This window comes from Dasypus novemcinctus, chromosome Y (genome assembly GCF_030445035.2).
Source record: "Dasypus novemcinctus isolate mDasNov1 chromosome Y, mDasNov1.1.hap2, whole genome shotgun sequence".
Classification (NCBI taxonomy): domain Eukaryota; kingdom Metazoa; phylum Chordata; class Mammalia; order Cingulata; family Dasypodidae; genus Dasypus; species Dasypus novemcinctus.
This window is the reverse complement of record NC_092216.1, coordinates 28912828-28984916: the sequence shown is the minus strand read 5'-3', so window position 1 is coordinate 28984916 and position 72089 is coordinate 28912828.

Below are 72089 nucleotides of genomic sequence, written 5' to 3'. Positions count from 1 at the left end.
ATAGACAACAGTATAGTGTTATTGGTCCCAATTTCGCAGAAGCAACCAAATCTTCTCAATTGCATTACTGTTGTAATGAACTTTCAGCAGAACTTTCACTTTTATAAATCAATAATAAGTTAACTTGGCAGTTTTCAGTGTTTTGTCATCAATGGACAATTTCAGTTCTGAAGCTTCACAGAAAACACATGCAATCAGCTACGGGCCACAGTGCACCACATTAAACAAAAACCCATGGAAAGGAATATGCCAGGTACTCTGGGGCACACGTTTCTAAGGACATTGCTTAAATAACTTTGGAGAAAGCACCACTGGGCTGAGTCAAAATTCCAGAATTCTAGTAAAGAAGCCAACAGGTTCAAGAAATTGAGAGGAACAAGGTCTAATTTTACTTAAAAGAATGAGCCACACACCAAAGATAACAAGAGAATACTGAAATTTGGAAGAGAGAAGTACTGTGTCATGTACAAGGGAGCCCCAATAACATTAAGTGCCAGTTTCTCATCAGAAATGTTGGAGGTAAGAAGGCAGTTGGAAGAAATACTTATAGAGTACTGAAAGAAAATCATTAGAACCAAGAGTTTTTATGTCCAGAGACGCTCTCTTTCAAAACTGAGGGGGAGATTAAGGCATTCTCAGATAAACAAAAGCTGAGTGTTCCTCACCTTTTACCAGATTTTATTTCGGTACTTGGCTATGCTGCAGAAATGCATTTCAAGAGCAGGCTGGGTGAGTTAGGCCAGTAATTTATTCAGGCAGGGAGGGAAGAGAAGTGGGAGAAAATAACAGCAGGGGTCCCAGGTAGAGAGGAAGGGGCTGAAAAGTGATAAAGAGGGCTGATTTATGGGCTATAATTTCCCATTATAGGTTATAAATGCCCAGGTTTTACTTACATTATGATTCAAGTATGGGAGTAGCAGCTGCATTCCAGGTCCAGAGGCAAGAGAGCACACTAGAGCTTGCTTAGGCCCCATGCCTGCCTGCCTTTTGACCTGTTAATTATCCCACCCCTTTGTTTATGGCAAGGAAGGAGTTCCAGCTGTTGACTGTTCTGATTGCTTATTTCCTCCATCCATCTCCCAAGAGGGCCAAATTATAAAGTTCTTAGGGAATATCCGGGGCTTCTCCTGGCTTCCGGAGGAAGTCTTCTTCTCAGTGGCAGAATCTCGGGGAGAACCTTCCAGCAGCCATCTTGGGGTTGCTGATGTCCACGTGGACTTCTTGCCAGGTTCCACATCCATCTACTGATTTCCTATCTTACTAGCCTGACCCACAAGCAAAACTAAAGGGCGTTCATCAGATGGGAAAAAAAAAAAAAGATCAAAGCAGCATTAAAAATAAAGATCTCCAGTAAAGGTAATTGCCTGGGAAATTATAAATGCCAGTACTATTTTATTGTACTTTTTGGCAAGTAACTCCACATACAGAACATACCATGCAAATGCCTTAATAATGATTAATGTATGGTTTGGAACTCAAAACAAATTTGGATGTAATCTGTGACAACAACTTCATAAAGAGGGGAGGATGGAGGAGTACATGAACATAGCTGTTGGATGATATTCAAGTTAGGTAGGTATCAAATCTAAAGATAATGTTACAGATTTAGATGTTAAATTAACCCCCATGGCAATCACAAAGAAAATATTTTTAAAAAACTATGCAAAAAAGGAAATGAGAAGTGATTCAAATCAGTTTACAACCAAAGAGCAACTAAATACAAAAGGAGGCAGTAAAGAGTGAAATGACAAAATTTGAAGCAGCCTGTATCCATTATGGAAGATCATGCCATTATGGAAGATCATTCTGATGCCCTACAAATGCCCTACATTTCCAGCTATTCTATTCTTTCCTACCCCTCCCCTCAGCACCACTGAATTTCAATTTTTGAAGAATGAGATTCATAGTTCTTGCATTAATATTAAGGCTTGACATACTGTCTGTTTTTATTAGGCACTGCCTATGTTCTCAAGGAATTCTTGTCCCTCTAACTGAGAACACAGCAGGATGCCCCAGGATGGGAGTTTCCATTTTCTTAATTATTGTATGGGTCTCCACACACTGCTATTACACACTATGACAAAAATGAACACTTACATATTCCATAGAAGCCTGCCGCAGGTGTCTCCTGTCCCATGTACCCTCATACCCAACACCCTACGCCAGTAACCCTTCCCTGCCATATTTGCCAAAAGAACATTGCCAACAGTGCAGTTTTAACCACAGACCTGCAAATCCCCAGAATCCACTTGCTCCTTCCCCTGACTGTCCCGTTTCCGCAGACAGTCCAGCCCACCCTCCACTACTCCTCAGACCAGCACCACTGAACCCAATCAAATCACTGTACCACTGTCACCACCACCCACTGCGCAGCTACACCCTTCCAACTTATCACAGATTTTCCCTGTGTGGGCATCGGTTCACAACCCTCTACTCCCTTTCATCAAAACCTATAAAAGTGTACAATCCAAAATGCAAACCATAATGTAAACAATTGACCATAATTAATAGCAACGCTTCAATGTTTGTACATCAACTGTAACAATTGTACCATCTGCATATAAAAGATTAAAATAGGGGAGAGGAGAAAAGGGGAAGGGTGATGGGTATATGGGAATCACCTGTATCCTCTACATGACTTTTTTTCTGTATTGTAAAGCTTCTTTGAAGAAAAAATGAAAACAAACACTGGGGGAATTATAGAAGAAAATATCACTTTATACACAAGACAACATATTTTACACTGACGAAAGAAAAATATCTAAAAAATTTTTTATTATTTAATTTTTTGTATTTTATTGGTTATTTTTAAACTTTTATTATTTCACATTAATATAATATTAATAAGAATTAGTAATATAATATTAATATCATATTAATAAGAAACTATTATTTCTTATTAATTTTATGCGGTTGTTTTCTTGGCTTCATTTTTGGAGAGGTAGGTTTTGGTTCACAGAATGGTCACAACAGTGGTGGGGAGGATCACTGGTGTGGGGTGTCAGTGATGGGTATGCATGGGAAGGGGTTCAACTGTGGCATGCCTCTAAGGCATATATGTCCAAGTGTTCATGTGGCATTGTCTCGGTGGGTGGAGATACACACAATAACTGAGAGAATATTGAATTTCCATCCTGTAGAGTTCTGCTACATTCTCTAATATATCAGCAAGAATCCTCCAAGTAAAGGGCAGCGCCTAGTGAATGAAGACAGACCATCATGCCAGGTCCGTGATATTGATGAGTCTACTTATGCCTAATATTAGAGGTTGCCTAAGAATTACCTCCTGAAAGCCTCCTTGTTACTCACATGTGGCCTCTCTCTAACCCAAAAATGCACTACTTGCCCCCTGTGTGGGACTTGACTCCCAAGGATGGGTTCCCTCACACTGAGGGATTATTACTAAGCACCAACTAGCAACGCAGATGGAAAAAGAGCATGACCAAAAAGGGGAAACAGTACATGCAAATGAGTTTTCACAGCTAAGAGATTTCAAAGTGAGTTTGGAGGTCATTCCAGAGTCACAGCAGGATTTCACTGACTGCCACAGTAAACAAACGCTTCAAATAGTGGGACTCCTGAGGCTCTAGAGACATCCATAAACTATAAGACAGGCTCAGGAATTCAGAACCCTGTCAATGGCTATTGCTTTGGAATTTAAGCTCCCAGTGTAATGGAGTTGGACTCATTTGGGTTTCCCTACACATGGCTCTTTTGCCCCTTCCTTTAGTTGGTATTATAGTTAGTATTATACTTCATAGGTGTATGTCAGGAGACTTGAATCTTTGATTCATCCACGTGTCAGGTAAGCCCTGAATCTCAGAATTGCAGTGCCTACTCTCCAGTTCATTGGACTCACCCAGGACAAATAACAAGCAGATGATGATGGCCCATGCCCATCCCAAGGAACAGAGATTGTCTGCAGCTGCAAGCAAGGTAGTTTCATCCATCTGCCCCATAGGATCTAAGACCCCACTAAATTATAAGCAGAAAGGGCATCAGCATCTCAAAATCCTCAAGCCTGGGGAATCAACAATGGACTAAAGTAGACTATAATCATAGTATAGACTTATTCTTCTTCTAGCAATGGAAGAATGTAATGTAAAGTAATGTAAAGGCAGTGGCCACCAGAGGTTCTCAGGGATGGGAGAGGGAAGATTAGGTGTAATATGGGGACATTGTTGGGAATTTGGATTTGTCTTGCCTGACACTGCAATGATGGATATAGACCATTGTGTATTTTGTCAAAACTTACAAAATTGTGTGGAAAAAAGTGTAAACTGTAGTCCATGGTTAGTAGCAATGCTTCAATATGTGTTCATCAATTGAAACAAGTGTACCACACTAATGAAGTATGTTGTTAATGTGTGAAAGTGGGAGGGGGTGGTAGGAGGGCATATGGAAATCGCTTATATCTTTCATATAACATTTATGTATCTAAAGAATCTTTAAAAATAAAAATAAAAAAATTAAAAGAAAAATAAATTGAAGTACAGAAAAAGTATGACCGAAAAACCAAATGGCAAAATGGCAGAAATCCTGCATTACCAGCAGTTTTATTTAAAGTAAATGGTTTATTAACTCAGCACGAAAATGCATTAACTTCCCCACAGCATGGGACATGACTCCCAGGGATGAGCCTCCCTGGCACAGAGGGATTACTACCAAGCACCAGCTGACGATGTAACTAGAAAAAGACCTTGAATAAAAGGGTCAACTCAGACCAGCAGAATAGCTCAGCCTACATGTAATAGCAGGTGTTAAAATCTGCTTTTTGAACTTGAATAAAAGGGTGAAATGGAAAGGACAAATGAGTTTATTGGCTATGAGTCTCCAAAAAACAGTCAGGAGGTCATCAGAAGGGTTGCACTTAGGCATGCCTCAGCAGGGTCCCAGAGACAGCCAGAGTAGATGCAACCCCAGGTACTGGTCCTCTTGAGGGCTATGGAGACCTACAGGTTGTATGGTCATGGTAGATGGCTCTAGAGTTCAGTGTCATGTCAGTTTTGGCCCTACTTTGGAGTCTGTGTTCCTGAGTGTGATGGAGACGGACTTAGATGTGACATTTCTACACATGAGTCTTCTGTCACTGTTACTGAACCTGTGACTGGTGCTGGGGTTGGTGTATACTCAGGAGAGTTGAATCTCTGGACTGTCCATGTGACAGCCAGGCCCTGAGCTTCAGCAGACTTGGAACTCCTACCCTCTGGTTTATTGGACTTACCCAGGCCAGCTAACAGGGAGGAGAAGAAGGTCAACCACCACACCAGGGACCCAAGAGTGCCTACAACTGCAAGCAGGAGAACTGCATCCATCATCCATGTGGAATCCAAGCCCCCCTCTCGATACAGAGGTACAGAGGTGGAGTGGACATAACCATCCCAGAGTCCACAGGATGGAGGAATAAGAGTATGGATTAGAGTGGACTTACTGATATTCTACTATGGAACTATTGTGTTTAGTGATGGGAGAAATTGTAGCACTGATGTGGAGAAAGTGGCCACAGTAGCTGCTGAGGGCAGGGAGAGGGCAGAAGAGATATGATGTGGGGACATTTTCAGGTCTTGGAGTTGTTCTGGGTGATACCGTAGGGACAGATGCTGGACACGGTATGTCCTGCCATGGCCCACTGGGTGGACTGGGGGAGAGTGTAAACTACAATGTAAACCATTACCACGTGGGGCAGCAGTGCTCCAAAGTGTATTCATCAAATGCAATGAATGTCCCATGATGATGAACGAGGTTGTTGATGTGGGAGGAGTAGGGTGAGGGGGGTGGGGATATATGGGGATCTCCTATATTTCTTCAATGTAACATTTTAAAAAAGAGAGAGAAAATTTAAAAATTTAAAAAAATAAGGTAAATGGCTTAAATATCCCAGTCAAAAGGCAGAAATCAGAACAATATATAAAAAAGCATGACAACTATATTCTGCTTACAAGAGACACATCTTAAATTCAAAGACATGAGGAGGTTAAATGTGAAAAATGGAAACTATTCCATGAATATAGTAAGCAAAACAGAGTGAGAATGGTTAAATTATCATCAAACAAAACAAACAAAGTCAAATACTTTTGGAAGGAACAATGGAAGACCCTATATATTTAAAAAAGAGTCAATTTAAAAATGCATGTACATAATCTTGAGGCACAAAATATATGAAGCAAACATTCACAGATTTGATGCGAGAAATAGGTACGGCTGTATTAACAGTAGTAGATTTCAATATACCACTGTCAATATTGGCTAGCATTTTCAAACTGAAGGCCCAAAAGGAAATGGAGGACTGGAATGAATCTAAGTACCAACTAGCCCTAGCAGTCCTATATAGATATTTATAACAGAAAGAGAGAGTATGTATGTGCAAGAAATATGTAACACATCTGTTTGAAAGCAATAGAGTACAAATTCTTCTCAAGTGCACAAGGATTACATCCCAGATTAGGCTATATGTTATATCACAAAACAAGTCTCAATAAATTCTGAAAGATCAAAATCATATAAATTATCGTATCTAACCACAGTGGAATGCCATTAAACTTCAGTAACTAGAGAACTGGAAAATTCACAAGTATGGGGGAGTTAAGCAATACACTCTTCAAGACCCAATGGGTCAAAGAAGTCATGAGGAAATCTGGAAATATCTAGAGATGAATGCAAATGAAAACACAAAATGTCCAATCTTATGACAAATATTAGAAAGGCTGACAAAAAAGGAGAGGATGCAAATAATAAAAATCATTTGCATTGAAAAGGGGGAATATTACTGCTGAACTCACAGAAATAAAAAGGATTATAAGAGCATATTAAAATCACTGTAGGGGAAGTGGACTTGGCCCAATGGTTAGGGCATCCGCCTACCACATTATTCAGCTGTAAGAAATAAATTCTCGATCCATGTGACATGATGCTCATTGAGGACATTATGTTGAATGAAACAAAGACAGATGCGAATGGGCAAATATTACATAATCTCACTAATAGGAATTAAATATCATGAGCAAACTCATGAAGTTCATGGCTAGAATATAGGTCACCAGAAGATAGACTGAGGTTTAAATGTGCAGGATTTATAATATGGCTGATTGTTAATGTTTCAAAATGGAGAGGTGATGATAGCACAGTATAGTGATTATAATTCACAGTCCTAAAACGTGGGTGAGTGTGACTGTGGTTGAAAGGGAAAGTTTAGGGTCGTGTATACCACTAGAAGGAAAGCTAGAAGATGAAGCATGGGACTGTATAAGCAAAGTGAATCCTGTGTGCAGATAATGTGTGTGATCAATAGTATAAATATAAGAATATTCTTCCCTGAATCAGAACAAATGTATGTTAATATCAAAAGAGGTTAAAAAATAAGGTGGTAATTGGGTGGAAATACACCTAAAGCAAACTATGGACTGTAGAGAATAGTAATACATTAATGTTTTCCTCATTAATGGCTAAAAAATAAATTAATCAATGGCTAAAAAATAAATTAAGCTAAGTGAAAGAAATCAGACACAAAGTACTATATATCGTTAGACTCCACTTATATAAATATGAATATAGGGAAGCAGACTTGGCCCAATGCATAGGGCATCTGTCTACCACATGGAAGGTCCACGGTTCAAACCCCGGGCCTCCCTGACCCGTGTGGAGCTGGCCCATGAGCAGTGCTGGTGCGCGCAAATAGTGTCGTGCGACGCAGGGGTGTCCCCCGCATAGGGGAGCCCCATGCGCAAGAAGTGCGCCCCGTAAGGAGAACTGCCCCGTGCAAAAGAAAGTTCAGCCTGCCCAGGAATGGTGCTAGAGACACGGAGAGCTGACACAGCAAGATGATGCAACAAAAAGAGACACAGATTCTCATGCCCCTGACAACAACAGAAGCAGACAATAGAAGAACATGCAGCAAATGGACACAGAGAACACACAACTGGGGTGGGGGTGGGGGAAGGGGAAAGATAAATAAAAAATAAATCTTAAAAAAAAGTGAATATAAATAAGTTTATAGAGATGGAATTAGATTAATAGTTACATATGGTGGGGAAGGCAGAGGAATCGAGTGGTGACTGCTAAGGGGTAGGGTTTGTTTTTTGTTTTTTGTTTTTGAATAACAAAAATGCTCTAAAATTGACTACAGAGATAAATAAATGCACAATGCTGGGATTATACAAAAAGCCATTTATGTACACTTTAGTTGGACTGGATAGTATGTGAATTTATCTTAACAAACTTGCTTAGAGAAAAAAAACAAAACACTTCCCAATGCAGTAAAGTCTAAGACAGTAAGGCTTCACTAATGATTTAAGTCGAATTTCTCAAGAAGATATACACATAGCCAACAGCACATGAAAAGATACACAACATGACTGGTTATCAGAGAAATGCACTTCAAAACCACAATGAGATACCAATTAACATCCGCTGATTTTGTTGGCTAAAAAAAAAAAAGTAAATGTTGATGAAGATACACAGAAATAGGAATTCTAATATTACTAGAGACATTCAAAAATGGTGCAGACACTGTGGAAACCAGCTTGGCAGTTCCACAAAAAGTTGAAAACAGAACTACAGATGACCCAGCAATCCCACTTCTTGGTGTATACTCAAAAGAACTGAATGCAGACTCAGATAGTTATTGGTATACCAATATTTACAGCAGCATTGTTCAAAGTAGACAAACGGTAGAAGCTACACAAGTGTCCATTAGCAGGTGAATCAATAAACAAAAAGTGGTATGCACACATTTAAATAATATTCAGTCATAAAAGTGGAGGATGTCATGATACATACTACAACATGCATGAACCTTGAAGACATAATGTCTTGGAAAATAACCCAGGCACAAAATGACAAATATTGTCTAATCTTTGTTCATATGAAATAATGAGAAGGACATTTCATAGAGGCAGGTAGATTTTATGTTATCAAAGGCTGGAGGGGAGGAGAGAGAGGTGGTACTGTTTAATGGGGACAGAGTTTCTCTTTGAGGTAATGAACAATTGGGGTACTGGATACTGGTGGTTAGCACCACATCATGAACATAATTCAGCTCACTGAATTGTCCCCTTGAAAGTGCTTAAATGGGAAATTATGAATAGTATATATGGAATCACAAGTACAAGTCAAAAAAAAAAAAAGAGAGAGAGAAATATTAGTAGCTTACACTCATGGGAATGGATATTAAAAATAAATATCGGCAAAGATGGAGAAAATCAGAGAGACCTGTACATTGCTGATGGGAATAAAAAATGATGCAACACACACTGTGGAAAACAGTTTGGAGGAAACAGAATTGTCACATGACCTGGCATACACCCGAAAGAATAGAAGAGCAGGAACCCGAACAGATAGTTTTACACCACTGCTCACAGCAGCATTTTCATAATAGCTAAAAGATGGACGGAACCCAAGTATCCATTCACAGGTAAGTGGATTAAAAATGTGATATATACATACAATGGAATATTATTCAGTTGTAAAAAGAATGTAGTCCTGATACATGCTACAACATGAATGAACTAGAAGACATCACACTGAGTGAAATGTCAGACACAGAGACATATTGCATAAGCTCACTCATTTGAAACAAATGGAATAGGCAAGTTCAGAGACAGAAAGTAGATTACAGCTTACCTGGTGCAGTGCAGAGGGGCAAGAAGAGTTAACAGAGAATGGATACAGGGTTTCTGTTTACGGTGATAGGAAAGTTCTGGTAATGGGTGGTGGTGACCTTAGCACAGGGTCAGTGTAATTAATCCCACTGAATGGTATGTGTGGGATTGGTTGAGATAGTGAAGTATACATTGTATATGTTTCCACAATTTAAGAAAAGAGCAACTAAATTATGGACAATTCAGTGCAATATATGATCCTAGACGGGATCTAATAATGGAGGAAAAAAGACTCAGAGACATTATTGGAAATATTAAAAAATTGGAATACTGTGCCTTACACCAATATTAAATGTTTTTAATTTAACAGTACATTAGGCAGTTACATTAATGAAGATTCTAGTTCTTAGGAATGTACATGGAATATTGTGTTCAAGGAGCAAGGTGTATCTACCTACCCTTAAACGCCTAGGAGGGAGGGAGGGAGAAGGAAGGAAGAAGAAAGGAACTGCAAATGTGGCAAAATATTAAAAATGATGGATCTGGGTATGAGAAGCAGGAATGTATGTAGGTATTCTTTATTTCTGCAATCATCCTACAAGTTAGAAATTATTTTGATAATGTTTAAAATAGAGAAAAACAGAAATGAGAAGGGAATTAGAATGGTCCACTACAAAGTTTCAATGAAAATCATTAACCAAAAATACATGTAAAATACAAGTCGCAATTTTAATTCTTTTCTTGTAAGTAATTTGATATATTATGGCAGTCTCTGATCTATTTAGTTAATAATTTTTCAGGAATTACTTCAAGGAAGCAGAGTTTGGCATATATAAACAATGATACAACCATTTATTGCCTGTAAGAGACCCACTTGATTTTTTTTAGGAGGTACTGGGAATTGAACCTGGGACCTCGTACATGGGAAGCAGGTGCTCAAACACTAAGCTACGCCCACTCCCCAAGACCCATTTTATTTTTTAATATACTTTTATTTTTAAAAGATACGCAGATCACACAGAATGTTACATTAAAAATTATAGGAGGTTCCTACATGACCCACTCCCCACACCCCCCACGCCTCCCACATCAACAACTTCTTTCATTAGTGTGGCACGTTCATTTCATTTGATCGATACATTTTGGAGCACTGCTACGCAGCATGGATTATAGTTTACATGGTAGTTTACACTCTCTCCCAGTCCATTCAGTGGGTTATGTCAGGATAATGTCCTGCTTTGTCCCACTAATATCATTCGAGATGACTCCAAATCCCAAAACTGCCCCCATATCACAACTCCTTTAACCTCGCTCTGTGTTCAGCAACTCCAGTGGCCATTGTCTCCACATCAATGATACAATTTAGTCCATTGCTAGAGTCTCAATAATTTTATAGTAAAATACATTAAGCCTACTCTAATCCATATTTTACTCCTCCATCCTGAAGCTGATGCCCACTCCACCTCTCAATTGAGAGGGGGCTTCGATCCCACATGGCTGCTGGATAGGATTCTCATGCCCACAGCTATAGATTCTCTTGGTTCCTTGGTGTGGTGGTTGTCCATCCTCACTTCTCTCTCAGCTGACCTGGGTAAATCCAATGAATTGGAAAGGAGGTGTTGCAAAACCTCTGAGGCTCAGGATCCAGCTTGCACATGGACAGCCCAAATATTCAAGTCTCCTGGGCATACACCAACCCCAGCACCAACCAGAGTTTCGCTATAAGGGACAGAAGAGGCATGTGTAGAGAAGTCACATCTGAATCCAACTTCATCACACTCAGGAGCACAAATACCAAAGATGGGCCCACAGGCAAGGAACTGAACTCCAGAGCCATCTCCCATGACCATAGAACCTGGGTGTTCTGTAGTCCTCAGAAGCACCGCTACCTGAGCTTGTATCTACTTTGGCTGTCTCTGAGACCCTGCTGAGACGTGCGTAAGCACGACCCCTCTGATGACCTCCCAACTCATTTTGAAATCTTTTAAGATTATGAACTCATTTGTCTTTATCATTTCCCCCTTTTATTCAAGGTCTTTTTCTAGTAGCATCACAAGCCGTGCTTGGTAGTAATCCCTCAGTGCCAGGGAGGCTCATTCCCATGAGTTATGTCCCATGCTGGGACATGAGTTTGGCTGAGTTTGGCTTAGAGAGTGGCCACATTTGAGCAACATGGAGGCCCTCAGGAGGTAATTCTTAGGCACCCTGCAAAACCAGGCCAAGTTGAAATTACTAGCACAATAGGCTCATTAAGCAGTCATCAGTATTGGGGCCATCCTTCTTCACTGGTCATTACCCTTGCACTTGGTTGCTTTTCCATTGGGGAATGTGACAGAGCTCCCCAGGAAGGGAACCCAACACTCCCTCCGTTGTGTGAATCTCTACCCACTGTGTCAATACCCAACAAACATCCAAACATATCTATAGACTCTATATGCATGCCCAGGTGAACTCCCTTCCATGCATCCCCCATCAATGACACCCCACAACAATGCTCCTCCCCTGCCACAGTTGAATCCTGCTGTGATCCAAAACTTTAAAAAAAATTAAGCCTGATATAGTGCCAAATTCAACAGTAGAAAAATGAGGTGGTAATGACAGGTTTAAATATTAGAAATAAAATACATAATTTATAAAAACTAAAATAAAAAACCACTGAAGTACACCTGGCCCCCAGAGCCACTTTAAAACCAAAGGCCCAGAGAGGCTGAAAGTGAGAAAGCTGGCAACAGTACTGAAACACGGCATGCAGATAATAAAAAAAAAAGAAAGTTAGGCTCACTTGAGTAATATCAGACAAAATTAAAACAAACATGTCTACAAAAGACAAAGCATTTATATATTCATAAAAGGGTCAATATCAAGAACATATAATAACTAAAAACATATATACACGGAACAACAGAGCACTTAAATATAGAGAGGAAAAAATGACATATTTTAAGTGAGAAATATATCTATCATAATAGTTGGAGAATTTAATTTCCCACTTTCACAAATGGATAGAAAAACTAGACAGACAATCATTAAAGACAGAGAGGACTTGAACACCTCTATAAGCCAACTAGATCCCACAGGCTATATTCTTCTCAAGTTCACATGGAACATTTCTAGAATAGAGCATATGTTACCCCACAACATATATAAAAACACTGAAACATTAAGTATCTTCTTTTACCAAAGTAGAATGAAACTAGAAATCAAAAACAGAAGGTAAAATAGAAAGTTTCACAAGTATGTGGAAACTGAACAGCACACATGAATCTATGCTTCACAGATGAAATCATGAGAGGAATTAGACAACACCTTGAGAGAAAAAGAAATGAATATGCAACATATCAAATCTTAAAAGATGCACTGAAAACATTAACAGAGAAATTCATAGCAAAAAAACAACTTTATTTAGAAAGAATAACCATCTCAAATCAATAACATAATTTTATATCTTAAGGAAATACACAAAGAAGAGCAAACTAAATCCAAAGCTGGAAATAAAGATTAGAGCAGAGATGAATGAAACAATAGAAAAACAATAGAATCAACACAACTAAAAGTTAGTTCTGCGAAAAGATCAACAAATAAGAAAATCCTTTAGGTAGATGGGTTGAGATTAAAGAAAAGAACAATCTGTTCACTAAAGTGAGTAATCAAAGTGGTGACATTTCTAAAATGGGTTTTAAAAGTCCACTACAAGCAACTGTGCCTGAACAGGTATGTTTGACAACATGGACCAATTCCTAGAAATGCATCTTACCTTCTTCGTAATATTTGCTCTTAAAAATTCACTGCTCTGAAAAAAATACTTTTGGGGCATATTTTTAAAAATATACTTTAGGTAATCATGTATCGTAGTTTTTAAATAACCCCTATTTTTATGTTACCCTTTTTCTTTCCATCTGGCCATTCTGCAACATTCTTAAGGGAGGATGCTGGGTATATGGACCATGACCTAAACCTTCTTTGAAGACATAATGAAAAAAAAGACACTGAGGAAGAAATGTAAGAAATTACCACTGTACATACAGGACAATAGTTATCACAGTGATGAAAGGGAAAACGTTAAAAATAAATTATTTTTTTTTATTTTTCATTTTAATACCCCAATTTTCTTTACTTTTAGTTTTAGTTTTGCTATATTATTGTATATTTTATTTCTTATGTTTAAACCTATCATTACTACCTCATTTTCCTATTAATCTAATTGGCAATACACTTGGTTTCATTTTTGAAGAAGTTTTGGATCACAGAAGGGTTACAACTATGGCAAAGGGGGAGCACTGCTGTGGGTTGTCAGTGATGGGAGATAAATGACAGGAAGTTCACCTGGGCATACATATAAGGTATATAAATATGTTCAAATGTTCATGGGGCATTGCCACAGTGGGTAGAGATGCACACAACTGAAAGAATACTGAACTCCCATCCTGGGGAGTTCTGCCACATTCTCTAATGGAACCGTAACAATCCCCCAAACAGAGGGCCAATGACCACTGAAAAAGGATGGTCCCTTTCAAACTGAAAGTAGAGAAAGAGAAAATTAAGGAATTTGAAAAAGACTCATCATGATTTCAAATATTATTATGCCCCGCCCACTTGGTAGGTGCCACTGCAGCCACCAGTAAGGAACTGGGAGAGGATGGTGGCTTGTGAGGCTGGTCGGCCTGGGTTTAGGTCTCCTTGCAGTTCTCAGAAATCAGGCCAGTGCCAAGTGTGGGAGGAGAAGTAGCAGCAGAGGCAGAGGCTCTGGTGTGTCATTCTCCTCTCCCTTACCTTGGACTGGGGAAGGCCAGATGACCCAGGTGGCTGGAGGGGAGTATGCTGCCCCAGAATGGGAATTCTCTACACCAGGACAAGGAGGCTGTTCAATGACCAGGAGCACAAAGTTATCATAGCTGGAATGGATAATGCAGAGAAAACTATCATCCTTTATCAATTTTCTGTGAATGAATCTGGGCATACTTCCCCAACAAGAGGACGTATAGGAAGCAATGTAGAAGACATAGTGCATTAGGACCTAAAAAAAGCTGGTTTGCTGATTTTTGCTAATAAACAAGATGTTAAAGAATGTATGACTATAGCAGAAATCTCCCAGCTTTTGAAACTAACTTCTATTAAGAGTCACTAATGACATATCCAAGCAGGCTGTGCTCTTACTGGCTAGGGATTGTGCCACGGACTTGAATGGATGATGTAAAAATTTAAGATTAGATGATCTCTACTGACCTCTTCTCGTAGACTTTACCTGAAGGCTGCAAAAATTAATGGTTTAGATACATTTTTGATAAACTCATTGAAACTTTTTCGATACAAAAACAAAGATGAAATCTTACCTTCCAATTCGCTTTCTCCTTAATTCCTTTCAAAGTAAGGTCTTAAAGCTGTGACTGACATTTGTCTCACAATGAGTCCTCTCAGGACGCTGGGTAGCCTGTGGTAAGTACAAAGAGAAAGGAAGACCATTAACTTGAAGAACTTTACTATCAGTAAAAACCTCCTAATAGCATGTTCTCTTCTTGTTCTAAGTCAAAATACAAATCACCACAAACACTCAGTTTCCAATATTTTAAAAGTGTAATGTTTCTTATGGAAAGTGTTTTTCATAACATTGTATATGTATTGCATATATATCTCAAGTTCAAGTTAATGGCTTTGATTTATGTTCTAAACAGAAGTGATTAAGTAGCACAAGAATTAGTAATATCCTTTGTTGTAACCATATACTGGCATTGGTGTTAAGGGCCATTTTGTACTTTTCCCCTTAGGCTCTTGGTATCATACTAATGAACGCCCAAATCACTGAGCTGCTCTTAAAAAAAAAAAAGGAAGCAAAAAAGAAAACATCTTCACATTGTGTTAATATTTTATTGTTGGTCAAATCACATGGAAATGTACCACAACTGAACAAGCCATATATCAGATTCCTGGCTTCAGTTTTACCACAGGGTAGAATTACACAGCAAATAATTATCAGATCATTCCTTGCATAGGTCTGTATGTCACCTATATTACTGAATGACTGAAAAAATAAAGTCACTCATTAATTGTGATTTAAATTACCAAGTTATTTTTTTTCAACATTAATTGAAAACTGTTGTGTGAAACCTGTCTATTCAAGAAGTAACAGAATTATCTGTGTGCGTTTCAAGTAAATTTGAGATGAAAAGTAAAGTACATTTTCCAAGCAACCACAGTAATTTCTTCATTCAGGAAATGGAGTACACTGAGATTTTCAAATTTCTATTAGTTGCCTGTATCTTGTTCTACCACATGAATACACTGTTTGGCAATTTAAAAAACACAGATATTGTTACAGATACATGCCTACAAAAGATAGGCATGTTCAAAATGAGATTGTAGACGCACTGATTTCACCTTTCCATGGAAATATACAAAATTAAAGTCGGATTTTGTATTTTCTACAGGAGAAACTTACCTTCACTGAATACATATGACTTACAAAACAACAGTTTTGGACACAGTTCTTAAATAAATCGATAATTTAAGTCCTGGACATATTTCAATTTAGGTACTTTTTGGCAGTATGCAATAGTAGGTATTGAAAATCACAATCGGGTTTTGAACTTCAACAACTGATTTCTGTTGATGCATAAATTTTACTTAGTGCAACTTATTACAACTCGAAGGCGAAATATCTTGTAAAATCTACATAACAAACAACTAACCAATTTAAACGGTATAATCCCGGGACATTTACTACATTCTCATGTGCAGGTATCACAACATTTTGTTAAACAGCAACAGTCATACTGCAAAAAAGGACATGTCAGCAAGCTAAACTTAACAGTAATAGGAAACTCTCACTTTTTCATGAGAAATTGTACAACATGGCAGTTTTGTCCTTCGAAACAAGATAAATTAAAAGTAATACTTAATGAACTTAGGGAGCTCATATGGGCCCAGGGGTTGAGCACCCGCTTCCCACATGTGAGGTCCCAGTTCAGTTCCGGTGCCTCCTTAAAACAAAACAAACAAAAAAACCACCACTGAGGAACCAAAGTGGCTCAGTGGCGTACTGCCAGCTTGCCACACACAAGGTCCCTATGCACTCTCCGGCCCTGGTACCTTAAATAAAAAATTTACTCAAAAGTTTGCTTTACTTAAAGTCAGAAATATAAAAAATTATTATAAATGTTGGAATTTGGGTTACTAACACTTAAAAGTAATGGGGGGAGCTGCACTGCCCCTACGTGTTAAGTCTGTCAACATTTCTTTCAGCTCTGTCAGCGGTGCAGGAACAGTGCGCCCCTCTGTGACCACCGAGGGCGCCGCGCACGAGGAGCGCCCCTTCCCCTCAGCCCAGGGCTCGGCCACGCCCGCCGCCCCGACCTCTCCACGGGAAGCTGCAATACTTTCCTACCCCTTTCAGGGCTGTAGACGTCTTTCCTCTCTGAAGCTCCGTCAGGATTGTCTCCAGCAAGAGTCCTGAACCCACAGCACTGGCAGCCTCAGTGAGCGGGGGCTCTGGGCAAACACGTCTCCTGAACGTCCCCTGAGAGGAGACGATGACCTAACGCGGACAGCGCAGGAACCCGAAGTCCTCCGCTCACGTTAGAGAAGAAAGCCCTCGAAGCACCGCCACGCAGCCCTGCGCAGCCCCCGCGGGAAGAGGGGCTCTCTCCTCACGCCCACCGCCGAGCAGTGCAGGCCCGCTCAGCTCCCCTCGGCCCCGCGAGAAGTAGGCCTTTCACCTCCTGCCCCGACTGTTCCGCTCCTTCAGGAACGTGGAGGCGTTTCCCCAGAAAAGGCGGCTGCGCGCCCCCTGCAGGCGGGCGGGCCACAGCGCAGGAAGCGCCGGCCCAGCCTAGTGGTGAAAATGTGCCCCTCACCTACCTGCCCTGGGCCTGTATCTCTAAGATGGTTTTGGGAACGTTCAGTGCCCGTCTCCGGAGCCTGGTGAAGTGGACTCCTCAACGCAGTGACCCTGAAGCTTCAGGGGGAAGGGCCCGCAGAAGGAGCAGGATCCGGGACCCTCCAGTCCAAGCCCACACTCCCGGGGCCACAGTAGTCCTGGGACCCAGGCTTTTATCCCCGCCCCGTGGAGGATGGCAGGAGAAAGCTCCTGGTGCAGCACAAAGCCTACATGTGACTTTTCACATCACTCCTCTTAGACAGAGTCCTCCTGCCACCGTGGTACCAACCCCTGGCCTGTTCAGTCAGTAGATAGCCACAGTTTGCTGGTCCAGGAGCTCACTGCCACCTGGAGGCTTGGCAGGCCCAGAACACTGCACCAGCCCAGGGTGCAGGGAGATGTGGGTGCACAGAAGCCCAGCGGGGGCTGCCCCTGGTTTACTACCTTCCTTCTGAACTCAGAAGTTTCCTGAGGAATATCCAACATAAAACCTGGTCTCAGCAGATAAGTCACCCATATGTTGCAGTAAAAATCGTTCCATATTGTTTTTTTCTTCTGCATTCATCACTCCAATCATTATTAGAGCTTTTTCATTATTTCATAATAATAAAAAAAAACAAACAAGAAAATTCTTCACTTCTCAGTCTCTTTTTCCCTTCCTGTACCTAGCTGCAATTTCTGGCTGTTCTTCAACAATTATTTATTTATTAAGCAGTTTTATTGAGATATATTCACGTACCATATGATCTATCTAAAGTGTATAATCAATGACTTTTAGTAGAATCACAATATTGCGCAATCATCATCATAAAAAATTTTAGGTTTATTTCATTACTCCAAGGAGAAAAACTCCACACACTTTACTATGCCTTCCCTAACCCCAATTAACCACTAATCTAACTGCATCTTTATGAGTTTCTTTCTATTAGTCTGTTTATGTGGAATCTTAAAATATGTTCCACAATATTTGTAGTTCATAGTAATGAAATTGTACACCATTTGTCCTTTTGTGTCTGGCTTGCTTCACTCAACATAATGTCCTTGATATTCACCCATGTTGTCATAGGCTATTTGACTACACTTCTTCTTCTTACAGCTGCATAATATTCCATCATGTGTATACACCACAGTTTGTTGATCCATTCATTGGTTTAAGATGTTTTTGTATATTTCCTCCTAGAAATTTTATGGTCCTGTCTTTCCTATTTATTTATTTATTTATTTAAAGGTTTTTATTTATTTATTTTTCTCTCCTCCCCTTCCCCCCATTGTCTGCTCTTCATGTTCATTTGCTGTGTGTTCTTCTGTGTCTGCTTGTGTTCTTGTCAGCAGCACCGGGAGTCTGTGTCTCTTTTTCTTGCTGCATCAGCTCCTTTTGTGTACGATGCCCCTCCTGGGCAGGCTGCACTTTTTTCATGCGGGGCGGCTGTCCATGGGGGGCACACTCCTTGTGTGTGGGGCTCCCCTCGCAAAAAAGGTGCAGCCCACCCAGGAGTGGCACCGCACACACGGAGAGCTGATGCAGCAAGATGATGCAACAGAAAGAAACACAGATTCACGGTGGTGCTGAGAATGCAAGTGGACACAGAAGAACACACAGTGAATGGACACAAGAGACCAGACAACAGGGGGGGAGTGGGAGAGAAATAAAATATATCTTTAAAAAAATCAGTTGACTGTAGAGGTGAAGGTTTATTTCTGGACTCTCAATTCTATTCTACTGATCAGTTGGTCTATCTTTATGTCCGTAGTCAGTACTGTGCTGTTTTGACCACTGTAGCTTTGTAATATGTTTCAAGGTCAGGCAGTGAAATTGCTCCCATGTTGCTCTTCTTTTTTAGCATGGTTTTACTATCCAGGTGAACTTTCCTTTCTAAATGAATTTGGCAATTGCCTTTTCTATTTTAGAAAAGTAGACTGTTGGAATTTTGTTTGGCGTTGCACTGAATCTATGAATCAGTTTGGGTAGGGTTGACATCTTCAGATATTTAGTCTTCCAATCCATGGACACAGAATGTCTTTCCACTTGTTTAGGTCTTCATTGATTTCTTTTTTTTTTTTTAATTGACTTTGTAATAATATTACATTAAAAATATATATATATGAGGTCCCTTTGAACCCTACCACCCCCACCCCACCTCTCCCCCCCCCCCCCAGCAACACTCCTTCCCATCATCATGACATATCCATTGCATTTGGCAAGTACATCTTTGGGCACCTCTGCACCTCATGGTCAATGGTCCACATCATGGCCCATACTCTCCCCCATTCCATCCAGTGGGCCCTGTGAGGATTTACAATGTCCAGTGATTGCCCCTGAAGCACCATCCAGGGCAGCTCCATATCCCAAAGACGCCTCCACCTCTCATCTCTTCCTGCCTTTCCCCATACCCATCAGCCATCATGTCCACTTTTCTCAATCCAATGCCACCTTTTCTATGTGGACATTGGATTGGTTGTGTCCATTGCACCTCTATGTCAAGAGGAGGCTCAGATTCCACATGGATGCTGGATGCAATCCTCCCACTTTCAGTTGTAATCACTCTAGGCTCCATGGTGTGGTGGTTGTCCTTCTTCAACTCCATCTTAGCTGAGTGTGGTGAGCCCAATAAGTCAGATTGTAGGTGCTGGTGTCTGTTGAGGCTCAGGACCTGGCTATCACATTGTCAGTCCAGAGATTCAAATCCCCTAAAGATATCTTAAACGCCGACACTAACTGCACCTCCAGCACATTAGCATGAAAGTCTTATGAAGAGAGATCCCATCTGAGTCCAGATTCATCACACATAAACACCAGTTCCAAAGAGGGGCCATCTGCCCTGGTAGTTAACCCCATCGGCCATGACCATAACTCCCATGGGTCTCTTTAGCCCTCGAAGGAACCAATATCTGGGGGTTGTATCTGCTTTATCTGTCTCTCAGACTCTGCTCAGTTGTGCATAAGGGCAATCCTTCTGACAGCCTCCAGACTCTTTTTTAGAGACTTGTAGCCATATAAACTCATTTCTCCTTTCCATTTCCCCCTTACATTAGGTCAAACAGCATTTTAAAGTCATGTTATTTTATGTAGACAGGGATATTCCGCTGATCCGCGTTGAACCTTCCGTATGAGGTCATTTTCCAGTTGCATCATCAGTTGGTAGTTGATAGTGGTCCCTCGGTGCCAGGGAGGCTCATCCCCGGGTGTCATGTCCCACACACCATCTCGTCTTAAATTCCACCCCTGCAGACATCGGCTCACATCCTTCCTCCACCCTCCGATTTCCTGTAAGCCTATCGTTCAGTCTCTTGCTATCTAGGGCAGCATTGATTTCTTTTAGCATTGTTTTGTAATTTTGCCCAAATAGGTTCTGTACTTCTTTGGGCAAATTGATTCCTAGATATTTGAGTCTTTTTGTTGCTTTCCCTAATTTCATTCTCAGGTTTTTCAATGGAGAGTACAAAACCTTACAAAATTTTTGCAGTGATCTTGTATACTGCCACTTCGCTGAACTCATTTATTTGCTCAAGTAGCTTTTCATACACCTTTCAGGATTTTCTAAATATAGGATCTTGAAATCTACAAAGAGTGAGTTTTACTTGGTCTTTTCCTATTTGGATGCTGTAGCAGTTTGATATGGTTATGTAAATCCAAAAATAGATACTGGATTAATTTTGTAATTTGATCTATACCTGGGCATGATTAAGTTATGATTAGGGCTTTGATTGGGCCACATCATTACAACATTAGTCCCTACCCCTTGGTGGGTGGGGACTGACAGATAAAAGGCATGGCAAAGGACAGAGTTGGGGGTTTCTGATGTTGGAATTTTGACGTAGGGGCTTGATGCTGAAGTCAAACACACAGAAGTAAGCACGCAGAGGAAAGAGAAGAAAGCCCCAGGAAGAGAGGAACCTTGAGCCAGGAGAAGAACTCGAACGAATAGGATGGCTCTTTAGCCATGGCAGAAACCCCAGGGAGAGAGACAGAGCCATTCACCTGATAGCTATAGCTGACCTTGTGGGGAAAACAGGGGGACTGAGCCCAGAGGAACCCAGGAAGCCTGAGCCCTTGCAGACATCAGCAGCCACCTTGCTCCAACGCATGGAAATAGACATTAGTGAGGGAAGTAACTTATGCTTTATGGCCTGGTACCTGTAAGCTCCTACCCCAAATAAATGCCCCTTATGGAAACCAACCAATTTCTGGTATTTTGCTTCAGCACCCCTTTGGCTGACTAAATGTAATTTGGTAACAAGGAGTGAGGAGGTGCTTTTGCAGTTACCAAAATGCTGGAACAGTTTTGTAAATGGGTAAGGGACATTTCTTGGAGGAATTGAGAGATGATTGGAAGAAAAGACCTACAGTGCTTTGAAGAGACTGTTGATAGCAAATGGATGCTAAAGAGACTTTTTATGATGCCTTAGCAGTAAATGATGAAACTATTATTGGAAACTGGAGAAAAGGCAATCCATGTTTTAAAGTTGCAGAGAACTTAGCAAGATTAACTCCTTATGTTTTATGGAAGGAAGTATTTGAAAATGGTGAGCCTGGGCATTTAGCTGAAGAAATTTGAAAGTAAACCCAGAGAATGCATCTTGGCTTCTGCTTGCGGCTTATAGCAAAATGCTAGATGACAGAGATATGCTGAGGACTGAACTTTTGGGCACAGAGAAAACAGAAAGTGATTCTGGAAATTCCAAGCCTCTGAAAAACAAGCTACCAGATGAAAGTGCCCCACTGGAGGACTTAACTAAACTTGGAACTAGTAAATCAGGATTGAAGATGCAGTTATCTCAAAGAGATCTGTGGAAAGTCTTCCTGCCTGATGGCTTGGGCCCCTGCTTCTTGCAGGCCAAAGCAACAAGGTTTCTGAGAGAACTGTATGAACAAAACCACTGTCAGCTTGGACTAAAAGGGACATAGAAAGGAGAGAATGAGGGAGAAACAGATTTAAGAGGAAAACCATGGAAGCTGAGATCTGGAATTAAGACATCACCTTGGGCCAAGAGAGGAACCCTACCGATGTGTACAGAGAGGGTGAGTTTGCCCCAGCGTTGAAGAGGGCAGATGTTTCTGCCAGATATTGTGGGAGAGTTTTGTTGCCCCAGGGTGCAGAGAGGGTGGACCACATTCCTCAAGGATTAGGGTGATTAATGTAGGCACCCCACAGATCTATGAGGTGTACCTGTCCCTCAAAGGTTAGGGAAGACCAGGTGGTCAACTCATTGCTCTGAGAGGGTTGAGCCTGTATGCCAAAGGTTAGGCGAATGTTGTCTTCACATCACTGTACTAGGGGGGTTAAGACTCTAACCCAAAGATTGGATAAGGTGTGGCAATCACCCCAACACTCTGGAAGGGAGAGTTCTGGAGCTTGGTGGACATGCAGTTGCTTGATGAGGGTGGAACCAAGAAAATGGCCTTTGGGCAAGCCTGGGGAAAGGGTGGGTTCCCATAAGGCACCAAAGAGAAGAAACCGTCATCTTAAGAATGACTCTCAGACTGAAATGGAATGGAGGATGCCCTGCAGGTTTACTGAACTGTAGAGGACCCATGACGCATGTTTCACCCACAATTTCTCCTTCTTGTAATGAAAATGTTTATCTGTTGTCTGTCCTATTGTGTATTGGAAACATAAATTTTTTTGTAAGTTTCAGAGGTCTGCAGCAGACAGGACTTTGCCCCAAGACAAACTGTGTTTCTTAAAATTGATCGTGATATGATTTAGTACTTGCATTGCTACTGATTTAAGGTTTATTTGAATATTGTAATGTCTTTTTGGAATTCAGAGGGTGGAGTGTAGCGGTTTGATATGGTTATGAATTCCGAAAATAATACAGATGCCTTTCATTTTTTTCTTGTCTCATTGATTTACGTAGAACTTCTAATACAATGTTCAATAACAATGGCAACAGTGGACATCCTTGTCTTATTCCTGATCTTAGAGGGAAACCTTTCAAACTTTTCCCATTGAGTACAACGATGGCTGTGGGTTTTCATATATGCCTTTTATCATACTGAGGCGTTTTCCTCCTATTCCTACCTTTAGAAGTCTTTTTATCAAGAAAGGATGCTGGATTTTGTCAAATACCCTTTCTGAATTAATTAGTTTTTACTTTAATTTGTTAACGTGGTATATTACGTTGACTGATTTTCTTATGTGGAACCAGTCTTTCATTCCAGGAATAAATCCCACTTGGTCGTGCTGTATGCCTTTTGATATACTGTTGGATTTGGTTTACAGCTATTTTCTTGATAATTTTTGCAACTACATTCATTAGAGTGTTCTGTAATTTTCTTTTCTTAGAGTGTGTGTATGTGGTTTTGCTATTAGGTTGATGGCTTCATAAGATGTGGTGGGTTATTTTCCCTCCTCTTCAGTGTTTTCAAAAACTTTAAACAGGATTGGTGTTGATTCTTTTAGAACTACTTGGTAGAATTCACCTATGAAGCCACCTGGCCCTAGAGTTTTCTTTGTTGGGATATTATTGATGACTGATTCAATCTCTTTAAATGTGATTGGTGGGAAGCAGATGTGGCTGAGCCAGTTGAGCATTCCCCTATCTCATGGGAGGTCCTGGGTTTGGGTCCTGGTGCCTCCTAAAAAAGGCAAGCAGATGCCTACACCCATTAACAAGAGCTAGATGCCCACACCTGCAGCTACAAGAACTAGATGTTGCACCTTGCTGCAATGAGCAGACTTCTAAACCAGCAGATGCCACAGGTCGGCAGACACCACAGCCCATGGGAAATGGGTGTGGCTCAGGCACTTGGGCATTCATCTCCCATGTGGGAAATCCCAGGTTTGGTTCCCGGTGCCTCCTGGAGAAGGTGAGCAATCAATGAGCAGACAAAGAGAAACATCAGGGAAGGGGGATAAATTTAAATACGTACATACATACATACATAATACAGAAATGTGATTGATTTAAGTTCTTGTATTTCTTGTAGCGTCGGTGTAGGTTGTTTGTGCATTTCTAGGAATGTGTCCATTTCATCTAAGTTGCCTTGTTTGTTGGCATACAGTTCCTCATAATAGCCTCTTGTGATCCTTTTTATTTCTGTGGAGTCAGTCATAACCTCACCCTTTCATTTTGCATTGTATTTATTTGCATCTTATGTCTTTTTTTCTTTCTCAGTCTAAATGGGGGTTTGTAAATTGATCTTATCTAAGAACCGGCTTTTGGTGTGTTTTTTTAAAATATTGTTTTTTTGTGTTTTTGGTTTTTGGTTTTTCTTTTTTTAAGATGCTGGGACCAAGGGTTGAACACTGTTCCCCATATGTGGGAAGCTGGAGCTCAACCATTGAGCCACATCGACACCCCTGGGTTGGTTTTTTGTTTGTTTGTTTGCTTGTTGTTTTTTGTTTGTTTTGAGGAGGTACTGGGAACTGAAACTTGGACCACCCATGTGCAAAGCAGGCACTCAACTGCTTGAGCCACATCTGCTCCCCCAAGCTTTTGATTTTATTGATTTTTTGGGGGGGCCCTCAATTTCACTTATTTCTCCTCTAATCTTTATTATTTATTTCCCTCTGCTTGCTTTGGGATGGGCTTCCTGTTCTTTTAATAGCTTGCTTAGTTTTTCAGTTAAATCTTCTTTTTTTCTCTTTGAAGTACAGAGGGCCAGGGATTGAATCCATGACCTTGTATGTCAGAAGCTGGTGCACAATCACTGAGCCATATCAGTTTCCCAGAGTTGGTTTTTTATTTGTTTAGCTTGTTTGTTTGTTTGTTTGGTTTTCAGGAGGCACTGAGAACTGAATCCAAGTCTTCCCATGTGGAAGCCTAGAACTCAGCTGCTTGAGCCACATCTGGTCATTCAGTTAAATCTTTGAGTTTAGCTCTTTCTTCTTTTTAAATATAGGTTTCAGTGCTATAAATTTCCCTTTCGAGATTCCCTTTGCTGCATCCCATAAGTTTTGTATTTGTGTTCTTGTTTTCATTTGTCTTAAAATATTTACTGATTTCACTTGCAATTTCTTCTTTGACCCATTGATTATTTGGGGGTGTGGTGTTTAGCCTCCACACCTTTGTGAATTTATTTCCTGCCTATCATTGATTTCTAGTTTCATTCCATTATGATAGGGAAGTTGCTTTGTATAATTTCAATCTTCTTACACTTACTGAGAGCTGCAGTAGGCCCTAACATGTGGTCTATCCTGGAAAATGATCCATGGGCCCTTGAGAAGAATGCAAAACCCACGGAGTTTGGATGCAACATTCTGTATACGTCTGTTAGGTCTAACATGCTTATCTTATTGTTCAAGTTCCTTGTTTCCTTACTCATCTTCTGTCTAGTTCTATCTAATGCTGTGAGTGGTATGTTGAAGTCCTCAATGATTATTATAAAGCTGTCTGTTTCTCTTTGCCAGATTCTCTCGTGTATTTTTGGGCACCCTGGTTTGGTGCATAGATATTTGTGACTGCTCTATCTTCCTGATGGATTGTCCCTTTTAGTAATATATAGTCGACTTCTGTATCTCATAACTTTTTTGCATTTAAAGTCTGTTTTATCTGATATTAGTGTAGCTGAACCTGGTTTTTTTGGTTAAAATCAGAATGGCGTAACTTCTTCCAACCCTTCACTTTCAGCCAGTTTGTATCCCTGGGTCTAAGCTGAGTCTCTTGTAAGCAGAATATTAATGGCTCATGTATTTTTATCCATTCGGTCAGCCTGTATATTTTGATTGGGGAATGTAATCCATTCACATTCAATGATATTACCGTAAATGCATTATTTATTTCCACCATTTTATTCTTTGGTTTTCATATGTCACATTATATTTTCATCTATCTTTTTACTCTTTTGGATATCCTTTCTGCTACTCTTTCTTCTATACTCTCCTCCATGCCCCTCTCTCCTGTCTTTTTCTTTCAGTCTCTAAGGCTTCCTTTAATATTTGCTGCAAAGTGGATTCTTTTTTTTACCAACTCTCTTAGTTTCTGTTGGTTTGTAAATATTTTATACTCACTTCCATATTTGAAGGACAATGTATTATCAGCAAAAGGGGGGCTGATGCCAAATACCAGATGTCTGTTGGCTCTCATAAGGGGTATTTCTTTGGGGTAGGAACTTACAGATGCCAGGCCATAAAGCATACATTACTTCCCCTCACCAAAGTCTATTTTCACGTGTTGGTGCAAGATGGCTTGTGACGTCCGTGAGGGTCCAGGCTTCCTGGGTTCCTCTCTTCCTGGGTCTTGCTTCTCTCCAGGCATAGGGTTCTTCTCTTCACATGGCTTGCTTCTCTCCTGGCTCAGGGTTCCTCTCTTCCCGGGGCTTGCTTCTCTTTTCTCTGAGTGCTTAGTTCCCTGGGGTCCCATTTAAGACTTCAGCATCAAACTCCAACATCAGAACTTCAACATCAAAAACTCCCAGCATCAAAAAGCTCCAACTCTGTCCTTTGCCATGCCTTTTATCTGTAGGTCCACACCTACCAAGGGCAGGGACTCAACACCCTACTGATATGGCCCAATCAAAGCCCTAATCATAATGTAATCATACCCAGGTGCAGACCAGTTTACAAACATAATCCAATATCTGTTTTTCAAATTCAAAACTGTATCAAACGGCTAGAGACAATTTTGCTGGATAAAGCATTCTCAGCTGGCAGGTATTCTCTTTCAATATCCTAATTGTATCATACCACTGTCTTCTCACCTCCATGATTTCTGCTGAGATATCCACAGATAAGTCTTACAGGGCATCCCTTGTCTGTGAAGGTTTGCTTGTTCCTTGCTGCTCTCAGAATTTTTTTTTTATCTTTAATGTTTTACATTCTGAGTACTATGTTTCTTGGAGCAGGTCTATGCAGGTTTATTTTGATTGGAGCACAGTGTGCTTCTTGGACATGTAAGTTCATTCTTTCATGAGAGTTCCATTTTCTTAGTATTGCTCATAATTTTTTACTGATGTCTAGACATCTGTGATGGTTAGGCTAATGTGTTACCTGGGCCAGGTAATTGTGCCCAGTTGTTTGGTCAGGTAAACACTGGGCTAATTGTGATACAAGGGCATTTATGGACTTTAGTTACCACTGACTTTACTGCAGTGGTAAATCATAGATAGCTAATTACATCAGTCAGGGAGATTGCCATCAGCAGTGATTGACGCTTTATCCAATCGGTTGAGTGCCCCAAAAGGGGAAGTGGTTCCAGCATTGAGAGAGAATTTCCAAGCTCATCTGTGGGCAGGCAGCACCTCACACCACTCATCAAGGACCTTCACTGGACTGTCATTGGAGCCCCTGGTTGCAGCCTGCCTGCAAAACCTGGACTTGTGCATCCCCACCGTTGCGTGAGAGACTGATAAAATCTCTTACTATTGACAGATATCTCTTGTTGATTCTATATTTATAGAGAATCCTGACTAATACAACTTCTGATTTTGATGGTAGTTTACCCAGATGCTTAATTTCTTTCTCTTTCACAGAGATTTAGTGTCTAGAGGTTGTGTGTTACTGCTGCTCTCTGATTCTCAGTTCAGCCTGGATGATTAGGATTGTCCCTAATGTTAATTGCTCAAAACTGGTCGCTGGACCCAGTAATGGGTTGCAGACTCCCTTCCTAGGGACTTGGGGAGAGAGGACATAAAAGCCAGAAAAAGCCTTTCTTATTTATTTACTTTTTTATGAATGTCCTTTTTAAAAAGAAACTTAGATTACATAAATTTCACATAAAAAATATAGAGGATTCTCATATGCCACACTCCCTAGCCCTCCCATGTTTTCCCACATCAACAACACTTTTCATTAGTGTGGTACATTTGCCACAATTGATGAACACATCTTGGAGCATTGCCATTAAGCATGGATTATAGTTTACATTGTAGTTAACCCTCTCTCCCAAACATTTTTGGAAGTTGTTACAAATGGCCATACCATGGCCTGTAACTGTCATTGCAATGTCATTCAGGACAACTCCCCAGGCCTGATAATGCCCCCGTATTACACCTATTTTTCCCTTTCCCTCCCCTCGGAACCTCCAGTGATCACTGCCTCCACATCAATGATAAGAATTCTTCCATTATTAGGATAAAAGTAAGACTGCAGTAGAATAAAAGTAAGTCTACTCTAGTCCATCGTTCATTTCCAAATCCTGACCATTCTGGGAAGGTGATGCCCACTCTGCCTGTAGTTGAGAGGGGGCTTAGTTCCCATGGGGCTATCTTGCTTGCAGTTGCAGGCTCTCTCTGTTCCTTGAGATGATTGTTGTCAATCATCATCTTGTTAGTTGTCCTGGGTGAGTCCAATGAACTGGAGAGTAGGTGTTGCAATGCTGTTGAGTTTCAGGGCACAACTGGAAAATGGACAGCCCAGAGATTTAAGTCTCTTGTGAAGCAGGCTAGTAAGATAGGGAATTAATAGATAGATCTGGAACCTGGCAGAGAGTCCACATGGACATCAGTAACCCCCAAGATAGCTGCTGGAAGGCCCCCAATCCAGGGTTCTGCTGTCCAAGGCAAAGACTTCTGGATACAAAGAAAGGCCCGGATGTTCCCTAGGGACTTTATCATTGGGTCCTCACTAAGGGGTCGATGGGTGGGGTGAATAATCAAAACAGCACACAGCTGGAACCCCTCCCCTGCCACTAGCAAAGGGGTGGATTAGTTAATAGCCCATAAAGCAGACCACGAGTCCTGAGCGCTCTTGCCCTGCTCTCTTGCCTCTGGACCCATTCCTGCCCTCTGCATGCCACTCTCGCCATTTTTCCTCTGCCATGTGCCCATGCAAGAAAACCTGGGGATTATAATCTGTGATGGGTAATTATAGCTTGTAAATCAGCCCTCTTTATCCCTTTTCACCCCCTTCCGCTCTACCTTGGACCCCTGCTCTCTTATTTTCTCCCATTCTCCTTCCCTCCCTACCTGAATAAATTACTGACCTAACTCACCTGGCGTGCTCTTGAAATTTATTTCTGCAGCATACCCAAGAACCTAGATAAAATCCAGCAACACTTGGACATTGACCTATCAACTCTAGAACTAACTATAGGTTCAAATAGAAGGGGCAGAAGAGCCATGTGTAGGGAACCACAATGGAGTCCAGCTGTCATGCTGGGGAGCATAAATTCCAAAGTAGGGCCCACTGGCAGGACACCAAACTCCTGAGCTGTCTGCCCTGCCTATAGTGTCTGGATGTCTCCAGAGCCCTCAGGAGCCCTGCTCTTTATTTGAGGGAATATTGACTTTGGCAATGATTTTCACACGCACTTACTTTACCTACCAGCAGATGGCACTCTTTGCAGTGCTCGCAGTTCAAAGCCAGGTTAAAGCATGTTTGATGTTAACACGGACCCATGTGTTTAGAGGTTCCTGCCTGGAGGCTAAGAGCCTTGTAATTCAAACTTTCTCAGAGACAGTTCTCCAGCCTTTGCTGGAAGCCCCCTTACTTTTCCTGAGTAGGAAATATTTCCACTCCCCTCTGTGTCCTCAACAACCATTCCCAGTTAGTAGAGAAGGAGATTGGGAGGGTCGGCTCCTTTAGTCCAGGATCTCTTTTGTCCTGGGCTTGCTTTCAAGACAAACAATGGCATGGCCACACCTCACCTGCAAGGGCTTGTGGGACAGAGCAGACCAGATTTGTGGTTCAAACGTTGTTAGTCTTAGGCTGTGTCCCTCCATCTGCCCCTCCCTGGGGAGGTGAGTCCTCCACAGTCAGACCCATTTAGTAGAGAGGGAGATTGAGAGGGTCACATCTCTTTAGTCCCAGATCTCTTTAGTCCCCAGTTGGCTCCCAAGACAAAGGATGGTGCAGCCCCACCCAGTCTGGAAGGTTTTTTAGGGCCCAGCAGTCCAAATTTGTGGGTCAAAAGCTGAGTCAGCCTTAGGCTGTGTCCCTTTCTCTCCCCTTACCAGGGGAGGTGGACCCCTGGAGTCTCCTTTGTCTGGAGCAGCCCAGAGGCCTGAGAATTCTAAAGTGTCTTTAGTAGGGGCAGGGTGCCCACAGGAGCAGCTGCTGTTTTTAACTCTCAATTTTGCCATCCTGATTCTTTTCCTTGTCCCTCTCTCTTCTGGGTGGTGTCCAGCCTTTTCCTGGTGTCCTAAACTCTAGAAGATATTTTCTAGGCCATTTCAGCCAGTCCTCTAGCTATCCTTCTGGGAAAGAAGAGAGTCCCATGTCTTTCTGGTCCACCATATTCCCAGATGTCCTACCATTATGTTTCTTTGTGTCTTCTTTTCTCTCTTGCCTCCCCTTTACTCTGTGTGTGGGCCTTATTTTTCCCTACTGCAAATGCATTTTCTGCATGTATATTCTTTTACTTCTGTACCTTTCCACTCAGACTGTGAGATATGAGGCTGAGGAAGGAGGTGGGGATTTGAGAGGTGTGGAGAATGTATTCTGATCCCTGGGAGCCTGCAGGCCCCAGAAGGAAGCCAGAGAGATGGTGGAAAACCATGGTGTCTGCAGGTCCCTAGGTCAGAGGAAAGGGAGAGTAGGATGCCAGCTAGCATTCTAGATCCACAAATGTCAGGAGTGTTTAGAATGGGACAATGATAAAAAGGGGTAGGTTATTCCAAAAATACTTGTTTTCTGCAACAGGAGCAGCTGCCTACACCACAATGTACAGGGTACAGTGAATGTACATGAATGAACATTAAAATGCCACTGCTCCTCTCAGTGCTGAGGCACTTGTGAGGTTGACCCAGTGACCAACTCTGTGGTCCTCCTCAAAGTATGAAGGCTCAGGATTGTTCTTGATCCTTACACTTTAAAACCCATTTTACACAGCATTAGGTGGAACTGGCACTAAACAACTATGTGGGGAAATTACATATATATTTATATTATGGGTGTGTATATAGAGGTGTTTGTATTGTATATAAATAAATATTCACATGTTTTTGTGTTCCTTCTATGCACAAAGAGAGGGATGAAAATCCACAACAAAACTACTAGAATTAATGGATGAGTTCAGCAACGTGGTGGGATACAATATTAATATGCAGGAGTCAAGAGCATTTCTATACACTACCAATGTGCAATTTGAGGAGAAAATCAGGAAGAAATTTTCATTTATAAGAGCAACTAAACAGCCAAATATTTATGATAAAATCTAACCAAGTATATAAAAGACATCTACTCAGAAATCTACAAAACATTACTAAAAGAAACCAAGGAGGACGTAAATAAATGACAGGGCATTCCATGTTCATGGATTGGAAGACTATCATTAAGATGCCAATTCTACCCAAACTGATTTACAGATTCAACACAATCCCAATAAAAATCCCAACAGCACTTTTTGCAGAAATCAAAAAATCAATAATCAAATTTATTTGGAAGTGTAGGGGAGGGGGCCCAGAATAGCCAAACATGTCTTACGATGAACCAATTTTTGTGAAAAGATGTTTCTTTCCTGGTTGTTCCTCCCAAGAATATCTTTTCCCCATGTTATGCTAAAATAAAATACACAGACTTTAAAGGGAGTTCAGGGGAAGTTTATAGAATGAAAGTTTCATTAATGCAGGGGCAGCACCAAAAAGAGGTTTCTGCTCAAAGGCAGGGGGAGCAGTTTATATGGCTGCTTGAGACAAAGGAGAGTTGTAGGGAATGGTAAGAGATAAAGGGAACACTGTTTTGATTAGTACCTGTGTTCTGTGAGATACGTGGACACGGGGGCCATTTGGGCAGGGTGTCCTTGAGGCCAGTTTGTTCATCAGCAAGCAGGATGTGGATGTAGGATTGTAGCCACCTGGTGAAGTCAGCCTTGCAGGTGTCAGCTTAAATCCTTTGTCATGGTTTCTCCTCTCAGGCTGTGCCAAGGGGCTTTGTCACCCCTGCAAAGGATTGTTGGTATGTCAGTTTACCTCAGTTAACCTCTATTTCTTCTTTATATGTCCTGGGATAAAATGAAAGCTCAAGCAAATCAAGATAGTTAGTAAAATCATTTACCATTCCAATCTCACACCCATTATTGCAATATTCCATCTCATTCAGCAGTAATTTCGTGAAAAATGACCATGGCTTTCAGGCAGTTTGTGGGATTATCAAAGAAATTTATTTGATGCCAAAGATAAGACATGATATATAAGCTTGCTTGATTATGTTTTGCTAAAATGAAACAGGTTTATACAGGGAGTGCAGAGCTAGTTACTGAGCCAAAGTTGTATTAATGCAAAAAAGCATTAAACTCTGCTCAAAAGTTTGAGTTGTAGGAGCAGCTTACATGGCTGCTCAAGAAGAAGGGAAGGTATGGGGGATGGGGAGAGATAAAGGGGACATGATTTATTCTTGCTATATGCTGTCCATGCTTTTCATGCTTTCCGTCCATTACTAGGCTATGGGGCTCTTTGAACAGGGTGTCCTTGGGGTCCATTTTGATAATTACCCAGCAGGATGCTGAAGTAAGGTCGAGGCTCTCTGGTGAAGATCCGCAGGCCTTGCTGGTGTCAGCTCGACTGTTAAATTTCTTCTCCTCATGCTGGGGCTGGGGGTTTAGTCAGCACTGAAAGGATTATTGGTAGGTCTGCTCACTTCAGTTAATCTGTTTCTTCTTTATAACTCACTGGATAAAATGGAAACTCAAGCAAATCAAGATGGTTAGTAAAATAATTTATCTTTCCAATTTCACAATTATAACTTTATGTCATCCCTTTAACACTAAACCATCCAAACTGAATTTTATAGATACACAGAGAATCTGGGCAGCAGAGAGAGCCAGGCTGGCTTATAAGGGAATGAAAAGGCTTCCCCCATGAACGTCTTACCCAACCCCTACTCTGGACAATATTTCCTATACTTGGGTTTGGTGAAAATTACAATAGGTATTTACTCAGATGCAGAACCCTCAAGCACTTGCCCCCACAATCCACACTGGCCACAGCTCTCCAGTGCCACAAATGAGCTGTCAGAATAGTCCCTCTGATACTAAGACCCTGGCATCACTGATCTTGGGACAGGATGAGTAATAGATGTACAAAATATTACATTTGAAGTTAAAAGAATAACACGTGGCCATGTCTAAGAATTATCCCAATAGATTAAACAGATAGCCCAGGGACTGGATGTCTTCCCTGAATCCCATTGCTGTTTAGAGGCCAGGGTGTTAGACGATGCATAGCCCTAGACTACTTATTGGACTCCAAAAGAAGGGTCTATGGCATCACTAACACATCTTGCTTCAAGTGGAGTGATAACTGTGATCAAGTTATCTTGATCTTGATCCACAGGGACCATGATGCCACTCTATTGACTAAAAAGATTGAGCAAGTCAAAGTTTTCATCTTTTTAAATTATGTTCTCCTGGCTTTCTGCCTACTAAAGGGTTACTTCCAAAGAAGTGCAGGGCCTATATACAGGAAACTACAAAACAATGCTAAAAAAAATCAGTGAAGAGCTAAACAAAGAGAAAGGCATTCTGTGATCATGGATAGGAAGAAAATATCATGAAGATGTCAATCGTACCCAAAACTATTTATAGGTTCAGTGCAACACCAATCAAAATTCCAACAGCCTATGTTACAGAAAGGAAAGTCAATTACTCAAATTCATTTCACAGGGAAAGTGCACCCAGATAGCCAAAAGCATCCTGAAAAAGAAGAGCAACATGGGAGGCAATTCACTGCTGAGCCTGAAACATATTACAAAGGTACAGTAGTCAAAACATCACAGTACTGACTTAAAGACAGACACATCAAGAGTGGAATAGATTTGAGAGTACAGAAGTAAACCCTCATCAGTTGGTTCTTTTTTCTCTCTCTCTTCCCCTCCCCCTCCCTCACCCTGCTGTTTTTGCTGTGTCCATTTGCTGTGTGATCTTCTGTATCTGTTTCTCCTTTTGTCCTCTCTTCTCATCTTTCTCCTCTAGGATTCACCAGGATTCAATTCTGGGGTCCTCTAATGTGGAGAGAGGTTCCCTGTCAATTGTGCCACCTCAGTTCTTGGTCTTTGCTGCACTTCACCTTGCATCGTCATCTTGCTGCGTGGCTCACTTGTGTGGGCACTGGTTCACCACATGAGCACTCAGCTCGCCACATGGGGACTGGCTCACTACATGGGCACACATGCAGGCTCTTGGCTCACCACGCAGGCACTCACACAGGCACTCAGCTCACTATGTGGGCAATGGCTCACTGCATGGGCACTGGCTTACCATGTGGGCACTCAGATGGGCACTTGGCTCACCATGGGGGCACTTGGCTCACAATGTGGGCACTTGGCTCACCATGCAGGCACTTGTGTGGGCACTTGGCTCACAATGTGGGCATTTGGCTCACCATGCAGGTACCCACATGGACACTCAGCTCACTGTGCAGGCACTCAGCTCACCAGGTGAGCACTTGGCTCACCATGTGGACACTGGCTTGCCACATAAGCATGCTTTCTCTTCTTTTTCACAAAAGCCCCAGGCATCAAACCTGGATCCTCCCATATGGTAGGCAGAGACCTTATCCCTTGAGCCATATGTTCTTCCTATGGTCAAATGATTCTTGACAAACCTACCAAGTCCATGTTCATGGGATAAAACGGTTTTTCCAACAAATGGTGCTGAGAGAACTGGATATCTATAACCAAAAAAAAAAAAAAAAAAGAAAGAAAGAAAAAGGGCCCCTATCTCACTCACTATATAAGAATCAACTCAAAATTGGTCAAAGACCCAAAAAGATAAGCCAGGACTATAAAACTACTAGAAGAAAATGCAGGGAAACATCTTAGAGACCTTGTGGTAGGTCGTGGTTTCTTGGACCTTACACCCAAAACGCAAGCAACAGAAGAAAAACAGATAAATGAGGCCTCCTCAAAATTAAACATTTTTGCACCTTACAAGACTTTGTCAAAAGGGTGAAAAGGCAGCTCACTCAGTGGGAGGAAATATTTGGAAGTTACATGTCTAATACAGGTTCAATAGCCATGATATTTAAAGTGATGTAACATCTCAACAATAAAAAGACAGATGATTAAAAGATGGGCAAAACACTTGAATAGACATTTGCCCAAAGAAGAAATATAAATGGCAAAACAATGAAAAAGAAAAAAGTTCAATATTATTAATGATTAGGAAGCTGCAAATCAAAACTATAATGAGATATCAGTTCACACCTATTGGATTGGCCAGTACTGAAAAGACAGAGAACTACATGAGTTGGAGGGGATGTGAGAGGTAGGGACACTTATTCACTGTTGGTGGGAATGCAGAGTGGCCCAGCCCCTGTGGTGGACTGTTTGGCATTTCCTAAAGAAGTAGAATGTAGATTTGCCATGAGACCCTGCAGTATGACTACTGAGTATATGCTGAAAAGCCCTGAGAGCAGTGCCACAGAGAGACACACCGATGTTCATAGCAGAATTATTCATTATGCCCCTCATCCCTCAACGCATCTGCCAGTTTTCTTCACTACTCAGATGACCGCTCCTCTGAGCTTGCCTGCTTCCCACCTCCATGAGCCCCCTTTTCTCCCAGAACTTCACTCCGCAGCTTCCCTACTTATGCTTCTCCATCACCCTTAACATTTCCTGACATGCCATGTATTCTCTTTCGTTTCCTGTTGAATCTTCTGTTCTTTCCTAAATTATCAGCTCCACAGGGACAAGGATTTTCCTGTCACTACTGATCTACCCCCACAACAACCTTAGTTTTCTCTATTTTGGGGAGAAATAGAGAAAACTATTGGTTCATTTATGTCATGAGGATACCTCAAATGCTCAGAGTGTCACTTGCTGCTTTCCTCAGTAGTCATTATAAGCCTCCAGTTTTTGCTCATTGTCTCCCACAGCATGATTAGATATGACTAGAATTATGACCTTAGGGATGCCAGCTGTTTCTCTGGGAAAGGAGATCCATGCTGCTCCCTCAGCATTCCTTTGAGTTGTGTCATTTAAATGGAAAGCAGGAGTGAGAGATGGGTGTGGGATAGGGAGTGGAGATTTTCTGATATTGTCCAAAGGGATTTCTTCCTGCTCAGAGAACTTATACTGCAGCACTCTCACATGGGAATAAAACCTCTCCATGTGAAGATATCACTTTTAAATTTTTATTCTTTATTTTCAAATATGCTATGGAATTATATAACACTCTTCCCAAGGAAGAAAATTCTTTTATTTTTATTTTACATCAATTAAAAATTTAAGTAAAATTTACATTTACCTATAATATAGGTTTCTTGTTAAATACTCCTCTAAGTTTATATTGTTAAAAGTCATTACTGAACTGCATATATGTTGAACTTATGTATATAGTAGATACTATGTAGATGAGAAAAATAAGAGAAAGTTTACTCATAAGATCAACACAAAAATTATAATGTAAATGTATGAACGGATTAATAAAGAAATGAATATACATAAAGATATGCAGAAGTCTCTTAAGCAGTCTCTTAAGTATGTTAACAATCTCATCAGTAGAATAGCTTCTTTCATGTTGCTTTTCTGTCAGGAGAAAGTCCCATATTCCCTGTACCCCTCAAGTCCAAACTCTGTGTGACTGAAGGAGGAATTGACTATGGAAGAAACCACGTGTGTGCCCAGGAGGTGAATAGAGAAACTCTAGCCCATGGAGGAAGTTCCGTTGGTACACTGCGGTCACCCCTCGGGCTGAAGTGTGGTTTGCTGGCCTGGCAGGGGAGCGGCCGCGGTAGGCCTAAATCTGCTGCCCTCATAATAGGGTGGTTGGTCGGGCCCACCGCCACCCCTGAAGGAAGCTCGGCATGGGCGCAGAGTGCCCTCGGGTCTCCCCTTCTCGGCAGCCATGCTTCCGCGGCCACCCCTCCTCCCAGATGGCGCCAGCCGATGCCTTGTGGGGCGGCACCCTTCTTCTTCCTTCTCCCTGCGCAGGCGCAGGGCAGAAAATTCCAGTCTGCCCTTTTCCCCTCCCCCGACAGCAGCAACAGCCAGGTGTGGGCGGAAAAATCCAGCCCGCCCTTTTTTCCCCTCCCCCAACAGCAGCAACAGCCAGGTGTGGGCGGAAAAATCCAGCCCGCCCTTTTCCCTTCCCCCGACAGCAGCAATAGCCAGGCGTGGGCGGGAAACTCAAGTCTGCCCTCCACCCCAGCAACAGCAGCCACCAATCCCTAAACCCTGCCCCTTCCCCCAGCAACAGCGACAGCCAATCCCTAACCACCACCCCTCCCCCGTCCAGTACTGCCCACTGACCTTTCGCCAGCAACCAATCAGAACAGGGCGTGGCTTTGACCAATCAGCCTTCCCCAGCCCCTATAAAACTGTTGCCTCTCCCTCAGTAAAGTGGACTTGCGTGTTTACCTTGTCTCCGCGGTAGTTCTTCTGCCGTGCGCCCTCCAGTCCTGAGAGCCCCCGACAAGGGCCTGGCCTCCCTTGTCCCCAGTTCGTCGCCTGCTTCTCCGGGCGACCCCTTCGTCGCCTGCTTCTCCGGGCGACCCCTTCGTCGCCTGCTTCTCCGGGCGACCCCTTCGTCGCCGGCTTTGCCGGGCGACCCCGTCAGCCGAACCGCGCAACCCCTTGTGAGACCGATCCCTCGTCTGCTGCCGGACCGACCCCTCGTCCCAAGTGGGACCGACCCCTCGTCCCAAGCGGGACCGACCCCTCGTCCAGAGCTGGACCGACCCCTCGTCCGCAGCCAGACCCCACCTCTACCGACTGAGCTAGCCGCCGCAGTTGGCGCCCAACGTGGGGCAAGGCAACCCCACCACAGCCTCACTCCATAACCTGGCGGCCCCCCCCTCCTCTCTTCTCACCGTGGGACTTCTCTCGTGCAACATTGCTGCTACCTGAGCCTTGGCTACCTCATATGATCCACGGCGGTCTGGGAGAATCGCTGGATGGCTTTCTCCTTCCATGTCGGGGGCTTATACCGACCCGCTATGATTAAGAGGAGCCTTGGATTTCTCGGGAGCGCGCGCTTGCACGTCTGAAGTAATCCTACCACAGCCCTACGCCCTCCTCTCTTCTCACCTTGGGACTTCTCTCGTGCAACATTGCTGCTACCTGAGCCTTGGCTACCTCATATGATCCACGGCGGTCTGGGAGAATCGCTGGATGGCTTTCTCCTTCCATGTCGGGGGCTTATACCGACCTGCTATGATTAAGAGGAGCCTTGGATTTCTCGGGAGCGTGCGCTTGCACGTCTGAAGTAATCCTACCACAGCCCTACCCCCTCCTCTCTTCTCACCTTGGGATTTCTCTCGTGCAGCATTGCTGCTACCTGAGCCTTGGCTACCTCATACGATCCATGGCGGTCTGGGAGAATCGCTGGATGGCTTTCTCCTTCCATGTCAGGGGCTTATACCGACCCGCTATGATTAAGAGGAGCCTTGGATTTCTCAGGAGCGCGCGCTTGCACGTCTGAAGTAATACTACCATAGCCCTACGCTCTCCTCTCTTCTCACCCCTATCTTTTCACTCTGCATTGCTGCTCCTGAACCTTGGTGACCTCATATGATCCACGGCGGTCTGGGAGAATCGCTGGATGGCTTTCTCCTTCCATGTCGGGGGCTTATACCGACCCGCTATGATTAAGAGGCGCCAATAAAACTCTCAGGAGCGCGTGCCTGAGCACCTCCACCCCTGCCTTCACCTCTGCCTCCTCCCCTCTGTGCTTGCTCCCCTTTGCCTTGCTCCACTGCTCATCATCCCGCCCTCCCCTCGTCGGGGACTTCTCTTGGCCCACGACCACCGTCGGAGCCCCACCGGCTCCAACCCCTCGTCTCACCGCGCACCTCGGCTCCCATCGCCGTGCTCTTGAGGTAAGGGCCCCTTTTCTTATCGGCTCCAAAAGGCCATTAGCAATGGGTAACATCCTATCTGCTAAGCAAGCCCCACAAGTTCGGGCTCTTGCCGGTCTCCTAGACACTCACCGGTGTAAGATCTCTTTCAAACAGTTTCAAGTATATTGGGACCTTCTTCTCCCCTTTAATCTGTGGCTTACCACGTGTCAGCTTTGGGACCCGGACACCTATACTCGCCTTATAGATAGGGTCACTTTTGCTGTGGAGCAGGAAGGTAAAAGATTCCCTCCTGGCTTATTAGAGGCAACATGAAGTCCAGAAGAAATCTTAAAGGGTATAATCTATGATATGCTATATAAAAAAGGATTTAAAAGCAGCTATACCAAGAAAGTAAGAATTATGAGTCAACTGTAAATAAATTATATATTTCTGTTAATGTGTTGTAATTGTTCTGTGTTTGTCTGTCTGTTCGTTCAATGTCAACATATATTGTGATACCTCCGGATGGTAAATATAAATTACTAGAAATCTTTAAAAGAGCTCTATTCAAATGGCCAAAAATTAAATAAGCGCTTATATTAATACTTAAGTTTATTATATTAATACATAAGTTTAAATGTTAATAAGATATCTACAATTAAAAAAATTGTAAGTCTTAATTAACAAAATTAACTGTACATCTTCATAAAAAGTTGTTCTTGCCTAGATTAAAATGAATAACTTATTTTTCTTCACAGGATAATATAAAGAATGTAAAACTTATATGAATATTAAAAAGGTTAAAAGTTTGTAAAAATGCTAACGGAAATGTAATAAGTTTTGCAAAAAGACGTATTTTGTCCTAAAGTAAGATGGCTAATTTTTCATAAACTCTTGAAATTTAATTTGCATGCGGCAAGTGTAAAAGGTATTGTGATAACTTTACATAAGGGAATGTGTTCTGTAAAGATAAAATTTATCTTCAATAATTTACATTAAGGTATTAAATGGCTAATTCCAAAAGGTCATTCTTAAATATATATATATAAAACTAAATTGATGATAATAATAATAAAAGGTAATTTTATAACAGGAAAGATTAACAGCAACCAAGCTCCCCTGCCAACTTGCTTTTAGGAAACGGTTTCTAATATTGCATGCTACTAAGTATTTAAAGAAAAGTTATTCTTAAGGAAACAGAGGATGATTTTGTCTTTGCAGCCATTGTCTACTTAGCAACACCCCTCGCTATCAGCCTAGCCACTGTTGCGCTGGAGGATTGGAACCTTAAACAAAGACTCCTCCTCACTGTCATCTTCCTATCTATCGTTACTATATTTACTGCCCTCATTCTCCTTCATTTATAAAGCAGTCTCCTACAAACCACAAAGCTTCTGTCTTAAACATACCATTCTCAACCCTATCCTCTAAATGATCTTCTCACTTCCCCCACAGCCTTTAATACTCTATTTCTTTCTCATAACCTTTGCTTTCTTGATAATATTTTCCGCCATCTGTCTAGCCGCTACCACCCCAGAAGATTGTAACCACGGCCCCCCATGCCGCCATCGCTCTCAAGCAGCTCCAGCCCCGCGAAATGGCCCGCAACCCGCTTTCCCCGGCCCGCGGCCTGCTTTCTAGCATCTAATAACGTTTCTGCTTTTAACAGCTCCCCATACTTCTGCGGAGCTTCCTCCTGTCTCGACCTCACTCCTCTTCTCAGCCATCCAAAGCGTCCTTTCTCGTCCCCTGACCCCCTCCTTTTTTCGCTTGAACCCCTACTGCGTTGCAGATTGGGCCACCCCATGTCGGCCCGCCCCATTAACATCGGCCTCTCTCGCGCCCGTGAAGACTTTGGCCTTCTTATTGTCCTCGCCTACGTCTCCACCACTCCCGACGTTGCCGCCACCACCATCCCTGGTGCCCTGACGCGACTTGTCCTCACCACTGCGATCCTCCAGACCATCACACAATCTGCCTCTACCACTCTTCGCCGCCAAGAAGAGATCAACTACCTGTAACGCGCTGTCATCCTGGACTTTTAACAAGCAGATGGACCTTATAGCCACCGAGATCAACAAGAATTGGACATTGGCCACCCTTGCTTGCAACGGCAAGATACTGCCCCCCAAATTGTACATTTGTATCCCCATCATACTCACCTCCCTCTTCAGCCCTGCTTCCCTCATTGCTTACTGCCTCTTGGGTCTCGGCTACTTGTTGCTGCTGCCATCCTGGCCCTTATTTGAAAAGAAGGGGGAAATGCGGTCACCCCTCGGGCTGAAGTGTGGTTTGCTGGCCTGACAGGGGAGCGGCCGCGGTAGGCCTAAATCTGCTGCCCTCATAATAGGGTGGTTGGTCGGGCCCACCGCCACCCCTGAAGGAAGCTCGGCATGGGCGCAGAGTGCCCTCGGGTCTCCCCTTCTCGGCAACCATGCTTCTGCGGCCACCCCTCCTCCCAGATGACACCAGCCGATGCCTTGTGGGGCGGCACCCTTCTTCTTCCTTCTCCCTGCGCAGGCGCAGGGCAGAAAATTCCAGTCTGCCCTTTTCCCCTCCCCCGACAGCAGCAACAGCCAGGTGTGGGCGGAAAAATCCAGCCCGCCCTTTTTTCCCCTCCCCCGACAGCAGCAACAGCCAGGCGTGGGCGGAAAAATCCAGCCCGCCCTTTTCCCTTCCCCCGACAGCAGCAATAGCCAGGCGTGGGCGGGAAACTCAAGTCTGCCCTCCACCCCAGCAACAGCAGCCACCAATCCCTAAACCCTGCCCCTTCCCCCAGCAACAGCGACAGCCAATCCCTAACCACCACCCCTCCCCCGTCCAGTACCGCCCACTGACCTTTCGCCGGCAACCAATCAGAACAGGGCGTGGCTTCGACCAATCAGCCTTCCCCAGCCCCTATAAAACTGTTGCCTCTCCCTCAGTAAAGTGGACTTGCGTGTTTACCTTGTCTCCACGGTAGTTCTTCTGCCGTGCGCCCTCCAGTCCTGAGAGCCCCCGACAAGGGCCTGGCCTCCCTTGTCCCCAGTTCGTCGCCTGCTTCTCCGGGCGACCCCTTCGTCACCTGCTTCTCCGGGCGACCCCTTCATCGCCTGCTTCTCCGGGCGACCCCTTCGTCACCGGCTTCGCCGGGCGACCCCGTCAGCCGAACCGCGCAACCCCTTTGAGACCGATCCCTCGTCTGCTGCCGGACCGACCCCTCATCCCAAGTGGGACTGACCCCTTGTCCCAAGCGGGACCGACCCCTCATCCAGAGCTGGACCGACCCCTCGTCCGCAGCCAGACCCCACCTCTACCGACCGAGCTAGCCGCCGCAGTACACTGCCCTCAAAAACTCTCCGATGGAAGAATTGGAGAGGGTCATTCCTGCCTGGTGTCTCTGCAGGCCTGATGGAGCAGAAGCTCAGGGCTGCTTTAAGACCAACCCAGGCCCACTGCTGGAGGAGGGACCATCAGGAAGGGGAAGGGATCCCAAACACACTGAGTATGGAAAAGCACCTGGTGCTGTGGTGGTCCTCAGTACCTCTTCTTGTGCCTTCAGTGTTTTCAGCAACTTCTTCATCTCTTCTTCTTGTTTGGAACATCTGAATCTCTCTTCCTGTAGTTCTAGGACCACTGAAGTTAATTCCTCCATCAACACTACTGTTCTTCCCTTAGCCTTTCTGTAGGTGTCAATGAGGCTGGCCATTTTTAAAGTCACTTTCCCTAGCCTAGCTTCCCCTAAAAATGACTTAGTCTCTGCATACCTCCTGTTAGCAGCACTCATCTTATCAAGAAGTTGACATTTCTTGACGATCAGTGTAGCTAGTGTGTCCACAAGCTGTTTTTCATGTTTTATGTAAAGTCGAGTTTGAACAGACTGCTCAAGTTTGAACAAGAGGAGACACCCCAGAATGCTGAAGAAGGATTGAAATGCCCCCACGTCCCACTGGAGGCTGTGGAATGTTAGGTATGGAGTAGTGTCGCTGTGCTCCATCACCACCTATCAAAGCTTCCCAAAGATCATCCAAAAGAGAAGCTCCACAGAGCACTACAGGCCGTCTGTGGCACTGATGCCACCACAGGACTCTGCCCAGTAACCCTGTATCCACAACAAACCTCAGAAATCTCCCCAACATTCTGCCTGGAACCCACAAGCAGCTGACAGCCCAACAGCTCATCAGTGAGGTGGTCAGTGGGGGAAAGATACTGAAACCAAAATGTGCTCATCTCCATTATATTATTTTTTAAGTATATTTTCTATTATCTTTCTTTTTTAAAAAGATACATAGATCACACACAATGTTACTTTGAAAAAAATAAGAGGATGCAACTTTTCCTCTTAGAGAACTGACATTACATACATGTTAGATCAGATTTATCTTCACTTATTTTTAAAAATCAAATACAGCTTCTCACAGTTTCTAAGTTATAAACAAAATATTGAAAACAATATGGGAAACAAAGTTTAAAAACAAAGACTTGCTGTTTCCTTATAGTGGAAAGGTTGTGTAGAGCATTACCCCTCTGTGTCTCATCTCAAAGAAAGACTTTTACTCAGAGGCAAGCACTTCTGATCAAGGAGTAAGTTTCCCACTGCCTCTGCAGGCCCAGATCTTCAAGTGTTTCTGGTCTCAATTGCAAAGTGAAGAAAAATGCCTACAAAACATCTACAATCTAAAATTCAGAACATGGCTAATTAAAATCAAATTTCTGTACCAGTTTAAATATACTATCTTTAGCTTCAACTTTTTCCTTTTTTTAAAAAGATGATTTTTAAATATTATCCTTTTTTAAAGATACATAAATCACACAAAATGTTACCATAAAAAGGATGAGGTTTCCATATACCCCAATCCCCACACCCCCCACTCCTCCCACATGAGCAACTTCTTTCATTAGTGTGATACATTGATTGCATTTGATGAATACATTTTGGAGCACTGCTACACAGCATGGATTATAGTTTACATTATACTGTACACTCTCACCCAGTCCATTCAGGGATAATAATATTCTGCATCTGTTCCTGCAATATCATTCAGGACAAATCTGAGTCCCAAAAATGTCCCCATACCACACTTCTTTTTCCCTCTCCCTGCATTCAGCAACTCCCATGGCCACTGTCTCCACATCAATGATATAATTTCTTACATTGCTAGAGTCACAATAATTCTATAGTTGAATACCAGTAAGCCCAGTCTAATCCAAATTTAATTCTTCCATCCTGAGGACCGAGGGATGGCAATGCCCACTCCATCTCTAAATTGAGAGGGGACTTAATCCCACATGGCTGGTGCATGGGATTTTCCTGCTTGCACTTGTAGACTCTCTCGGTTCCTTGGTGTGGTGGTTGACCATCCTCACCTCCTTGTTAGCTGGCCTGGGTATATCCAACAAACTGCAGAGTATGTTTTGCAACTCTGCTGAGGCTCAGGGCCCAGCTGGCATAAGGAAATTCTGGAGATACAAGTCTCCTGCGTGTACACCAACTCCAGCGCCAAACACAAGTTCAAAAAAAGGGACAGAATAGACATGTGTAGAGAAGTTACATCTGAGTCCAACTCCATCACATTCAGGAGCACGAATTCCAAAGTAGGGCCCACTGGCAAGGCACTGAACTACTCCAGAGCCATCAGCCATGATTGTAGGATATGGGTGTCTCCAAAGCCTTTTTTATTTTTTATTTTATTTTATTATTTTATTTTATTTTATTTATTTTATTTATTTTATTTTATTTTATTTATTTCTCTCCCCTCTCCCCCCCACCCCAGTGGTCTGTTCTTTTTGTCTATTGGCTGCGTGTTCTTCTTTGTCCCCTTCTGTTGTCAGTGGCATGGGAATCTGTGTTTCTTTTTGTTGCATCATCTTGTTGTGTTAGCTCTCCATGTGTGCGGCGCCATTCCTGGGTGGGCTGAAATTTCTTTCACACTGGGTGGCTCTCCTTATGGCACAGCACTCCTTGCGTGCATCAGCACTGTGCGTGGGCCAGCTCCACACAGGTCAAGGAGGCCCAGGGTTTGAACCACAGACCTCCCTTGTGGTAGACAGATGTCCTAACCACTGGGCCATGTCTGCTTCCTTCCAAAGCCTTTAGGAGCACCACTACTTGGAGTTGTATCTACTTTGGCTTTCTCTGAGATCCTGCTGAGAGGTGCTTAAGGGTGAGCCCTCTAATAACCTCCTGACTCTTAGCCATATAAACTCATCTGTCTTTAGCATTCCCCCCTTATATTCAAGGTCTTTCTTCTAGTTGCATCACTAGCTGGTGCTTGGTAGTAATCCCAGGGAGGTTCTTCTCCTGGAATCATGTCCCATGCTGGGGGGAAGGTAATGCATTTGTATGCTGACTTTGGCTTAGAGAGTGGCCACATTTGAGCAACAAGGAGGCTCTCAGGAGGTAACTCTGCAGCTCTAGGCCAAGTTGAAATTTCACGGACACAGACGCATAAGCATACTTATCAGTATCAAGAGCCCATCATTGGATCATCCTTCTTCACTGGTGTTTGCCCTTCCACTTGGAGGATTTTCCTGTGCCATTGGGGAATGCAACAGAGCTCCCCAGGATGGAAACTCAGCACTCCCTCAGTTGTTGTGTGAAACTACCCATTATGTCAATATCCAACAAACATCCCAACATGTCTATATACCCTATATGCATGTCCTAGAGAACTACCTGCAACCCACGCATCTCCCATCAATTGTTGGAAACCGAGGCACAGTGGCCTCACAAGGAGAGAAGTGCTGTCTCCATGGCTATGCTTGCAACCTAAGGAATGTGATAATTAAGAGTTCCAGGCAGATGGGATGAAGCTGTTAAAGGCTGAAAGAAAAGATGAGCACATACCTTGTATAGTAAATAAAACACTTAGACTTTGTACCTTGAGATAAGATTTTTTAAAATTCCTTAGACTATGGGTAGTGCTGGTAGTCAACTGCATGTTGCTGCTTGTTTTCATATAGGCTATATGTTGCTGCTTGTCACATAGGTTATGTGTTCCTGCTTGTTGTCACGTAGACTGGGGTGTATAGAGAGCCCCTTGTAAACAATAAAGTTGTCTGATGAATCTCTACTTGTAGACCCCCAGATCCTAGCACGCTCTCTCTTTCTTTCTCTCTTTTTTCTCTCTTTCTTTCTTTCTCTTTTTTTTCTTTCTCTTTCTTTCTTTCTTTCTTTTCTCTTTCACTCTCCTTTTTCTCTTTCTTTCATTCCCAATACCTTTTGGGTCCAAATCTCCAACAATCAATGATACCCCACATGAGTGCTCCTCCCCTGCCATAGCTGAAACCCCTCTGTGATCCAAAACTTCTTCAAAAATGACGTCTAATATATTGCAAACTCAATTAATAGGAAAATAAAATAGTAATGATAGGTTTAAAGATTAGAAGCAAAAAAATAATTTAGAAAAATTAAAATAAATTGGGGTATTAAACAAATGAAAAAATTTCATAATTTTTTTTTGATGTTTTGCCTTTCATCACTGTAATAGGTGTTCTCCTCTATGTACAATCACAGGGCAATCTCTTCCATTCCTTCCTCAGTGCCTTTCACCTATTTATTTTTTTATTTTTATATAATGTCTTCAAAACAGTTTTAGATCACAGTAAAGTCACAAATACAATATATAGGGGTCTCCCATACACCCAGCATGAAACCCATTTCCCCCTTCCCCAGCAAATATCTTTTTACATGTGGATGTTATATTTGCCACTGCTGATGTACAGATATTGAAACATAGCTATGAACCACGGTTCCATCATGGTCTACATTGTGTTTTACATTTTAGACAATACACTTCTATAAAATTTTGGTGAAATTTAACATGGCCTATATCCATCACTGCACAATCCTGTGGAACACTTCCACTGCCCCCCAGTTATCCCCACTTCCATCTATTCTATTCCTCTCTCCTCCTCCCCTCAGGGCTCACAGTAACAACCAAGCTTCACTGCTTGAAGGACAAGATTCATAGATACTTGCAACAATGCTGAGGGTTTGACACACTTCTGCCCTCTTCCAATGAGAGCTACCCATGCTCTTGAGACACACCCTCCCCTCTGTTTGAGAACATCAGGCCTCCCCAAGATGGGGGTACAACCCATTCCTGCTCATTGTATGGGTCTCCATTAACTGATATAACACACTATGATAAGATGAGCACTCACACCCTCCCTAGAAGCCTGCTCTAGGTGCACCATGTGCCAGATGCCCCCTATCAATCACCTTAAACCAGTAATCTTTCCTTATTTTAATTTCTAAAGAGTTTTCTCAACATTATAGTTTCAACCATATACCTGACAATCTCCCGTGTTCATCTGCTCCCCTTCAAACCTGCCACCCAATTCCATGGACCATCTGACCCATCCTCCCAACACTAGCCCCCCTCAAGCCTGCAAAGTCCAACCAATAGTATCCCTATGCCCCTGCCTTATCCCTTCACTGCACAACTACTTACCTCCACTTTATCATAGATTTTGCCCATGTAGGCGACAGCTTACTACCTTCTTCTCCCCCTTATTTTCTGTAAGCCTATCTTCCGGTCTCTAGCTTTCTGAGGCAGCTTGATTTGCTTAATTCATATCAGAGAGGTCATGTAGTATTTATCCTTTAATGCCTGGCTTGCTTCACGCAACGTAAGGGCCTCAAGATTCATCCATGTGATCCCATGTGTTAGTACTATATTCCTTCTTACAGATGAGCAGTAGTCCATTGTGTGCATATACCACATTTTGTTTACCCATTGATCTGCTGATAGGCATTTGGGTTGATTCCAACTTTTGGCAATAGTGAATAATGCTGCTATGAACATTGGTGTGCATATATCTGTCTGTGTCCTTGTTTACAGTTCTTCTGGGTATATATCCAGCAGGGTATTGCTGGGTCATATGGGAAATCTATAGCTAGTTTGTTGAGGAACCACCAAACCATCCTCCACAAGGGCTGGATCCTTCTACATTCCCACCAGCAGTGGATTAGAGTTCCCATTCCTCCATATCCTCTCCAACACTTGTAGTCTTCTGTTTGTTTTTTAATAGCTGCCAGTCTAATGGGTGAAAGATGGTATCTCATTGTAGTTTTGATTTGCATTTCCCTAATAGCTAGTGATATCGAGCATCTTTTCTCGTGCTTTCTAGCCATTTGTATTTCTTCTTTGGAGAAGCATCTGGTCAAATCTCTTTCTGATTTTTTAAATGCGTTGTTTGCCTCTTTATTTTTGAGATATAGGATTTCTTTATATATGCTGGATATTAGGCTCCTATCAGATAGATGGTCACCAAATATTTTCTCCCACTGGGTAAGCTGTCTTTTCACTTTCTTGATAAACTCCTTTGAGATGCAAAAGGTTTTAATTTTGAACAGGTCCGATTTATCTACTTTTTCTTTCACTGCTCATGCTTTGGGTATGAAGTTCCTGAAGGCATTTCCTATGACAAGGTCCTGTAGATGCTTCCCTACATTGTCTTCCAAGGTCCTTATGGTCGTGGCTCTTATATTTAGATCTTAGATTCATCTTGAGTTGATTTTTGTATAAGGTATGAGATGGTATTCCTCTCTCATTCTTTTGCATATGGATATCCAGTTCTCCCAACACCATTTGTTGATGAGGCCATTCCCTCCCAGCTGAGTGGGCTTCATGGCCTTGTTGAATATCAGATTTCTGTGTATGTGAGGATCAATATCAGGACTCTCAGTTGGGTTCCATTGGTCAGTATGTCTATCCTTGTGCCAATACCATGCTGTTTTGACAACTATAGCTTTGTAGTTAAAAATTTTTTAAAAAAATATTTAATAGTTTTTTAAAAAGATACATATATCACAAAAATGTTTGCATTAAAAGATATAAGAGGTTCCCATATACCCCATACCCCACTCCCCCACTCCTCCCACATCAACAGCCTCTTTCATCACTGAGGCACATTCATTGCATTTGGTGAATACATTTTTTCAAATGAGGACTTGTTTTTTTATTGTATTTTTTGAAGATACATAGATAACAAAAAACCTTATATTAAAAAATATGAGGTTCCCACATACCCCCCACCCCACCCCACTCCTCCCACATCAACAACCTCCTTCATCATTGCGGAACATCCATTGCATTTGGTGAATACGTCTTGGCACACTGCTGCACCGCATGGATTATAGCTCACATTGTAGTTTACACTCTCCCCCAGCACATTCAGTGGGTTATAGCAGGATATATAATGTCCAGCATCTGTCCCTGCAATATCATTTAGGACAGCTCCAAGTCTGAAAATGGCCCCATATCACATCTCTTCTTCCTTTTCACTGCCCTTACCAACTACCATGGCCACTTTCTCCACATCAATGCTACAGTCTCTTCCATTACTAGTCACAATAGTTCTATAGTAAAATAACAGTAAGTCTACTCTAATCCATATTTTATTCCTCCATCCTGTGGATCCTGAGATGGTAATGTCCACTACACATCTATATCGAGAGGGGGCTTAGATCTCACATGATTGAGAATCTGTGAATCTGGTCCTTCAAGCAGTGAAGCTTGGTTGTCACTGTGGGCCCTGAGGGGAGGGGAAGAGAGAAATAGAATAGATGGAAGCAGGGTAGCTGGGGGGCAATGGGAGTGTTCCACAGACAGTGCATGATGGATATAGGACATGTTAAATTTTACCAAAAATGTATATAAATTTATATAGGCTATAATGTAAAACCACAGTGTAACTAAAATTTTTTAAAATTGTACAGTCTAAAATATAAATCATAATGTAAACCAAAAGGGAAATTTGTTTCATAGCTATGTTTCAATATCTGTACATAAGTGGCAGCAAATATAATATTAACATGGAAAAAGATCATTCCTGGGGAAGGGGGAAAAGGGTTTGATGTTGCATATATGGTAGTCCCCTACATTGTATGTATGACTTTACTGTGATCAAAAGCTTTTTTGAAGCCAAATAAAAAATTAGAAAAAAAAAAGGATGTAGACACTGAGGAAGAAATGAAAGAAATTGCCTTCCCTCTGTACATACAGGGCAACACCTATTACTGTGATGAAAGGCAAATGTCAAAAACAAAGTGTTTTGATATTTTTCATTTTTTAATGCCTCAGTTTATTTTTACTTTAATTTTTCTAAATTAGTATGTATTCTATTTCTAATCTTTAAACCTATCATAACTATTTCATTTTCCTATTAATTGAATTTAGCAATATAACAGCCTTCATTTCTGAAGACGTTTTGGACCACAGACGGGTTCAATTATGGCGGGGGAGGAAGGCTGGTGTGGGGAGTTATTGATGTGGGACACATGATTGGGAGGGAGTTCTCTAGGGCATGTATATAAGGTATACCAAAATGTTTGAATATTCGTTGGGTGTTTTCAAAGTAGTTACAGTTACAAATGACAACTGAGGAAGTGCTGAGTTCCTAGCCAGGGAAGCTCTGTCACATTTCCCAATGGAACAGCAACAATCCCACAAGTGCAAGGGCAAAGACCAGTGAAGAAGGATGGTCCAATGATGAGTTCTTGATACTAAAGAGTATGCTTATCAGCCTGTGTGCCTGAAATTTCAACTAGGCCTAGAGTTGGAGGGTGCCTAAGAATTACCTCCTAAGAGCCTCCATATTGCTCAAATGTGGCCACTCTCTAAGTGAAACTCACCATATAAATGCATTACCTTCCCTTCACTGTGGGAAATGACTCCCGGGGATGAGTGTCCTTGGTGCTGAAGAATTACTACCAATCACTAACTGGTGATGCAACAAGAAAAAGACCTTGGTGGCGGACTTGGCCCAGTGGTTAGGTCATCTGTCTACCACATGGGAGGTCTGCTGTTCAAACCCCAGGCCTCCTTGACCCGTGTGGAGCTGGCCCATGCGCACTGCTGATGTGCGCAAGGAGTGCTGTGCCACACGGGTGTCCCCCGCATAGGGGAGCCCCACCTGCAAGGAGTGCACCCCATAAGGAGAGCTGCGCAGCACAGAAGAAAGTGCAGCCTGCCCAAGAATGGTGCTGCACCCACGGAGAGCTGACACAAGATGACAGAACAAAAAGAAACACAGATTCCCGTGTCACTGACAGCAACAGAAGCAGACAAAGAAGATGCAGCAAATAGACCCAGAGAACAGACAACCAGGGGGATGGGGGAGGGGAGAGAAATAAATAAATAAATCTTAAAAAAAAAAGAAAAAGAAAAAGACCTGGAATAAAAGGGGGAAATGGGAAAGATGAATGAGTTTATATGGCTAAGCATCTTCAAAAAAGAATCAGCAGATCATCAGAGTGGTGATGCTTATGCACACCTCCGCAGGATCCCAGAGACAGCCAAAGTAGATACAACTCCAGATACTAGTGCTCCTCAGGGCTGTGGAGACACACAGTTTCTGTGGTCATGGCAGTTGGCCCTGCAGTTCAATGCCTTGTCAGTGGGCCTTACTTTGGAATTTGTGTTCCTGAATATGATGGAGCTGGACTCAGATGTGACCTTTCATTTTTTTTATTTAAAGATTTATTTTTATTTATTTCTCTCCCTTTCTCCCCCTCCCTCCAGTTGTCTGCTCTCTATGTCCATTCACTGTGTGTTCTTCTGTGACCACTTCTATCCTTATCAGCAGTACCAGGAATCTGTGTTTCTTTTTGTTGTGTCATCTTGTTGTGTCAGCTCTCCATGTGTGCAGTGCCACTCCTGAGCAGGCTGCACTTTCTTTCACACTGGGTGGCTCTCCTTATGGGGTGCCCTCCTTGCATGTGGGGCCCCCCTACGTGGGGGACACCCCTGCATGGCACAGCACTCATATGTGCATCAGCACTGCACATGGGCCAGCTCCACATGGGTCAAGGAGGCCCTGGGTTTGAATCATGGACCTCCCATATGGTAGGCAGATGCCCTATACATTGGGCCTAGTCAGCTTCCCTCAGATGTGGCCTTTCTACACATGACTCTTCTGTCATTTTTACTAAACCTGTGGTTGGCACTGGGGTTGATGTATACCCAGGAGACTTGAATCTCTGGACTGGACATGTTCCAGCTGGGCTCTGAGCCTCAGCAGTGTTGAAACTCCTACTCTTTGGTTCATTGGACTTACCCAGGTCAGCTAACAGGGAGGTGAAGATGGTCAGCCACCAACCACAACAGGGAACCAAGAGTGCCTACAACTCCAAACAGGAGAATCACATTCATCAATCATGCAGTATTTTTAACATCAGGTAGTGTGATTCTTATGATTTCATTTTCCCTTTCAATATGTCTTTGGTTATTTGAGGCATCTTTCCCTTCCAAAGAAATTTCATACATATTCTTGCCAGCTCATTAAAAAATGCTGTGTTGATTTTTATTGGGATTGCACTAAATGTGTAGGTCAGTTTGGGTAGGATAGACATCTTAATGATATTTAGTCTTCCTATCCATGAATAGGGAGTATTCTTCCATTTATTTAAGTCTTCCTTGATTTCCTTTAACAGTTTGGTGTAGTTTTCTGTGTATAAGCTTTTACATCTTTGGTTAAATTTATTCCTAGAAATTTGGTTTTTTATTTACTATTGTAAATGTTTTCCCCCCTTGATTTCCTCCTCAGATTGTATACATTGTTGGTGTACAGAAATGCTCCCAATTTTTGTGCATTGATCTTATAACCTGAGACTTTACTGAAAACATATATAAGTTCTAAAATCATAGTTGTATATTTCTCAGGGTTTTCTATGTATAGGATCATGCCATCTGCAAATAATGAAATTTTGACTTCTTCCTTTCCAATCTGGATGCATTTTGTATCTGTTTCTTGCCTCAGTGCTTGAGCAAGTACTTCTAACACAATGTTAGACAGAAAGGGTGATAGTGGGCCTCCTTGTCTTGTTCCTGATCTTAGAGGGAAAGATTTTAGGATTTCTCCATTGTATGTGATGTTAGCTGTGGGTTTTTCATATATGCCCTTTATCACGTTCAGAAAGTTTCCTTTTATTCCTATCTTTTGAAGAGTTTTTATCAGGAGAGAGTGCTGTATTTTCTCAAATGCTTTTTCTGCATCTATAGATACGATCATGTGATTTTTTTTCTTTCAATCTGTTTATGTGGTATATTACACTGATTGATTTTCTTATGTTGAACCATCCTTGCATGCCAGGGATGAAACCCCCTTGGTCATGGTGTATATACACTTCATTTGATGTGTTGTTGAATACAATTAGCAAGTATTTTGTTGAGGATTTAGCATCTAGGTTCATTAGAGGGATTGGTCTGTAGCGTTCCTTTCTTGTGGTTTCTTTGTTTGGCTTTGCTATCAGGGTAATGTTGGCATCATAGAGTCAGGCAATATTCCTTCTACTTCAATTTTTTGGAAGAGTTTAAGCAAGTTTGGGTTAATTCTTTCTGGAATGTTTGGTAGAATTCACCTGTGAAGCCATCTGGCCCTGGGCTCTTCTTAGTTGGGAGGTTTTTAATGACTGATTCTATCTCTTTATTTGTGATTGGTTAGTTGAGATCATCAATTTCTTCTTTGATCAATGTAGGCTGTGTATATGTTTCTAGGAATTTGTCCATTTCCTCCAAATTGTCCTTCTTGTTGGCATATAGTTTTTCAAAGTATCCTCTTAGGATACTCTTTATTTCTGTGAGGTCAGTGGTGATATCCCCTTTCTCATTTCTTATTTTGTGTGTTTACATCTTCTCTCTTTTTTCCTTTGCTAGTCTAGCTAAGGGTTTGTCAATTTTATTGATCTTCTCGAAGAACCAGCGCTTTGTTTTATTTTTTCTAGTGCTTTCTTATTGTCTAGTTCACTTAGTTCTGCTCTGATCTTTGTTATTTCTTTCTTTCTTCTTCCTTTGGATTTTTTTTTTTCACTAATTCCTCCAATGGTGAATTTAGGCCTTTGATTTTAGCTCTTTCTCCATTTTTTGATGTATGAATTTATAGCTAGAATTTCCCATTTGGTACAGCTTTTACTGCATCCCATAAATTTTGATATGTTGTGTTGTCATTTTCATTAGTTGTAAGGCAGTTACTGATTTCTTTAGATATTTCCTCCTTGGCTCACTGTATATCTAAGAGTGTGTTGCTTAGCTTCCATATCTTTGTACGTGATCTCGTTCTCTGGTCCTTGCAGATTTCCAGGTTCGTTCCATTGTGGTCAGAGAAGTTGTTTTGTATGATTTCAGTCTTTCTAAATTCACTGAGACATTCTCTGTGACCAACAAGTTGTCTGAGTTGGAGAATGATCCGTGTGTGCTTGAGAAGAATGTATATCCTGCTGTATTTGAGTGTAGTGTTCTGTCTATGTCTATTAGGTCCAGATCCTCTAATATATTATTCAAAGTCTTTGTTTCTTCATTGATTCTCTGTTGAGATGTTCTGTCTAACGGTGATAATGGTGTATGAAAGTCCGCCATTATAATTTTAGAGGCATCTGTTCCCTCCCTTAGTTTGTCCAGTGTTTGCCTCATGTATTTTGGGGTGCCCTGGTTAGGTGCATAAATGTTTATGATTGTTCTTTCTTCTAGAAAGATTACCCCTTTTACTAATATATAGTGTCCATCTTTGTCTCTCACAATCATTTTGCCTTTGAAGTCTATTTTGTCCAATATTAGTATAACTACTCCTGCCCTTTTCTTTGTTGTTTAATTGTGAGATTGTTTTCCAGTCATTCACTTTCAACCTCCTTGAATCCTTGGGTCTAAGGAGGGATTCTTGTAGACAACATATGGATGGGTCATATTTCCTTATCCATTTTGCAAATCTTTGTCTATTGACTGGTAAGTTTAATCCAATAACATTTAGTGGTATTACTCTCAAGGAATTACTTACATTAGCCATATTTTCTTTGGATTTATGTCACATGTTGTTTTTATTTCCCTTTTTGTCTTTTTGGTTGTTCTTTTTTTTTTTTTTTAAAGATTTATTTTTTATTTATTTAATTCCCCTCCCCCGGTTGTCTGTTTTCTGTGTCTTTTTGCTGCGTCTTGTTTCTTTGTCCACTTCTGTTGTCGTCAGCGGCACGGGAAGTGTGGGCTGCGCCATTCCTGGGCAGGCTGCTCCCTCCTTCGCGCTGGGCAGCTCTCCTTACGGGGTGCACTCCTTGCGTGTGGGGCTCCCCTACACGGGGGACACCCCTGTGTGGCAGGGCACTCCTTGCGCGCATCAGCACTGCGCTTGGGCCAGCTCCACACGGGTCAAGGAGGCCCGGGGCTTGAACCGCAGGCCTCCCATGTGGTAGACGGATGCCCTAACCACTGGGCCAAAGTCCGTTTCCCTCTTTTTGGTTGTTCTTATGCTCTCCTCCAACCCAGTCTCTACTATTTTTTTTTTCTTGTAACCTGTAGATATCCTTTTAATATTTCTTGAAGAGCAGGCTTCTTATTGGCATACACTCTTAGCTTCTGTTTATCTGTGAATACTTTGAACTCTCCATCATTTTTGAATACCGGCTTTGCTGGATAGAGTACTCTTGGCTGGAAATTTTTTTCTGTTTGTACCTTGATTATGTCATACCACTGCCTTCCTGCCTCCATGGTGTCAGATGAGAAATCAGCATTTAATCTTATTGAGCTAACCTTGCATGTGATCGTTCTCTTTTCTCTTGCAGTCATCAGTATTTTCTCTTTGTCTTGAGTATTGGATGATTTGACAAGTATATGTCTTGGAGTAGGCTGTTGGGATTTATAATGTTTGGGGTATGCTGCATTTTCTGGACATGTACATCCATCTCCCTCAATAGGTTTGGGAAGTTTTTACCCATTGTTTCCTCCAATAAACTCTATGTCCCCTTTTCCTTTTCTTCTCCTTCTGGGATGCCTATAATGCACATGTTTGTATGTTTTGTGTTGTCATTCAAATCCCTAAATCCCTGCTGGATTTTTTTGTATCTTTTTATCTATCAATTCCAGTATCTGTTTGATTTCAGATTTACTGTCTTCCACATCACAGATTCTTTCCTCTGCCTCTTCAAATCTGTTGTCTGCTGAGAGTGTATTTTTGATTTCTTGGATTGTGCCATTCATCACCCTCATATCTGTTATCATTTGTGTATGTTTAGAGTTTCTTCAGTATGCTCTCCAAGTGTTTTCTTATCCTTAATCTCTTCCTTCACTTCATTACTTTGGTCCATGATATTTGTTTGGTCAGCTTTGATTAGTTGTTCAATGTTCTGCTCCTCTTCCTGGTTTTTAGTTTACTTGTTGGACTGGGCCATGTCTTCCTGATTATTGGTTATGTTTTGTAATTTTTTGTTGCTTGCTCTCTGGTCACCATTTTATCTTGATGGGGTTATTCATTTTATTAGCTTCTCATTCTAGGCTTGGGGTTTATTTAGTTGCTGTTTTTGTGTCTATGTCAAGTTTTCTCTTTGACACTTTGTTGTTGTTGTTTTTTTTCTATTTCCTTGTTGTTGTCTAAGTTCCCTCAAAGGAGACAGATCAGCACCAGGGAAAGTAAAAGAGGTAAGAATGGAAAATGTAGAATAGTAATATTGATAGTAAAAGTTAGCAGAATAACTGTATAAGACCTAGGAGACTTAGTAGTAAAGTCATGTAAGCATGTAGAGTTATAAGAATAAAAGAGTGGAGTACCTATAATGAAATGGGAAAGTGAATATGGAGAAGAATATAGTATGAATTATAAAGCCAACATGAGGAGAGAGGGAAAAAGAAAAGAAAGGGTAAAATCAGAAAGTTCTTTTTCTGAACCCTGGGACCCTGCAAGCCCCATAAAAGAAGCCAGAGAGATGGTGGCAAAACCATGGTATCTGCAGTTTCCCAAGCCAGAAGAAAGGGAGGTAGGATTCTAGATCCACAAATGTCTGGAGTTTTTAAAGAATGGGACAGAAATAAAGAAGGGCAAGTTATTCCAAATATATTTGTGTTTTCCACTACAGGAGCAGCTGCCTACACCATAATATACAGGGTACAGGGAATGTACATGAATAAACATTAAAATTCCACTGCTCCTCTTAGTGCTGAGCCATTTGTGAGGTTGACCCTGTGACCAACTCTGTGGCCCTCCTCAAAGTATGAAGGCTTAGGACTGTTCTTGATAATTACACTTTAAAACCCCTTTTACAGTGTATCAGGTAGAAATGACACTATGTGGGGAAAGTGCATATATATTGATATTATGTGCATGTATATGAGTATATATAGGTGTTTGTATTGTATGTAAACAAGTAAATAAAATTATATGTATATATATGTGTGCCTTGTATGCAGAAAGAGAGGGATAAAATCCACAAAAAAGCTACTAGAATTGGGAAGTAGATTTGGCTCAGCTGATAGTGCATCCACCTACCACATGGGAGGTCCAGGGTTCAGACCCAGGGCATCCTGACCCATTTCCTGAGCTGGCCCACGAGCAGTGCTGATGCTCACAAGGAGTGCTGTGCCATGCAGGTGTGTCTCCCATGTAGGCGAGCCCCACGTGGAAGGAGTGCACCCTGTAAGGAGAGCCGCCCCACATGAAAAAAATGCAGACTGCCCAGGAGTGGCGCTGCACACAGGGAGGGCTCATGCAGCAAGATGATGCAACAAAAAAAGACACAGATTCCCAGTGCTGCTGACAAGAATGCAAGCAGACAGAGAAGAACACACAGCAAATGGGCACAGAGAACAGACAACGGGGGGAGGTGGGAAGGGGAGAGAAAAACTCCTGTAATTAATTGACAAGTTATCAAAGTGGCAGTATACAAGATTAATATGTGAAAATCAATAGAGTTTCTATACACTACTTTTGTGCTATCTGAGGGGGAAAGCAGAAAAAAGTGTTCATTTATTATAGCAGCTAAAACAATCAAATATTTAGGAATAAACTTAACCAAATACTCAGAAAACTACAAAACATTACTAAAAGAAACCGAAGAAGAATTAAATAAATGGCAGGGCATTCTGTATTCATGACTTGGAAGACTAAATATCATTAGGGTGTCAATTCTACCCAAATGATTGACAGAGTCAACACAATCCAAATAAGAATCCCAACATCCTTTTTTGAGGAAATCAAAAAGCCAATAAGCGAATTTATTTGGAAGGGCAAAGGGTACAGAATAGCCAAAAATGTCTTACAATGGACCAATTTATGTTGATCTTTTTCTCCTGGTTGTTTCTCTCAAGAATATCCTTTTCCCATTTTTGCAATGTTCCACCTCACTCATTAGTAACTTCTTGGAAAAAGACCATGGCTTTAGCGATTTTGTGGAATTACCACTTAAGAAATTTATTCGACCAAGGTGCCAAATATAAGACATGATATGTAAACTTGCTTGATTATGTTGTGCTGAAAATACAACAGGTTTATAAAGGGAGTGCAGAGACAGTTATTGCATTAATGCAGGAGCAGCACCAAGAGGTTTCTGCTCGAAAGTTTGAGTTGTGGGAGCAGCTTATATGTCTGCTTGAGAAAAAGGGAAGGTATGGGGGAAATGGGGAGAGATAAAGGGGACACGATTTACTCTTGTATGTGCTGTCCATGCTTTCCATGCTTCCTGGACATTACAAGGCCTTGGGGCTCTTTGAACAGGGTGTCCTTGTGGCTGTGTGATAATCAGCAAGCAGGATAGTGAAGTAAGATTGTGGCCCTCTGGTGAAGATCAGCAGGCCTTGCTGGTGTCAGCTTGACTGTTACAGTTCTTCTCCTCAGGCTAGGGCTGGGGATTTTATCAGTACTGCAAAGGATTATTGGTATGCCAGCTCACTTCAGTTAACCTCCATTTCTTCTTTATAACTCCGTGGATAACATGGAAGCTCAATAAATTGAGATGGTTAGTAAAATCTTTTATCATTCCAATTTCACAATTATAAATTTATATCATTGCTTTAACACTACCTGGAATTTCATTAAACCATTCAAACTGAATTTCATAGGTAGACGGAGATTATTGGCAGCAGAGGGAGCCAGGCTGTTTTGTAAGGGAATAAAAAGGCTTTCCCCACAAAATTCTTATTCAGGTTCTACCCTGGCCAATATTTCCTATACTTGGGTTTGGCGAAAATTGCAATACAATAAATATATACTAAGATGCATTGCCCTCAAGCACTTGCCCCCAAAATCCACACTAGTCAAAACTCTCCAATGCCAAAAATGAGCTGTCCTAATAGTCCCTCTGATACTAAGACCCTAGCATCACTGATCTGGGGATGAGTAATAGGTGTATGGGGTTATTACATAGAAATTAAAAGAAAAACAGGTGGCCATGTCTAAGAATTATCCCAATAAATTAAACAGAATAACCAGGGACTGGATGTCTTGCCTGAATCCCATTGCTGTTTAGAGGCCGGGTGTTAGATGATGCATAGCCCTAGATTATTATGGACTCTGAAGAAGGGTCTGTGTCTTCACTAACACATCTTGCTTCATGTGGGGAGATAACACTGATCAAGTTAATCTTGGTCTGGATCAGGGATCATGGTGCCATTCTACTGATAAACAGATTGAGCAAATCAAATTTTTCAGCTTTTTAAATTTTATTTTCCTGGCTTTTCCTTCCTAAAGGGGAAGACTGGCTCTGAATAGGATTGGGAATCCTAGTTTTATTTTCTCCACCCCTGCCTCCCCAAATCCTCGTTTTATACTGGATTCTTGGTTGTTAGAATGCTTTACACTTCACTGGCTCCAAACTGAGGAATACAAAATAAGTACAACTTTGATTATAATACAACACGGAGCCGAGGGATGCACAGTTGTATAAATGGACAGAGAGGTCCCCTGTGGATCCTGTGGTTTTACTTTTTCACAGCAGAGAAGGACCATTAGCACAAAGAGCCAGAACAGTATGAGAAACCTTCCCTCCCAGAGACAATAGAGTTGTCATTTCAGAAGAAAGTGCATTTCCCTACTCATTTGTGGCTGCATTGTCAAGAACTCAAGTGCCAGCTATCTTACTTGGGTTTCACTCAGTTTGTTAATCCAGTAGGCAGCAAAATATGAGGAAGAAAAACTAAGCCATGAACCTTCTCTGATCCTCTCTTCATTCTACTTCCTGCCCTACTGTTCCTCCCTTTACAATCAAACTGAAGTCCGGTTTCCATTCCTCATTTCCTCCTGTCTTTCTCATACAAAATTCACCACTTTTACCCATAAATAAATCTCTTAACATCGTTAATGAGCTCCCCATAAATATAGTCAATGAGTTTGTTTGCTTTTATATGGAACTAAGAAGAATTGGACCTTAAGTTCCTTTGAGGAACTTCTTTCCAAGAATTCTCTGACATCTCAGTATTCAATGTTATTCTGATCACTTTTTCCCAAATTCTCCTAAAGGTACTTCTTAAATACATATTTTTTTCATTATTATTATCTTTATTTTTTTAATTCAGTTTTTAAAAAATTACATTAAAAAATTATGAGGTCCCCATTCACCCCCTCTCCCCCTTAAATGCATTTTTGAAACATCTCAGTAATCTGTTCTAAGCTTGTGACAGTTTTATGGGACAGTTTGTCCCATAAAAGATTATGTTCTTGGGAAGCAGACTTGGCCCAGTGGTTAGGGTGTCTGTCTACCACATGGGAGGTCTCCTTGACCTGTGGGGAGCTGACCCATGCACAGTGCTGATGCACGCAAGGAGTGCCATGCCATGCAGGGGTGTCCCTGTGTAGGGGAGCCCCACACGCAAGGAGCATGCCCCATAAGGAGAGCTGCCCAATGTGAAAGAAATTTCAGCCTGCCCAGGAATAGCACCACACACAGAGAGCTGACACAAGATCACGCAACAGAAAGAAAACACAGATTCCCATGCCGCTGACAACAACAGAAGTGGACAAAGAAGAACAGCAAATAGACACAGAGAACAGACAACTGGGGTGGGGGGAAAGGGAGAGAAATAAATAAATAAATATACAAATAAATAAATAAGTCTTTTTTTAAAAAAGATTATGCTTTTCGAGCTAATCCATTCCTGGGGGTGCAGAACCCTTTGATTGGACTGGATTCACTAGGGAGTCCTTGTTGCTGTTGTTGTGTTTTTAGATTTATTTATTTATCTCCCCTTCCCTCCCCCCACAGCTATCTGCTTTCTGTATCCATTTGCTGTATGTTCTTCTGTGTTTGCTTGTATTCTCATCAGTGCACCGGGAATCTGTGTCTCTTTTTTTGTTGTGTCATCTTGCTGCATTGGCTTTGTGTGTATGTGGTGCCACTCCTGGGTAGGTTGCACTTTTTTTTGCATTGGGCAACTCTCCATGCAGGGCACACTCTTGTGGGAGTGGGGCTCCCACTGCACACAGGACACTCCTTGTGTGCATCAGCACTGCGCATGGGCCAGCTTGCCACATGGGTCAGGAGGCCCTGGGCTTGAACACTGGACCTCCCATGTGGTAGGCAGACACTCTTATCTGTTGAGCCAAATCTGCTTCCCACTGGGGGCGTCTTTGACTGGAGTTCTTCAGTGAGGCTTAACCAGGGTGCATCTAGGCCCTCTTGCTGGGCTCTCTTATAAATGGGAGAAACATGCAGAGGCACACAGAGAAAACATCTTCCACTTACTCTGTCATGTGAGAGAGGACCCCAGGATTGCCTACAGCCCAGAAAGACAGAGAAACCATAAGAGTCTGAGAGAGTGACTGAAACTGGACTCAGTAGAGCAGCCCAGAGTGAAGAGCTGTAGCCCAGCAGAGATGACCCATATGCCCAATTGCCCCCAGCTGAGCTGGAGAGAACCTGAGCCTGGAGGAGAAAGCAGAGTTTAGTGGCCACTTAGCCCTGACACATGGCAAAAGTCCTGGATCTGCAAGCCGCCAACTTTTTGAGAGATGGCATCTCTGATGACGACTTGATCTGGACATTTTCACAGCATTGGAACTGTAAGATTTTACACTAATAAATTCCCATTACAAATGCCAAACCATTCCTGCTGTTTTTGCATTGGCACCCATTAGCAAACTAAAACAACACTTCCTGTCTCCTCTTTTGAGACACTTTACTACTCTCTGACCCATTTTTTTCTATTGATGACATTTCATCACTTCCATCTCTACAACTATCATCTGGAGTTTATTTCTGAAATTTTATCTCTGTGTGCCTGTATGTTATAAAAATACAAAATTTAAACATAAGAAACTCTTCCTTCAAACATAAGGGAAGAAACTACCTCAGACTCCCATCTTAGTATTTACTTTAGCAAACCAACACTTGTAAGCAATGCCTCCTTCTTTGTCCTTTAGAAATGTATATAATGCAAATTTCCCCACAACACAGGATCTCCTCAAGGAAGGAAGCCATTCGAATAAAATGCAATCAAAATATCCCCCATTTTTATAGTAAAGGAGGAGTATAAATCCTGGAGGTAGTGGTGGGGACTGTTCCTGTCTCCACATTGTGAACCTACCTCTCATCTGATGATAAAGAAATATCTTGAGAATGTGTATGTAATGGGTTGTATCTGCTTAGCTACACACAAACCATGAGGTTTCTTTCTGTCTTTGCAAACTCTTGTGGATTACCTGTGATGCACCCCGTTCTGGTTTAATGCTTTATTCAATAAATGCTTTATTCAATTTATTTAATGCTTTCTTCAATAATGAAATTGTTTTTCTTTCTCTTCTACTTTTATGAACAGGTTTTCTGGGTTGAGAGATGATTTTATTTTTATTTCTTTTCCCCAACAGTTACAGGCACCTAAATTAAAATATAACAAGTGAAAATGACCTGTTTTCTCATTACAATCTTAATTAATGGCTCCTTCAGGCATCCAGGAATTAATGCTTGAAAGTCCCTGTCAGCACTGAAATTGCTTGGCAGAGTCCTTTTGACCCATGTGCATAATTCCAATTAGGTGACACGAGGATGTCAAGAAAATAGATTTTTAGTAAAGGCCAGCCCATGGCAGACCTGAGGACATTAATTTCCTCAAATCAGTCTCTGCAAGCCGAAAGCTGGGCTGAGCATTCTGTGATTTTGTGGGGCTGCTTTAGTATATTGAGGCTGATTAAGTGAGATTGGGTGAGGTAGGAGGAGGTCTTAGCTGAGCAAATGCTATGTAAAACATACTGAATTGGAAAATCTGATAAAGTCACTCATTGTATTAAATTAAGAAAAGTGTGTGAAAGCCTTTCATTCTGATAATGTTTTTCCCCCTATTTCTAAGTTTAATTTTCTCAATGTTTTGTGTTTGCATTGATAATATATTTATATTCTCAAAATATGTTATGATGTGATTTGAAATGATATAAAAAAAAAAGAACATACTTGGCCATACGTTGCATGTAAGAAAATGGAGGTGCAATGGTGGCTGTATGTGCTTTTTACTATTTTAATGAAGGAAAGTTAACTCTTAGGCCAAGCTTCTCTTAAGTGCACATGTTCATGCTGACAGAACCAGTTTATTCCAGTTATAAAGTACAAGACAAAATCAAGCTATATTCTGGATCTTGGATTAGATCATCTAATCATCTCCTTACTATATATAAGATGAGAAAAGTTTCCTACCGATATACATAAAGGGCATGGTGTTTTTAAACCCAGAAAATAGAAACTTCCATAGGTAATAGTAGGAAAGTTTACTTCTGTCAGGACTTAGTCAAGCAGTAGCTTCGGCACCACACAAACCCAAATGAGCATCGTTATTCTCTCTGCACTGAGCACTATTATCATCACTCACCACCTCCTAATCCCATTCACCACTTACCCATTTTTTTGCAGTTTCAGTTTAAATGTCAAACCTTCAGAATTCCTCTCTTCTCTGGCTCTCCCTGGGCACTATGTTAGTCTTTCCATGTCCATTCATCTGGTGATGACATTTCTCATCTCTATTTATTTCTATTTTTCCCAATGTTTTCTCTCTCCTTCTTGGGACTCATTGCAGCAAAATGGACCTCAGAATCCTAATATAAGGCAGATTCCCATCCAACCGTTACATAAGAATTAAATTCCAGAATAATTCCGTTTCTACAATAACCTCACTGCCTCCCGGATAGCCTGACCCCAAATATCTACATTCAGATCATTATTTACACAGTAAAGGAGGTCCATCACTCCTGAGGAAACTTCTTTCAGGTACTCACCAGAGTCAAAATATAAGGAGAATCGAGGGACCCTGGGTCCTTATTGAAGATGCTGTCAGTACATTCTAGGCTCAAAGCTGCTTTCTTGCTCTAGAAAAATCAGTTGTGATGATTACTATTTATGCTGCTAATAACCTCATTAAGCGTGTGAGATGGGACATATCCTGTGTCAGTGCCAATGAGGAAAAATGTAATCAAATTATGCCAAAAAACCCCCACAAATCTTTTCCTCTAATTATATAAAAGAGGTAGATACAGTTAATGAAAATAGGTTATGTTCTTTCATTCTGTAATTCATGTATGACCAAAACAATATTCACGTCTCTATCCAGAGTTCTCAGTCTTGTGGATTCAGGGTTTGGGGCAGTGATGGGCAGTGCTTTCAGAAAGAAAGTCAGTGCTGCTTTTTATTTCCAGGGAGATGTGTAAAACAACCAAGTTTCTCATGCTGCAGCATCAGTGTTGCTCTTTATAAGTGTAACAGTTATGTTGCCAATACCTAGTCAATGGAAATATTTTTCATGCTTTTGTATGTCATAGTTTACTAAACAAGAAAAATACCATACAATACATGTCTCTTCAATTCAGACTTACCTGATGTCCTAAAGGATGTAAAATCTTATAAGCCGGTTGAGTAAAATAAAATGGCTGCCTTCATTGGGCATTGCTGGGAATGGACCGCCTTTTCCAGAAGTAGAAAACAATTGTCCTCCAGGGACTTTCTGAGAAAACTGAACACATCCTACAGAGCTGCACATAAGCGATACCTTGTGATAAAAATTCCTTTGGTCCCATAGAGACAGCGTAGCAAAATAGACAAGCAAACCATACTATTCAAAGTATATCTGCTCCCCCCACTGTAAGATTCCCCCTATGTAAAACTGAAGCAACATCAGCCAAAAACAACGTTTCTTCATTTGCTTCCACTTTCTCCTTATATGATTTTCCCTTTTTCCACTTCCTCTCCAGAGCACACTTCTATTTTCTGAATCAAAAGCTTTCTGATTCATGAACCATGTAATAAAGTTTGTGTGATGGTTAGGTTATTGTGTCAACTCAGTGAGGTAATTGTTCCCAGTTGTTTGGTTGAGCAAGCACTGGGTTAACTGTAATGCAAAGATATTTGTGGACTTTAGTCACCATTGACTTTACTGCACTGATTACAATTACATCAATCAGGGAGATTGCCATCAGCAATGAATGATGCTTTATCCAATCAGTTGAATACCTTAAAGGGGGAAGTGATTCCAGCATTGAGTGAGAATTTCCCAACTCATTTATGGACAGCTAATGACTCCCAGAACTCATCAAGAACCTTCAGGGGAAGAGAGGTTCAACTATGGCAGGGGAGGAACACTGGTGTGGGGTGTCATTAATGGGGGTCACATGGTTGGGAGGGAGTTCTCCAGGGCATGTATATAGGGGACATAAAAGTTTCTGGATAACAGTTACAAATGACAACTGAGGGAGTGCTGAGTCCCTAGCCAGGGGAGCTTAATCACATTCCCCAATGGAAGAGTAACAATCCCCCAAGTGCAACAGCAAAGACCATCAAAGAATGATTTTCCAACAATGAGCCCTTGATACTGATGTCTATGCTTATGAGCCTGTGTGCCTGAAATATGAACTAGGGTTAGAGCTGGAGGGTGCCTAAGAGTTACCTCCTGAGCGCCTCCATGTTACTCAAATGTGGCCACTCCCTAAGCCAAACTCAGCATGTAAATGCATTACATTCCCTGCAGTGTGGGACATGACTCCTGGGGATGAACCTCCCTGGCACTGAGGGATTACTATCAAGCACCAGCTGGTGATGTACATAGAAAAAGACCTTGAATGAAAGGGTCAACTCAGACCAGAAGAATATCTCAGCCCACATGTAGGATCATGTGTTAAAAACTGCTGTTTGACCTTGAATAAAAGGGGGAAATGGCAAAGACGAATGAGTTTATATGGCTAAGAGTCTTCAAAAAAGAGGCAGGAGGTCATCAGAGAGGTTATGATTACGCACTCCTCAGGAGGACCCCAGAAAAGGCAAAATGGATACAACCCCAGATGCTGGTTCTCCTGAGGGCTACAGAGGCCCACAGGGAAATGGTCATGGCAGATGGCTCTGGAGCTCAGTACCATGTCAGTGGGCCCTACTTTGGAATTTGTGTTCCTCAGTGTGATGGAGTTGGACTCAGATGTGACCTTTCTACATGTGCCTCTTCTATCACTTTTACTGAACCTTTGATTAGTGCTAGCATTGGTGTGTACTCAGGAGACTTGAATCTCTGGGCTGCCCATGTGCCAGCAGAGCCCTGAGCCTCAGCAGAGTTGCAATTCCTACTCTCTGGCTCATTGGACTTATGCAGGTCAGCTAACAGGGAGGTGAAGATGGTCAATCACCACACCAGGGGAATGGAGAATGCCTATGCCTGCAAGCAGGAGAATTGCATCCATCATCCATGTGGAATCTAAGGCCCCTCTCAGTATAGAGGTGGAGAGGACATCACTATCCCAGGGCCCACAGAATGGAGGAATAAAATATGGATTAGAGTGGACTTACTGATATTCTATTATAAAACTTTTGTGTCTACTAATAGAAGAAATTGCATCATTGATGGGGACAAAGTGACCACAGTAGTTGCTGAGGGCAACTTCCCACTCCCTAATGGGAAGAAGAGATATGATGAGGGGACATTTTTTGGGGACTTTAGAGTTGTCCTAAATGATATTGCAGGGTCAGATGCTGGGCATTACATATCCTGCCATAACCCACTGAATGTACTGAGGGAGAGTGTGAACTACAGAGTAAACTATTATCCACGTGGTGCAGCAGTGCTCCAAAATGTGTTCGCTGATTGTGATGAGTGTGCCACAATGATGGGGGAGGTTGTTAGTGTGGGAGGGGTGGTGTGGGGGAATGGGGAGTAGAGGGGAACCTCTTATGCTTTTTATAATGTAACCTTTTTTGTGATGTATGTATCTTCAAAAAAATGCAACTTACAAAAATGATGGGGGTGGGGGGTTATATGGGAACCTCATGTTTTTTTTAATGTAACATTCTATGTGATCTATTAACTTTAATAAATTAATTAATAAATAAAAAGAACCTTCAGTGGACTTTCATTGGAGCCCCTGGTTGTAGCCTGCCTGCAGAACCCGGACTTGTGCATCCACACAGTCACGTGAGAGACTCTGATAAAATCTCTTACTATTGACAGATATCTCTTGTTGATTCTGTTCCCTAGAGAGCCCTGACAAATACAGTGTGAGACCCTAACTTTCAAGAAAAGATTTCTTTTATCAAGCCTAAAATATTAGAGGTGCCAGGAATTGTTCATCTCCATTATTGATTTAACTATCCATAGGGTATATTTCAACTATTTTTATATAAAATCATACATTTGAATTTCTTTGGATATCTCCTGAGAGAAAGAAGAAAAATTATTTGTGAAGAAAACTCAAGCAAAATATTTTGATTTTCTGTAAAGTAATTATTTCCAAAAGGAATATTTTGACTAGCTTAATACTTACTTCTGAAATTAAAAATATGTACTCTTTGTTATTTTTGAAGCAAAAATTTCCATAATCAAATATTGAATTTTATGTTTCTTTATATGTTTCTATACTTTTACAGCCTAGTTGCACTGCAACAATCTTAAGGCAAGTGTGGTATTCTTTTTGTCAGAAGTGAATGTTGGTTGCATGAGTACTAGGATTCAGACCTGGGCCAGGGAGGGGAATTATACTGGCAAAACAGATCTGCCCATGTGACACATACTGTTTAGTTTGGAAGAGATAATTTAAAGAAAAATGAGTGATATGCTTTAGGTACCTAGCTATATAAACTAAATTTGTGGTGATAAAGTCTTCTTGGAAATTAAAGAAACTTTGACCATAAAGCTTTCACAGGGGAAAGTTCTAAAATTTTTGGTGGAACTAATGATAGGTTTAGAGGTTGTGGTTGTTTTCATTCTGAGGGAACACGTGTGAACTCCTGAAACAACTGAGATCCTGCTGTGCCCCAGGAATTGAGAGCACCTGGATGGCAGCTGAATGTGATAGACTGGTCTGGAGAGGAGGGCAGGACAGTTGGCTACAAGCCTGAAGACCATGGTAAGTCCAATGGTCCTAGTCTGATTATTGGAAAATATTGAAGTATTAAAGTGATGGAGTGATCTGATTAGATATGTGTGTGCATGTGTGTGGAGAGCCTTTTGCTGCAGAAGGTAATATAGAAGTTAAAGACTATTAGTGAATTTAAAAATTAGAACTTTATGTGGTATAGACTGTCAATAGTTACATTGTTGGAAAAAATGGCAAATTAATTTTTTAGTTGTTAATCAGGGGCCATACAACTGTCACACTGGTGTGTTTGTTGTTTCTGTGAGATTAGAGAATATATCCTCTGAGAACTTTGCTTTGATACTTTGGTTTTGCTCAAGGTAAGCTGGAAAAGGTGATACTGATGAGCCAAATGCTCATGAGATCTTGACCTCTATTCCGAACTCCAGGTCAGGGCCACTGTCTGCAGTCCTCACTCTGAAAGGATCCTTGTTTACTTACGCTTCCTTCCAGAAGTGTTGCCTGGTTAAAAAGAAAAGATGCAAATGATAGGCTGAGTGTAGTGCTGGAAGGGGACAAGGAAAATAAGAAGATGAGTGACAGAGTGAGAGACACACAAATAAATGAAAAGAGAGGTCCCAGATCTGTACAGAAGGATTCCAGGTTGAAGACCATTGTGCAAATAGAACTGTCCTTCCTCCTTTTCCACCTCTAGCACATTCCCCACTTTCCAGTCTTGCACAACCTGGCTGCCCCTGCTCCTTCTCCAGGTGGTGATGCTGGGTCCACAACCCCATATGGTAACAAGAGTATAGAGCTCCTTCCTCCAGTCCCTGCTGTTTCATTCATTCATTTATTTAAAATTTTAATTGTCTTTTTTTAAAAGATACATAGATCACAAAAGAAAGTTACAATAAAAAATATAAGCAGTTCCTATATACCCCCACACACACTCCTCCCACATCAACAACCTCTCATCATCAACAACCTCTTTCATCAGTGTGGCACATTCATTGCATTTGGTGAATACATTCTGGAGCACTGCTGCACCGCATGGATTATAATTTACATTGTTCTTTGCCGCTTCACAATGCTTTGGCCAGCTCTCAAGCTCTTGCTTTCCGCCCAATTCCAACACACATTCCTTTGTTAGAGCAATGGATTTGGGGAGGTTACCCCAATGCTTAATTCACAGGTATGGCCCAGTGTCCACGCAATGCCAGTATGAAAGCTTGTATAGGGGAAGAGAAGAAAAAGTGTTTTGTGGGTACTGCACATCCAGGCATCTCAATCTGCACCTGCAGGAATCCCCCTCCTTTTCAGTCTATTCCCAGGGTCAAAGCATCCCACCTCCCAGCCACCCACCAATCTTGCTAGACTCCTAGATGATTTAAATCCATACCTGCATCCTGGTAGGTTCTGATAGCAGCCATTAACCACCACAAGATTTGATGAGAATCTGGGATGGATTAAAGTTCAGACAGTGCCCACTCTCTCATCCCATTCTCCAATATTTTCTGAGATAAAACATGTAACCCTTCAGTCAGGAAGCTGGTCACAGGAGCACTTTCTGCCTCTTAATTAGCCACATTGTAGAGGTGGTTGGGAGAAGGCATTCATGCCCATCAATGTATCCAGTTCTCCTGTAAGCACAGAGTCTGAGTGGGAGCAGTGCTTTTCGTGCCTGCTCTGTAAACACAGCTTCATGTCGAACAAACATATGCCAGCCATACCACCCAAATGCAGCTCTTTCCCCATGAGCCATGTCTGTGGGATAGGTGCCTACCGAAGGTCAGAGGAAAGCCATTTCCCCTCAGAAGAGAACCAGGTCCAGCCCCTTTCTCTCCTACCCTCATACTCAACTTGTGTGCCACTGCAACTGTAAGATGACCTCAGTCTCAGGATAGGAGTTGAGACAAAGCTCTCCCTCTAAGAACACAAATGGCGGATGACTTCCAGCTCAAAACTTATATCCCAGGGTTTGCTGCTGAGTGTGAGGAGCTGAAAGCACGCTGCTCTACAAGGTGGCCCTGGATGTCTCCTCAGACCTGGCTTCTGCACCAAGGATGGCCTAGGAAGAATCAGGATTCCTTGCCCACCCTTTGGCTTTGCTCCCCTATTACTTCTGTCTGGAAGTTCTACTTATCTGGTGATACAGGATGAAGGTGGAGCCTCAATACCTATGACATGAGCATTGGCATAAATGGGGTACTGGCTTCTCATAGAATGGGCAACACATTGTTGGGAATTCTGTATCACATTGATTACATGGACATTGGATTATACTCATCTGAGGATTCTTTAATTTGTTTGAAGGTTAGAGTTGAGGTTGGAGAATCTTCCATATTTGTAACATTTTTAGTGTGAATTTTATCTTGTCATCTAAGGGCAATTTATTAACAGAAGCTTTCACACATACATGACATTCGTATGGTTTCTCTCTATTGTTATCTAAGGTTAGAACAATTACTGGGGTGTTTTCACATATCTGGCATTCATATTGTTTCTTTCCAATGTGAGTTCTCTCATGTTATCTAATATGGAAGGATGATTGAAAGTTCCCCACATAGATGACATTCATGGGGTTTCCCTCAAGTGTGAGTTCTCCCATGTTTCTTAGTAGATTGGAAGGTTGGCTGAATGCTTTTTCACATAGAGAGCAGGCAAAAAATTTCTCTCAAATATGAGTTCTCTAATTTTATCTAAGGGCACAGTTCTTCTGAAGGGTCCTTCACAAAGACAATAGTCATAAATTTGAACTCTAGTGTGACTTTGCTTATGTTCATTACAGGCTCACTGGTCACTGAGGGTTTTTTAACTTGGAGTTGTCCTAAATGATATTGGAGGGACAGATCCCAGACATTATATATCCTGCAGTAACCCACTGAATGGGCTTGGGGAGATTGTAAACTACGATGTAAACTACAATCCATGCTGTGCCGCAGTGCTCCAAAAGGTACTCACCAAATGCAATGAATGTGCCACAATGATGAAAGAGGCTGATAGGGGAGTGAGGGAGTGGGTTGTGGGTTATATGGTAACCTCTTATATTTTTAATGTAACATAATTTGTGATCCATGTATCAGCCAAAAAAATACAATTAAAAAGTGAAAAAAAATTAAGTTCACTATCTGGGCCTTTGGAAAAAACAACTGTGCTGACATAGAGCTTCTTTACCATGTGTGTTGGCACATATTGAGTCAATTTGAAGCTGTGATGGAAACCTTCTCCCAAATCATTGAGTAAAATGGTTTCTCTCCAATATGAAAAATCTGTCATTGGGAAGGAGAAGAGACATGATAAAATATTTGCTTGAATATATTCATTAATTCAATTGTCTATATATGAATTCTAGACTAATCATTCAGTGAGACTCCAGAGAAATTCTTTTATGTTACATGCACACGATATCACTGTCTGCATGCAAAGATTTTGTCTTTTGTATCATCTTATCTCTAACTACTGAATTGATTTTGAAAACATTATGTTTCAAAGATTATGACTATGATCCATCTTTATGAAATTATCCTTTTTTTTTTTTTCAGGTACTGGGGTGGAGGGTTCTCCATATATGAGAAGCCAGCCCTCAACCACTGAGCCACATCAGCTCCCCTGAGTTGGTCTTGTCATTTGTTTTGTTTTTTTTTTGTTTCATTTTATTTTTAGGAGGCACCAGGGACTGAACCTGGGACCACCCATGTGGGAAGCAGGCACTGAACCTCTGGGACCACATCTGCTCCCTGATGTTATCCTCTTATAAGACCTCATGGTATGGTTTTGAGGTCAGGTTTTAATTTTTCCCTAAATTGAAAATTTCCCAAAACCTTTCGCTGGGGGAGTACTTAAAGTCAACTTTAATTATACTCAGGTGATTGTGTTGACCTCCTAACTTAATCTCTCCTAGATTTGATATTGAATAATCAGGTGCATACAGCTGAGAACTATCTTTGCAGGATGGTAGATGAATCCTTCCTGCAGATATTTTGCATGGATATAATTTCTTCCTTTTTTCCCTTCAAATCACTTTTATTCACACACC